The 50,760-nt window shown below is 50.0% G+C and overlaps 2 protein-coding genes, 1 long non-coding RNA gene and 2 other non-coding genes across 7 annotated transcripts; 1 reads left to right on the top strand and 4 right to left on the bottom strand.

Annotated features, from left to right (window-relative positions):
• The first annotated feature begins 1,271 nt into the window (after positions 1 to 1,271).
• Positions 1,272 to 7,359, top strand: LOC138068768 (uncharacterized). The gene is made up of 3 exons (XR_011143523.1): positions 1,272 to 1,481; positions 5,603 to 5,766; positions 6,840 to 7,359. It is a non-coding gene; the product is annotated as an uncharacterized lncRNA (long non-coding RNA).
• An 11,290-nt stretch (positions 7,360 to 18,649) lies between these two features.
• On the bottom strand, positions 18,650 to 33,976 carry LOC138068812 (uncharacterized). Its single transcript, XM_068957549.1, has 4 exons — positions 33,898 to 33,976; positions 32,541 to 32,670; positions 19,411 to 19,471; positions 18,650 to 19,326 (listed from the first exon to the last, which is right to left on the bottom strand). The coding sequence occupies exons 1-4, from the start codon at positions 33,969 to 33,971 to the stop codon at positions 18,650 to 18,652; spliced, it is 942 nt and encodes a 313-aa protein (XP_068813650.1). The 5' UTR covers positions 33,972 to 33,976.
• Positions 33,977 to 38,225: 4,249 nt separating this feature from the next.
• PABIR2 (PABIR family member 2) lies at positions 38,226 to 49,373 on the bottom strand. 3 transcript variants are annotated; one of them, XM_068957334.1, is made up of 10 exons: positions 49,154 to 49,373; positions 48,708 to 48,786; positions 47,297 to 47,353; positions 46,876 to 46,919; positions 46,740 to 46,794; positions 46,412 to 46,513; positions 45,094 to 45,182; positions 44,467 to 44,545; positions 42,018 to 42,114; positions 38,226 to 40,713 (listed from the first exon to the last, which is right to left on the bottom strand). In XM_068957334.1, exons 1-9 carry the CDS (start codon positions 49,267 to 49,269, stop codon positions 42,034 to 42,036), a joined length of 702 nt encoding a protein of 233 aa, XP_068813435.1. In that variant the 5' UTR covers positions 49,270 to 49,373; the 3' UTR covers positions 38,226 to 40,713; positions 42,018 to 42,033. The 3 variants fall into 3 exon arrangements, with proteins under 3 accessions (XP_068813435.1, XP_068813433.1, XP_068813434.1); XM_068957332.1 differs by having other exon boundaries at positions 44,467 to 44,531; XM_068957333.1 differs by having other exon boundaries at positions 44,467 to 44,528.
• On the bottom strand, positions 40,808 to 40,956 carry LOC138068831 (small nucleolar RNA U109). The gene has a single exon (XR_011143609.1). It is a non-coding gene; the product is annotated as a small nucleolar RNA U109 (small nucleolar RNA).
• LOC138068830 (small nucleolar RNA U109) lies at positions 41,060 to 41,203 on the bottom strand. Its single transcript, XR_011143608.1, has one exon. It is a non-coding gene; the product is annotated as a small nucleolar RNA U109 (small nucleolar RNA).
• Positions 49,374 to 50,760: the final 1,387 nt, after the last annotated feature.

Genomic DNA, 50,760 nt, shown 5'->3' with positions numbered 1-50,760 from the left:
GAGGGCTGTGGTGGGGCAGGAGGATCGTGAGGGGGCGGGAGGGCTGTGGTGGGGCAGGAGGATTGTGAGGGGGCGGGAGGGCTGTGGTGGGGCAGGAGGGCTGTGGTGGGGCAGGAGGATGGTGATGGGGCAGGAGGATCATGAGGGGGCAGGAGGATGGTGATGGCGGAGGAGGGCTGTGGTGGGGCAGGAGGATGGTGATGGGGCAGGAGGGCTGTGGTGGGGCAGGAGGATGGTGATGGGGCAGGAGGGCTGTGGTGGGGCAGGAGGATCGTGAGGGGGCGGGAGGGCTGTGGTGGGGCAGGAGGAGGGTGAGGGGGCGGGAGGGCTGTGGTGGGGCAGGAGGATGGTGATGGGGCAGGAGGGCTGTGGTGGGGCAGGAGGATTGTGATGGGGCAGGAGGGCTGTGGTGGGGCAGGAGGATCGTGAGGGGGCGGGAGGGCTGTGGTGGGGCAGGAGGAGGGTGAGGGGGCGGGAGGGCTGTGGTGGGGCAGGAGGATGGTGATGGGGCAGGAGGGCTGTGGTGGGGCAGGAGGATCGTGAGGGGGCAGGAGGGCTGTGGCGGGGCAGGAGGATTGTGAGGGGGCAGGAGGGCTGTGGTGGGGCAGGAGGATGGTGATGGGGCAGGAGGATCATGAGGGGGCAGGAGGATGGTGATGGGACAGGAGGGCTGTGGTGGGGCAGGAGGATGGTGATGGGGCAGTAGGGCTGTGGTGGGGCAGTAGGATCGTGAAGGGGCAGGAGGGCTGTGGCGGGGCAGGAGGATTGTGAGGGGGCAGGAGGGCTGTGGTGGGGCAGGAGGAGGGTGAGGGGGCGGGAGGGCTGTGGTGGGGCAGGAGGATTGTGAGGGGGCAGGAGGGCTGTGGTGGGGCAGGAGGATCGTGAGGGGGCAGGAGGGCTGTGGTGGGGCAGGAGGATGGTGATGGGGCAGGAGGATGGTGATGGGACAGGAGGGCTGTGGTGGGGCAGGAGGATGGTGATGGGGCAGTAGGGCTGTGGTGGGGCAGTAGGATCGTGAGGGGGCAGGAGGGCTGTGGTGGGGCAGGAGGATGGTGATGGGGCAGTAGGGCTGTGGTGGGGCAGTAGGATCGTGAGGGGGCAGGAGGGCTGTGGCGGGGCAGGAGGATTGTGAGGGGGCAGGAGGGCTGTGGTGGGGCAGGAGGATCGTGAGGGGGCGGGAGGGCTGTGGTGGGGCAGGAGGATCGTGAGGGGGCAGGAGGGCTGTGGTGGGGCAGGAGGAGGGTGATGGGGCAGGAGGGCTGTGGTGGGGCAGGAGGATCGTGAGGGGGCTGAGCAGAAGATCCACAGCAGGGCAGCCGCTCCCTGGCATGATGGTTGAGGGTGGTTTGGCTCTCCAGATGCCCCCAGGGGCTCCTCACCTGCTGGCTGCCCTTGTCAGCTCTGTTTGCCCTCTGAGGGGACAGGCCGTCCCCAGGTAGCTGCTGGCTAGCAGGGAGCCCCGTGCATCTGGACCCAAACGCGTATGTGGAATTTTTGACGTAATATATAGTTTTAATAACCTCCTTTGATGGTCTGGGTTTACATGAAACAAATACCAGATTATGCTTGCTTTGGGTCCGTGCATCAGGACCCAAATGCGCACTGTTCAGCTGCGTTTCAAAACCGCTGGATAACCGGGCCGTCTCGGAGGGCTGCGTTTGCACGGCGGCTTCGTCCGGAGTCAGCCGGTGCGGCCTGGGGCACGCGGATCGCACTGAGATCGGCTCGCGTCTGAGGGTCACCGTTTCTGCCTTCTCGGTGGTGGGCTGGATTTTTGTTCTTCTGACGTTTCTGTGGGGAGTGAAAATAGTAATTAAATATCGTCCTTAAATAGAACTGATGCGGAGTCTTTTAAATACAGAGGATGGCACGGGAAAACAGGGAAGAGCAAAGTAAGGCCAGGTCAGGGACATTGGCCACCAGTCCTGAAGAGCTCCTGTGCTGCAGGAGTAGAGAAAGAGAGCAGACCTGTGCGAGGGCTGGGGTCTGTGGGGAGAGCGCCAGCAGCTGGCAGCCCGGGGACCGCTGCCGGCGTTACGGGTGGCCTCGGCTACAATGTCAGCCGGAGCACGGAGCCTTCAGGCCAGCGGTCCCGTCCTGTGCTCCCAGCCTAGGATTTCTGTGTTGTGTGTCAAGAGGATTGGTGGGATTTCCTGGGATTTCAGTCCAGGAAGGGTAGGCAGATGCAGAGATTGAGGTGCCGGCTGCTCTGTGGAAGCAGGACTTTGAGGGAACCTGGGGAGGAGGCGTCACCTGCCTTGTTCCAGTGCAATGGAGATGCCTCCATTTTTGGCCTCTCAAGAAGCCAAAAGTTGCTTTCAGAAGAAAAGCTTCGTCAGAAAAAAAGTCACAAAAGCTGCATGCTATTGAGTGGGTAACCTTAGCTTCGCCCTGCCTGCAGATAGGTTCATTCCCCTGCCGCTTCCCTCGACGGTTTATGGCCTCGCTTGGGGCAGAGAGTGGTTGATGCTTTTTCAATACAGGTTGGGTGAAAGTTAATTTCTTGTTATTCGGTGTGGGGTTGTGTGCATCAGTTACCGCTCTGTCCAAATGCAGCACAGGATATCAGAGTGGGGTTTGCAATCTTTTTTCTTTTTTTTTATGTTACTGCGATACTTGAGTTCTCCACAGATGCTGATTCGTGACCTTCCTTTCCCCGGCCCGCCAGCTCAGGAAACGTTCTCCGTGTTTCTGTGCGCAGGCGGTACAGCTTCAGTGACTTGCCCAAAGTCGCGCAAGAATCAAACCCGGCTCCCTCTGCCTAGCGCCTTACCCGCAGCAGGATTATTTTGGGAACCACACTGCATGCGCACTGGGTGTGGGCTGGTACCGCAACACGTTGCTGTCAAAGAGGCCTTCTGAAGTGTGGGTGAAGCGGTGGGGACGGGGCTGAGAATCGGAGCAGGAGGGGCACGTGCACCCTCCGGGGGACGCCGCGGGCAGGAGGCCTGGGGGAGGACGGGGCGCGGGAAAACGGGCTATTTGGAGAAGTGACTGTTGAGGATTCAATGGGAAGAGCCAGAGCTTGGGAGGAAAGGCAGCGTGTACTGCCGGGAAGCCCAGCGAGCCCAGAGGCCGGGGAGAAGCGATACTGCTGAGGCAGTTCTCTTTTCCTGAAGGAAAAATGCAGATCTGGAGGTCGGAAATTTTCAGCTTTGTGGCAGGCGTCCTTTGGTGTGGGCACGGCACCGAAGTCTCCAATGACTTAGGCAGAGTCCAGGGGATTCGTGATCTTGCTGTTGCAGTTTTTACTTCTACCAACCCCTCCCGCCTCCAAAAAAAGAAAAAACCCCGGTGCTAAATAATTGCTCTGTTCTCACAGGTGAGCAGCGAAGCTCAATTAATTATGCTTTGTGAAGTGCTTCTGATCCTCTGATGGAAACATGTAAGGGCAAAACACTATTATTTTGCAACTTGCAAAGCCTGATAACAGCAGTGAAAACGGAAAAAGTCTTACCACCGAAGGGTATTACAGCACTGCGCTTTTTCCACTCAAGATCTTAGAAACTAGCTGATGACTGCTGCTTTTCATTTAGAAGGGTTTTCCCCCCCCCTCTTTTGAAAGAAACGCAATCACTACCAAGTAGTCTGGAGGGACTTCATCTTTAGGCAAATAATGTTTTTCTTGTTGGGTGTGCACTATTATTTTCTTAATTATTCCTGGATTTCTGCCTGTTCCACCAAGAGTTTTCTCAGATGGCAGAAACAATCGGTCCTTTTTTATTACGCTAATAGCAAAAAGTATCCCTAATAAAAAGACTCTGTACATCCCATAAACTAAAACAGGACACGTTTTGCCAACAATCACACCTCTTCATTGAGGCATCTTTTTTGTATATATATATTTTTTGCATTACTACTCTTGTTTACTATCACTACTCATCCCGGCTGGCTGACGGCACTTTGGTGTCAAAACGAAATGAATGGGTCGTTTTTTAGCACCAAAGCCCTCCCACTCGCCCTTAGCGTGTAGGAAGAGTTCTCGACAGAGGTGGCAGGGAATGAATGGGCAAAAAGATTCACCTCCCTCTCGCATCTATTTGTGGGTGGCCCGTAATTAATTTGGCTTCGAGGCTCAGCTGCAAGGTAGATAGGGTAGGAAGGCTGGCCGGGAGTCATCTGTTTGAATCATACCTCGCCTATGGAAAACTTTGTTGTGTAGCTTTGTCTGACCCGCACCCTTGCAAGAACTAATTAAAAAGAAGAAAGAAAAAAGAAGGCCCCACACTTATTGGAATGTCAAATATAAATGTCAGCGTTTCAAATGAAACGGTATCTTGGGAGGCTCCTGCACGTTTAATCGGCCGGTTGCGCCATCTATATCACGGACTAAAAAGCAGCAGCGAGACCCACGAAAGGCACAGGCTTAACATCAGCAAAAGTGTTTGCCAAGCTTGGATTATGTCACTGCTTTATGATCTTGCTTTGTAAAGGGAGAATACTCTTGGGGAGCAAGGGCTCGGCGTGCGAGAGCAAAGAACGAGCGCCGCTAGCAGAGACCGGGGGGAGGGAGCGGGATTCGCCGCGGCGTTTGTGCAGACGGATGCGTTGCGTCCGCCCGCGCCAAGCCGCCGTGCACCCTGCGGACCGCTCGGGCTCAAAGCAAAAAGCCCAAAATACCGGGCAAAGCTGTCAGCCGCTCTCCCCCGCCGCTGGCCTCCCCGGCGCGCACCTGCGCGGGCCCTGGGCCCGTCCCCGGGGAAGCGCCGAGGCGCCGCCAGGCACGCCGGCGTTCCCGCTGCGCCCGGCTTTGCGAGGCGCAGAGCTCGCCCCGATGCCTTTGCAGCCGTGGGACGGGGTGAAAAATAAGCGGCTCGGCGCTGCAGAAGTTAGACGTGGCGGGCGGAAACGCTTCCCCTCCTCATACCTGCCGGGAGTGGGGCCGCCGTCCCCGTGGCCAGGGGCCGGCCGGCGAGTCCCCGGGGCTGCGAGGAGCAGCTGCAAAAGGCAAAATGCAGGTGAAACGGTGAACGTAGGAGACTTCTCCTTTCAAGAGAACAATTCTGTTTCTGCAGTGATTTTTTAATTTTTCCTGCCAGCCCAAATAATGGGCTCGCCTTCGCTAACAGCAAATGGAAGGAGAATAAAGCCGAAAGCTCGGGAGCTGTGGGACAGGTGGGCCAGGTGGCACTGGAGGGGACAAACGTCCAGAGAGCATCATCTCTAAAAAGCTGCTGGCTGGGGTTTTTAAGAGTTATCCTGCGAGCATTGCCCTCGGCATCCCATTTCGGCGAGAGCCTCGTGCGGAGCCCGCGCCCTGGAGCACCCTGCCCAGGCCTGCGCTCTTTCCCCTGCTCCTGGGCTAATAAACCGCGTCTGCTTCCGGGCGCTGGGTGAGCGGCCGGCCGGCCCCGAACCGCATCCCCGCGCTGGGCAGGGAGGGTTTTGCCTGGGAAAGGGGGCGCCTGCTCGCCCCGGGCCCCGCGTCGGCTGTGCAGGTGGGTGACGCTGGGGCGCCCTGAGGGGCGGCGGGGTTGGCAGGGCCCCAGCGCCCCTCTGTTCGCGAGGTGCGGAAAGGGGAGAATTGTGCTTTATTTATTGCCTTGCTCCGTGCCGAGAAATAAACTGCCCGTCTTGAGCTCTCCTCTTCTTGCTCCTGCAGGAACCCTTCCTCCGGCGATTCGGCTCCTTGCAGCCAGCCCGACGGACTGCTTCCGCGCTGGGTTTCTGTGCGGGTCCAAAGTTACATTCCTCGGAGCGGGGGCCTTGTGCATCGACCTGCACAGCGTTTTGCAGCTCTCCAGCGTTGTGCATCGGGTGGCAGCTGTAAGCTCAGCTCTCCGCGCGTCGTCGGGGTCCGCCACGGCCTCGGCGGCTAGCCAGAACATGGAAAACGGGTGCGGTGGGTGCGCCGACGGGCTTTTGGCAGCATCGCTCCCCTCCTCTTGGCTCGAGGAGTGCCCGGGGCGCAGCGCTGTCTGGGCAGGGGTTTTGTTACCCGCCGCGCAGCCTGCCAGCGCAACCTTGTCGTTGCAATCTGTCACGCGTCTTTGCGATGTGTTTAGCATCTCGCTGCGGGCTCGTTTGCCAGGCGATTCATCTCATCGCTGCTCGTCCGGGGCGACGAGCGGCTCCGCGTTTGCCGGGCCGAAGCCGGGTTCCCGCTGCGCCGCGCCACCCCGGCGGGGTCCGGCGCGAGGCCGTGCCGCACGCTGCCCCTCCGGAGCGGAGGTGTGAACCAGCCGTGTGAGATGAGCTACCGTCAGCCTCCTTTTTCCGCTAGAGGGGGATTATTTTTGTCAAAAATGCCTGTTTTTGTTAAAATAGTAATTTTAAGGGCTTTTATTGTTGTTGTCCGGGGCCAACCGCAGGAAAGCTTGTGCCAAAGCCCCAGCTCCCCTCTCCTCCCCTCCTGGCCCCTTTCATTATTTGCCCTGTTTTGTATTTACTGCAAAACTTGCTGCATCGCCTGATGCCTTTCGGTTATCAAAATATTTTGATTACGCGCAGGGGAGGGAGCGGTCTGATAGCGCAGCGAACGCCTCGGTAGAAAACCGCTTCCGTGGCCGTAAAACATCCTCGCTCCATCCGGGGTCAGAGGAGAGTGAGGTATTGCAGCGGGCCGTGGCCGAGCCGCTTCGCTCCGGGCCCGGGAGCCCGCGGGATGCGCGGCCCCGGCTCAGCCCGTCGGCGTGCGAGGCGAGGACGGGGCAGGGGCGAAGACGGGACGCCCCGCTCCCGCCTGGGAGGGGAAGCAGGCAGGTGCACGGGAAGCGGCGCGCGGCGGCCAGGTGGGCGTCAGGGTGGCCCCGAAAAGGGCCGCTCTGTTTTTAGTCACTGCAGAAAGCCAAAGTGCAGCCGCTGCGTTTCTCTTACCACTCGTACCGTTTTCCTTTCAGCAGGCGAACAAAACGCAGCTTCTTACCAACGACAGTGAAACACTGAGAGCAAAAACACCCTGAAAACTTGTGATCTCCCTTCAGGAGTCTCCGGACCACGAAGAGCTGGCAAGTTCCCTTGGCAGAGGATGGGCAAGCGCCGTGAACCGGGAGCCTTTTGCATCCTGAAAGCAAGGCACCTCTCGTGCGGGTGAAATAGCACCGAGACGTTCTCCAAGGTAGCAGCTCTCAGCCTTCTGACTGCAAAGCCGTTAGCGGTTTCGAAGATCAGTATTTATCCCAGCTGCACACGATAACGTTGTCCGCTATTGCAATTTTCCCATGTCTAAACATTCTCGTGTTACTTCCCTAAAACCTGCAGGTTTGGAACTTTTTCTGACTTGTGTTACCAAACTTGCAATTTGTCATGAATACGGTATCCTGTCAGAAACACTGTACTCCGGGCATGTGTGTATAAATGTTGCACTCTCCTGGCAAAGCAAAATGTCACAATAACGTGATGTGTTATTTAATACAGAGCTGTTGATTAGACGGGGACATTTGCAATACAAATCAGTCCTGACCTCAGGCATTTGCAAGAGTCCTTGTTATGCTGAAACTGTAGGAAAACCGATATTTTCAGCAGAATAGTTTTTGTATCATGCACCTTTACCACCCCATGGACATCTGCTGTATGCCACGTAGCATTTAATTATACCGTCCAAGAGTTATTTTGCACAATTCGAGGCAGGAGCCCCAGGAGGCTCCCCTTAGACTCGCGCCGAGTCTGTGAACAGTAAGTTAAAGCTTGTCTTCAGACGCCTTGGCTGGCCTCCGAGGAACGACGGTCTGCCTAGTGGCTTTTTACCTAGGGGAGATATTAATTCCTAAAAGCCAGGTCACGTAGGACTGGTGAAAACAAAACGAAGCAGTGAAGCCGTGCGTTGCTCGCAGGCGACGTCCACCAAGCCACTGGCTACCTGTGAACCCGGCGGCCCTGCTCCCCGCGCGTCGCCGAAACGCTGCGCGCAGCCTCTGCTCTGGCTCTGCCGGGTACCCCCTGCCCTTTCCGGCCCGCTCTCCCCATCCTGTTTTTCCCTGGCAAAAGCGCTGTTTTGTAGCAGGCCATCTTCAAATGGTTGTGGCCGCTTGGTCCAGCTGTTTCGCGCTAGGGGGACGAGAGGAAATCACAACACGGAACGAGCAGGTTGGCCGTGAGCCGGGCGGCCTGTGAGCGGAGCTTGCACAGGACGGCGCGCCCTGCTCCTCGGCAGAAACGTTAAGCAGATTGCCAGGGTGCGATGCACCTTTGCGGGTTTTTTTTTCACAATGAAACGCTTTTTATCCAGAGCTTGCTGTCCCGCTGTGCCCCCCGCCTTGCGTGAAGGCTTCCGGGTTGAACGTGGAGTTTAAACCCACACAGTCAAATCTGACTTTCTATGCAAAACTGCTGGCTTGCACCAGGAATGAATGCAGCAAGGCATAGCGCAAAAGCAACGGTAAAGCAGGCTTCAAATAGCATGTCTCATGTTGCCCTCGGTGCAAAGAGGAGCTGTTGCATCAGGTATCCTGTCTGGGAGACCAAAACCTGTGTGCGGCGTGGGGCACCTTTCGCCCCGCGCCCGAGCAGGGAGCAGCGGGGCTGCGCCGTCCCCCCCGGCACCGGGGCCGGCCGCCGCGGAAATCCCCGACGGAGAGGGCTGTGGGTGCCAAGTGCACCGAGAGAGAGATGGGAGAAAAACGCGGGAAAGAGGGAAGCGGCAGCAAAACCAGCCTAGCCCAAAAGGCAGCGTGCCAAAGCGAGACCACCCAGAACGTGCTTAATTAGCGCTTTTCCTCAATCAGCGCCGCTCTCTGCTCGTCTGCACCCTCCCGAGACGGCGGCCCACAGGGTGCAAGAGCGCGTTGCTCCGGCGGGCGAGCGAGGCCCGCGGGGCCGTGACTCCTGGCCGCTCTCAGCCTCCGCGAGCCCCGCGGCCGGCGCAAAGTCTGGCCTGCCCGCGGGCAGCCTGCTCCGAGTCCGCTGAGCCCCGGGGGCGAGCCCAAGCCTGGGCTCCCGCGGCCGCCCTCCTGGGCCTTGCTCTCCTCCGCCCGTTTGTTCCCATTCGACCTCGGCAGCATCCTGCGGCAGCAAGTTCCCCCGTGTAATTACGCGAGCGTGTGTACGTGCGTGTAGTCGGGGGGGGGGAACAACTCTGCTTTTTTTTTTTCTTTTGCAAGCAAACTTCAGGAGATGCCCCGTTTTGCTGCCTCCGGGCAGCAAAGCTCCTGCCCTGCCTCCGCTGTCGCTCGGTCCGTCCCGTCCCCGCCGCGGCCGAGGCTGCCCCAGACCCTGCTCGGCCCGAAACGGCCGGCTCGGCTGTTTGCCGCCCTGGGGAACATTGCACCCTCTGCAGATCTCACGCTGTTTTTCCCGAGGCCCCTGGTCTCCCCGTGGCCGCCTGGGAACGCGCCGCCGGGGCGAGGAGCGCGGGAGCCAGCCCGCGGGCGATGCCCAGGGTGGGGACGACCGGTGACACCGGCTGACCCTGGTCTACTGGGACGGCCGCGTTTTATTTCTGTGCTTTTGCAAGAGCACGCTGGCTACATCTAATAAAATATGTTAATAAAAAAACAATGATTCCTGAACCTTGCTCCTGGGAACAGGATCTGAATTGCCCTTACCTCTTACAGGAAAGAAATCCAATTTTGTATTAAAGAAAGAGAAATTGTAGCCTCTTGGGGAAAATACCTAACTGTCAAGAGACAGAAGAAAAAGCCCAAATTAGTTGCGTGATGTCGGTAAATGATACCACGAATTGAGAAATCCAGCATGAGTTTCGCCGAAACTGCTCACGGTTTCCACCCCCCCACTCTCATCTGCTGAGAAAGCCTTTGCTCGGCTGCGGGGGGCGGAGGGAGCTGGGAGGGCGCAGAGGTGGCTCGGTGTTTCCACATCTGGTTTTAGGAAGATTTGGAAGAATAATTTCACTGAAGAATTAACAACAGTAAAGAATTTTATTTGTTTTTTTTTTTTTTCTCGATATATGGCAGTATATTGTGACTTACATATAGCTGCAATCTTGCTGCGCAGGACAAGCGTTGCTCCCGGAGCGCCTGTGTGCCGGGGACAGCCGGCGGCCCGGCCGACTCACCCGCTTCTGCCTTTGCTTCCTGCGGCCCGAAAAGATAATGGGGCTATTCTCAGCCATGGAAAAACTTTCCCTGTTTCATTTTATATGCCTTTAATTGGGAAAGTTTTACTATCTGAGCCCTGCTTCTTTCACACTTTCACTTATTTCAGCTCTGTGGTTTCTTGCACTGAAGGGAAAGCAGCTGTTGATGATACTGAAGAAAGTTAACATAGGAGACACACACCTACGTGTTTTTAACCATTTATTTGCATCTACAAAAAATGGTTCCAGAAAGGGGAGAGTTCAGCTTGAAAACACAAAGAATTTGTCTCAGGAAAGTATTTTGCTTAATCAGCAAAAGCACAATCTGCAAAAGGCCCAAGAGCTGGTTTCTTTTTTGCCAGGGATGCTCTTGGACGGCATGGCGAGCGCTGCTGCTGCTGCTGGGCGTCGAGCAGCGCCGCCAGGGCGAAACAGGGGGTTTGGGAGGGACGGGGGACTGGAGCGGTAGTGAAGAAGGAACAGCCCAGCGCTGCGCTGGAACAGCCTGGCGACAGGCGGGACAGCCTGGCAAGAGGCAATAGGGCAGGAACAGCCTAGAGATGCGTGGGAACAGGCCGGTGATGGGGGGGAACAGCCCAGTGATGCACAGGACAGCCCAGCAATGTGCAGGACAGCCCGGCGATGCACAGGAACAGCCTGGCAATGTGTGGAAACAGCCCAGCAATGTGCAGGACAACGCAGCGACGTGTGGGAACAGCCTGGCAATGTGCAGGACAGCCCAGCAATGCTCAGGAACAGCCTGGCAATGCGCGGGAACAGCCCAGCCATGCACGGGAACAGCCCAGTGATGCATGGGAACAGCCCAGCAATGCGCAGGAACAGCCCAGCCATGCGCGGGAACAGCCCGGCGATGCACAGGAACAGCCCAGCGATGCGCAGGAACAGCCCAGCCATGCGCGGGAACAGCCCAGCGATGTGCGAGAACAGCCCGGTGATGTGCAGGAACTGGCTGCTATTGCTCGGTGGGAAGAAATTCCCACATGGCACCTCTCACGATGCCGCTGCGACCCAGCCACCCCGCGTCCTCCAGTCCCGCCGGTGCTGCCGAGCGCCCCTTCCTGGCCTCATGGGTTTTTAATCTCTGCTCATCGAAACTTCTGGGCAGATTTTGTTTTTCTCAGCGCTCGCCGTTTGCAGGCTTGAGCCAGCGGCTCACCTCCTGCGCCGTCCCCCGGGAGGGCGGCGGGCAGGGAGCCACCGGCGCTCAGGAAGAGCCGCTTTATTGTGCAGCGGAGCCATTGAATTCAGGGAACCCCACGCTTGTTTTAAAGATTTATTGTTTGCTGCGGAAAGCGGCTCTGCAGTGCCGTGCCGGCGGAGCCTGGGACGCCCGCGCGCCGCCGCGGAGCGGCTTTCCTCGACGGTGCCCAGCGCGGTGGCTGCCGTGCCCGTCCCGCCGGTGGCTCGGGAACACGATCCGGGGACGGGGGGGGCACTGCGATTCGGCCCCGCGCGGGTCAGCCTCCGCCGTCGGGTCGCTGCTCCCAGGATGCTGCTTGGCTGGAATGAAGCAGCCTGAGCCATAAAAGTGCTTTTTATTGGTCATTTGAGAAGGGATCCTGGCAGCTGTCACTTACCCGGTTCGGCGTGCAACCCCCCCGCCTCCGTCCCTGGTTACAAAGCAGCCTTAAAACAACAGCTAGTTTTCTAGCAAAGCCGGCAAGCGTTGCAAACCCAGAAAACGCAGGAGGCTGGCGCGCAGCCGGGGCGCCCAGCCTGAGCTAGCTTCGTCCCGGCCCTAGCGTTGCAACGCCCCAGCCCAAAATCCGTGCCTCCTGGTCCCCTTTGGCAGGACGGCAGCCGGCGGCAGGGAGCCGAGCTGCAGCCTTCGCCGCGTGCCGGCGGCCTCCCCCTCCGCCGGCGGCCCGTTACCCCTGGGCAAGGCGAGAGCCGGGCACGTCCCCGGGGGCGGCAGCGGGGCAGGGGGACCCGTGCACGAGGCTGCGCAGCGCGGTTTGGAAAGGGGGCTGACAAACGCGCCGCGTCCTGCTGCGCCCGTGTGTTGCTTCATTCAATACCATTGCCCAGGCGGTACCGGTCCAGCTTGCTTAATCGTCATCCTAGTTATGGTCTTAGCCTCTTATGGTCGTAATATCGTTCTCCCCAGCATTTTTTAAAGCTGTTATTTGCGGGGGGGGAACACGTTTTCGGCGCCGCTCCCGAGGATGCTTGGGCGCCGGGCGGCTCCGGGCCCCATCCCGCAGCGCTCTGCCGGGGGCCAGAGCAGCAGCATCCCTGCGCCCGGCCCCGCCGCTGACGTCTCCCTCGCCCCAGGGCTCCTCCGAAAGGTGCTCTGGGGCATCCCTGGTCCCCGGGGAGCCCAAGCGGCCCCGAGGCCCCGGCCGTGCCAGGCCGAGGACCAGCAGAGGGAGCACAAGAGTGCAGAAATCCCCCCGGGGAGCGGGGCTGCGGGCGGCGCGGTCCCCAGCGCCCGGCCGAGCCGCCCCGCGCCGGGCCCCCTTTGCCCCTCCAGCCCGCGCTAAGATTAAAAAGCTGCTGGCTGGTTTAATTTTAGGCCCCGTTATCTTATTGCTGTCTTCAGGCCCGTTTGGTCCCCCAGCGCTGCTTTCCTTCGCTACGGGATCGCAGCTCTGGTGAGCAGAACGGGGCTGAGCTGTCCTGCCCGCCACCGTAACCAGAACGCCTTGCCTTCCGTGCAAAGCGCTGGCGAAAAGAGGTGCCAACAAAATCGTTTCATAAAATAACAAGGAAAAGCAGCAACGCGCCGTAGAAGTGTCGCGTAGACCCGAGGCCTGTTTTCCCAGAGAAACGGGGCTCCAAGGCCGCGGCGGGAACGTCTCTGGTTCAGCTGAAGATGTGACGTCCAAAGCGGAGCCGAGCGCTGCATGGGCACGGCGGCGTCTCACTCGAAACGGGAACAGGCCTAGTTTAAATTGTTTGGCAGTGGGTTTTAACTGAATTACCCGGAAAAAAAAAAACTACTTTAAACCAACATGATCACGCCTGCTCATGAAGCCGCCTCGGTGTATTTAAGCCAATGCAAAGCTGCGGGTAGGCAAATCCTGGCGGGCCGGCGGGGCGTCCTCCCCGGGGCCCCCGCGCGGCGTTGCTGCCCGTAAACCCGGCGGGCGCTACGAGCTGGGGCAGCAGCGCGGAAGAAGGAGGGGGAGAGGGTTAAGCTTTGTCTGCAGCGACTAGCGATGGGCGAAGCGCCCGGCGTCCGCTTGCCGGCGAGCGGCGCGGGGCTGCCGGCGAGCGCTGCCGCGGGGCAGAGTGCGGGCAGCTATAACCGGAGGCGGACCGGAGGGACGGCACGCTCGGCTCTGCTTGCCCCGGCGGCATGTAAAAGCGAGCATCCCGGACGAGCTGCTCATCAGCTCGCTCGCCCTGCTTTGCTTGGGTGCCTTTGCGCGTGCACAGAAACAGCCCCCCCCCCGAACCCCTCGCCAGCCTTGCGCCCCTCTGGTTTCGTTTGCTGCGTCTCCACCGGGGCGGATTTAACAGCCCTCTTCCAGCTCCGAGCAGGCTGGCGTTTGCTCGCAGATCAAAACAATGCTGGCTGCCTTACGTCTGCAGAAAACCCCCTCAATTCTGCTTTACGGTGGAGATAAAAATCCTCCTCTCGGTTTCAGAAAACAAACAAGCGGCAAAAAGCCCGCGTGGTTCAGGACAGTCCCGTGAAAACGGAGACTTGACTGTGCGCTTGGCAGCGAGCCAATTTGATGCATTAATCTAAAGAAATAAATCACAGCAATAAGAGATAAGCACATGTTTCCCCGAAGCAAGCAGGGGCCGCTTGGCTGTGAAAGGCATGTCCTTCTCAAATAATGAGTGGGAGACTTTAATTTCATGCTTGCAATTGGTGTTTCTTCAGGGGCTTGCAGGCTGCGCGTAGAGGAGTAGCCGCACATTATCAGCCATCTATCGAAAGCCTATATGTCTTGCGCGGTTCCCATAGCTAGCAGAAAAGTCGGAGCAGACTCTTTTCCCACCCACACACTTTCACAAGGAGCGAGCGGCGCCACTGCTGCACAGGTCTGGTAAAGGGTCAAGGATTTATTTTTCTTGAGCGAGCAACAAACTGTTCCCCCCCCCCCCCCGCCCCACCACGGGCAGTAATGTTTGGTGACAGCGCGGCACCGTCCTTAGCAAGCGGTGGTCCCTGACACCAAGGGTGCCGACGCCGCGGACTGGAGGCTCGCGCCTGACCTCAGCAGCGTGCAGAAACCCTCCCCTGCGACGAGGCAGGATTTCCAAGACAAGTGCCCGAGAGGTAGGAAACACCCGAACTGCTACTTGCGAAATCGTAATCCGCCTCCTCGATGTTTAATTATACGATTGATGTGTAATAAGAGCTCAGGCAATGACTGCTGGCTTTCCAGGCAGCTCCGGGGCCATCGTGCGGGGAGGAAGAGCCCCACAGCGGGTCCCCCCGGCAGCAGGCACCGGCAGCCCGGAGCGGGCTGGTAGGTACCTGCAGAGACCTAGGCTGCCGAAATAGAAAACGTAGGCAAAAAAAAATCTGTTATTTTGTATCCATCCCGAGCTATTTATCTTTCCTTTGGCCAGCTAAAATCCAGGGTTTCCGTACGGAGAAGTCGCGCGGGCAAGGTCTGGCGCAGACGGCGGTCGCCAGCCCGAGCGCCGCGGCTCCTCCCAGACGCTCGGCGTAAGCTGCAGCTCAGTGCTTGTGGCTTGGGAAGGAGTTTCACGAGCACCTGAACCAGCCAAGTCAGATCAGGGTAAACTACAGACGTTCCTGGACACGGGAGCACGGCCGGGAGTAACCCAACCGCCTATAGAGACCGAGAGGCCCATCCTTCACGTGGGCTGCCCTGCCACCACGACGGCAGCCCAAGTTCAGCCCCCAGCACCCCAGCGTACGCAGGTTCCCGGCGGCAATGAAAGGGCCGGCTGGGCGCTCGCTGGGGCTGTCGAGGAAAGCCTGTTGCGAGCTCCTGGGGGTGGGTTGTGTCCCACCGCCCGGGCTGGAGAGTCTCCTCTCCCGCGTGATGGTCAACGCTGGGGGGGGGGGGGAAGGGTCTTTACCGAGCCCCTCGGCGAGGACGCGTCTCGCGTCCTGTCTGCTTCGGCAGCGCTCCCCCGCCGGTCTGCAACCTCCGGGGGCTGACGGCGGGCTGCTCGGCACGGGGAGCGCCGCGCGGAGCGGCAGCCCCGGCGGGCTGCCTGCCGCCGGCTCCCTCCCGCCGGGGCGAGCGCCGGCAGCAGCCACCGCTGGCCCACGCTAAGCCGTTTATTTGCCGGCTGCTCCCCAGGGTCTCTCCGGAGGGAGAGGGTGGTAAGGAGAGCAGAGGGCCCGGGCTCGGCGCGGGCTTTCTCGGCGCTATTTTTAGAGCAGCGCTCAGGCCGAGCGGCGGTTCCCGCCGCGCAGAGCCCCAGCGTGCTCGTGGCAGTGGTGGCTGCTCCCCGCGCGGTCCCCGAGGACGGCGAGCCCGGGGTGGCGACAACCCCCAAACCTGCCCAGCGCGCTGCAGGGTGCCCTCCCTTCGGGCTTGGCTTCGTTTAATACAGGGCAGCTATTTTCCCCAATCCAGCCGGGCATGGGGCAAAAAAACCCCAAAAAAACCATAAGCAGCGCTGGGTTATGGCCGGAGCGGGGCAGCTCCCCGGCTGCTGCTCCTATTCTTCACCTCCCGACGCCGGTGTCCGGGAGCTGTTGCCCCACCGCCTGACTGCTCCTTTTGGGGTAACCTGCCCCGGCGCTCCCGAGCAGCCTTGGGGCCCCCCCCCCGCCCCGCGCACGTCGCCGGAGCCCCCTGAGCGCGGCCGGCCCGGCGGGAGCGGCGCTCTGGCTGCCGGCCGAGGGACATCGCTCCTTTGTGGGGATGCGAGTGACCCTTGGCTGCGTGTTTGTCTGGCCTGGGTTTGAGCGGCTGCTTTGTGCTGGTCGCTGTTTCTCTAGGTATCTGTTCTGCTCGATTTCAGCTTATCCAGCAAACGTTTTGTTCAGACGTCAGCTGCGCTAAATCTGTGCGAAGCAATTCTCATGCTGTCCAGATGCCACCGCTGCTAAAAATAGTCCAGTCTAGTCCGTTTTCCCAGCTTCTTGCCTTTTATCAGTGCTGCTTTTAATAGTCTTTGCAATATTTTAAGAAGAGTCATTCGTTCGTGTCAGGCCAGCAGTTACTGGGAACAAGAGTCCTTCCCAGTTCCCCTGTCCTCCCATCCATGCCCCTGCGCAGAAAGAAAGGTCATCATGAATCGGGGAGTCTCACGAGAGGGCTCAACCCGCCAGCCGCGGGCTGCCGGCTGCCCCACGCGGCCCCAGCGCCGAGGCCGGCGGCGGCCGTGCCTCGGTTTCCCCATCTCCCGGCGGGCAGCACCGTGCCCTTTGCAAGCCCCGGAGCGGTGCGGTTGGAGGGCACCAGCCCAGCGACGCTGCTGTGAGCGCCGGCGGCAGGTACGCTCCGCGACGCTCTCTAACGTTTTGTTTCACGAAAAGTTTACACCATTTCGGAGGGATTTCTGCAAACCCAAGCGGCTTTTGAGGACGTTGGCACCCTTCAGGCAGCCAGAAGACTTGTAGCTTTTCCCGTGTTCGCCTTTCCGCCTCTTGGACGTTTTTGCGGCTGTTTTCCCCCCGCCGTCGGCTCCGGTTTAAGCGTGCGTCCCCGGAGGGGCGGCGGGGGGACCCGGGCGTGGGGAGCAAAGCAGCCGCCGGGACCAGGCTGTGCAGGAGCTCCCGTCCCGGGAGGCTCGGGAAGCGCCCGCCGGGCGGTTTTGCGCTTTGGGTCTATACAAGCCGGTGCAGAAAATGCACGGAAAGAAGCTTGTTCCCGTAGTTCTCCCCCCCCCCCTCCTCACCCTCGGCTAAAAAAAGCCCCCCCCCCCCACCCCAACGCCTTGCCGGGGTGCGCAGAAACTATCCAGAAATCCGCTTACCGGGGGGCGGCGGGGGGGGGTGAGCAGGTGGGCGAGGGCAGGGCGCAGGGCCCGCGGCAAGGGGGCTCTTTGTCCGGGGCGGCCGGGCGCCGGCTCCCCGCCTGCCGGCACAAAGAGGGCCAAGGGCACACAAAGGCCGGCAATTTTGGGTTTGGTTAAACTGTGTGGCAGCATTCATATGCTAAATGCCGCTGCGCTGCGGGCTGCTGCTGCAGCGGGCGGGTGTCTCGGGAGACTCGCAGACGAATCCCGGGAGCCAGCGCACGGCGGACCGGGAGATGTCATCAGCGAGCTGAGCAAGACGGGGGGGAAATACCCGAATTTGCTGTGGTTTCAGCCCGGGGCCAGGCGAGCCCAGCCAGAACAAGTGAGCAACAGGGACCAACACAGATGCATGTGCTGTCGCCTGAGAGTGTCTCTTCCGGAGGCGAGGAGCCCGTCTGCCACCTTGGCAGCCTTCGGCACGCGCGGCGTCGCCGGCGCAGTCCGCTCCGGGCTCCTCCGAGGCCTCCCCGGAGCCGCGATTATTTTGCTTTTATGCTCGCTGCCTGTGCAGGCTTTTGCAAGAAGCCACGAGGAATCGAGGGAACTTCGAAGCAGGAGTGAGGAGCAGGAACCCGCCGGCTCCGCGGCACAGCGTCGCGGCCGGAGAGCGCGGGAGCGCCCGGAGAGGCAGGGACGACGGGCACCCCGCCGTCACCCCCAGCCTCAGGGCTGGCTGAAACAGCTCTGCCGTCCTCACCCCTGCCCGCGGCAGCCGGAGGTGCGGAGCGCGCCAGCCGCCCAAACCAGCCTTTTTCCCAGGAGCAGCTCCGGGATGCTGGTGGCCGGCTCCTCCGGCCCCGTCGCCCTGTGCCGCGTCCGGCCCCAGGGCCCGTCTCGCTGCCGTGTGTGCCTGCTCGGTGCCGGGAACGGGATAAAACGGGGATGCATGTCTCATACGGACCCTGGCGTTTCGGGGTTCCCAAAATCCACCTCCGCTTTAAACATCCGCTTTCCGGATCGCTGGCTCTAGTCGGCCTAGACGAGGATCCCGTCGGGTTTTCAGTCGTATCTCTCTAAAGGAGGAGGGAATTTTCAGGACGCCGTGTTGTTCGTGATCCGCTCCCGCAGGCGCGGAAAACTAATTTAACTCCGTTTGCCACTGTCCTTGTGCTCGAGGGGCACGTGCCAGGTTTGAGCTGCTTTCGGAGGGATCCGTCCAGGCTGGCTTGGAAACACACCTTCGGCTGGCCCGGCACGCCGGGCACGGGGCCAGGCCGGTGGCAGGGCAGAGGGGCCCCGCGGTGCCACCAGCCCGGCCGGGCTCCCGGGAGCCTTTCGGGCAGAAACCGGCTTTACCCGAGAGCCGCACAGCTGCACGTGGACCCTAGCGCTCGGCACAACCCTCTTCGCTTAAGGATGGGGGAAACATTTCCAAGCCCTGTCCGTGTGTCCAGGAAGATATTTCCGCCCCCTCGAAACTCTTAATTCCCGCTCGGCTGCCAGCTGCCTTTGCCCCCCCCCCCCAAAAAAAAAAGAACAAGTTAAAAAACATGCAAAGAGTTTTGTCTGGAGCCAGCGGGCCCTTGGGGAGCGGCGGGCGGCCGTGCCGCGGGGAGGGCGGGCTGCGGCGGCACGGGGAGCCACGCGGCCCCGCTGCCCCACGCGGCGCCGAGCTCGCCAGCCCTTGCGGCGATCCAGATTGCAACGAAAGGTTTTATTGCCCAGTCATCGAGCCCGTATCGGTCAACTATTTGGCTGAAGGAGACGCATCCATTCAAAGCCAGTTTACAGCGCAAGGCTTTATTTTTATTTTAAAAGCATCTGGAAATTAAAAAACCCCTTTGGCGCTCGTCCACTTTGCAGAGAAAGCCAGGCGCGTCGTCTGGCCGAGCAGCCCTGCTCGAGCTGAACTGGGTGGCTCTGGGGCTGGGGCGCTTCTCGAAGTGGAGCATCCCGGCATCCCGGCGAACTCCCCGCGCCGCGCGCCGGTTTGTTTCTCGCGCCGTGAGCGTGACGCTGCGTCACTCGGACACAGGGACGCCCGCCGGCCGGGGGTTTGGTCCGGTCGGTACGCGCAGCCTCAGCCCAGGTGAATGGCACCAACGCAAAACAGGGCTTATGTATTTCCACTTGGGGAAGGTCACAGGTCTGACCGTCGGGGCCACCCAGCCAGCCATCCCCACGGGAGGTCTGTGCCCGGCGGCTCGGGTGCGCTCGGCCTCCGCCGCGTCCGCGGCACAGCCTTGGAGAAGTTCCCCGTGAGCAGAAACGCGTGGGCCCTGGCAGCATCTGGTGTCCCTCCGGCTGCCCGGTCCCAGGTGTCCCACCACCGTCCCCCGGCAGCGGGCAGGCCGGCTGCGCCGTAACAAGGCAGAGGACGCTGCAGCAGGAAGCTAAGAGCAGCAGCTGCCCCGTGGCGTGGGCTTTCCGCTGCAGAGAATCAACCTGCTGGGTGCTGCAGCTGCAGTCGAGGAGGGCGTCTTCTGTCCAAAAAAGTGCGTGAGATGAACAAACTTTTGTTTAGCTGGAGGAAGAGTTTCGGGTCTCCAGATACAGCTTTTACCTACCACCCGCTGAGTGCAGGGTCCTTCTTGTCATCCTCCAGTAGTAGCTGTGCCTGGGGAAGAACTGATGGACAGCAGAAAGATTTGTGCCGTGACATATGAGCTTTTTTTTCACACAACTCCTTCCTCACTTCGCTCTGTAATCGGCGTCAGGAAAAGCACCAGGGATCTTGTGGGAGGGAGAGGGGTTGGGGCAGGAGATGAATTATTTTCTCGCCCTGCGAAAGTATTCTTCGTTTGAGAAAATCTTTGCCACTCAGGTTTAGGAACTGAAAAAAATCCGCCTTCAGGTGCCCGCGCTGTGCAGGACAGCTCTAGCACGGCTCGCTCTCCCCAGCCCGCCTCGCTCAGCGCGTGGGAAGGGCCGTGCTTGCAGGTTTGGTTTCCTCTCTCGGTCAAATTGGGACGCCAGCCCTCAGTCACTGCCAATATCCAAAACTTCTCCGCAAGCAGAATTACGAATTCCCTCAGGGGCATTTCCACGGTGCCCAGACTCCCCTCCTCTCCCTCCTCCCGCAAGGGGCTCGCAGGCCAGTTCCACCACTTGCGCAGGCCAGCGAGGGCCAGGCACCGGCAGACTCGAGCAGAGACTCTCCTCTAATCTCAGCTAAGCTCTTGCAAAGCTCTACTGCACATATACAAACTAGGCTGTCTCGAAGGCTCATAAAACTGAAACAACCGTGGTCAGATCCTTATGGCAATGGCAACGCGCCCGTCCTTAACACAAAGCCTATCTTCCCCCATTGGATTTCAAGTCCTCACTTCAAAGTATGGAAGCATTAGATCTTTCCAAAGAAAGGATTTCCTGAATTATTCTAGCACTGAAAAAACAATGTATTCTTCTCTATCCTGGCTCTTGCCGGCAGTTGAACCCCTCGGCTGAAATTTTCTCAAAAAAAAAAGAAAAAGTCAATGTCCTGACAAAAGAGCAGGGCCTTATACTCAGAAGGGTCAAGCAACCTTCGTAGCTGGCTGTGCTACCAACTCTGCCTGCAAGAATATCTGCCAACTTTGCGAGCGTTGCACGTTGTTCAAAGAACTTAATCAATTCATGTATTGCTTTTGAAGTCAGACAACTTTGATTTAACAATGGTTTCAGAGCTCTGAAAATCCCCATCTTGTCTAGTTTGTCTTCCATGATGGTTCCTTACCTGTCTCCCATCATTGAATAAATCATTAGAAACATAAACCAGATGCTGGATGCTAACAACAACTGCAGAAGGCCGTGCTTCCCCCATGCTATATGGGCAATGACTAACACACTTTTAGCCTCCAGACTTAATTTAAAGCATTCTGAAACGGTGCACTGGTGAGATGAAGTCTGCCTGAGGCAATAACTTTTACATTAAAAATAATATCTGTCTGTAGCAGCAACAAAGTGAAGATCGTCCTGACACAAGACTTCCTGCGGCCCTGGCGTCTCGGCCTGTCTTGTGTGCTCTGCAGGCCGTGGATTTCACCTACATGAATCATGCCTGAAGACGTTGGAAAGGAAAACCTTGCACCACCTTGAAGAAAGCAAGATGCCTGCGTTTAAATGCACGGGAGCAGTGGTTTATGCAGCTTGTGGTGAGCATGCAGCAGCCAAGCATAGCTCCTTGCAGCAAAGTCTGTCTTATTTTCAGCTAAAACGCGTGCCTAGCGTGACAACGAACAGCGCCGAGCCTCCGGATTATTGGCGCGATGGCTGTCTCTGGCCGGAGCGGTCAGCTGCTGAGCTGGCCTCAGCCTCTGTGTTGCAAACAGGCGTTGAGCTAAAGCACTCTGAAAACCGGAATTTACCTTGCCAGGAGACAGATTACCCATGCATGGAGCTGTTGAGGGAGATAGGATGGTGGAAGATACAGCATTTCTGACCCAGAGACCTCAGACTGCAGAAAGCCTGTAGCTAGCAGCTGCTCAGGAGCTGGCCTGTTGGGAATATATATGGCTTAACAGAGGAACACACTTAACTGCACTACTAGTACAGCCAAACTAGTGTCTGGAGTTTGAGCTCTGGCAAAGAAACAAAGTTTTGAAAGCTTATTTCAATATTCTTTCACTTTCCTGTGCCTGCACACCCTTAGCCCACAGCTCAGTTAATCTTGCCATTTTATTTGCATTTTTGTTTACAAGGTTTTCTGTCTTACTCAGCTGAAGCAATAACCAAAAAGAAGAGAAGAGAGAGAAGGGAGAATAGAGAAGGAGAGGAGGAAATCTTAGGGCCTGCTAAAGCTAGGGAAATTAGTATTAGTGGAAACGCTTTCATGCAGATGTGCTTTGCCTTTGCAACATGCCAGCGTGGCGCAGCGCAGTGGGGAGCTCGGTGCAAAATTTCCCAGGGTAGAACGGACCAAAAGGGGCGTCACTAAGCATACGCCAACAGGGAGGCTGATGGGGAGCTCAGGGAAGAGTATTTGTCCTGAGACTGTTCTACAAAAAGCTCGTGGTACCGTGATGATGGTACCTCTGCTTCGATTTAAGACCTTTGCATAAACCAATTATCAAGTTTCCTTGGAAAACCTTCCATATACGAGGCTTACACGGAGGTACAAAAAAACGTAACATTTTCCCCCCTCTAATACTAGAAGCTAAAGTATCGTGCCCAGTTGGGAGCAGCATAGTACTGCAATTCTGACATCGGAAAGCCAGTGCAAGCTGTGAGTAAACGGCCTTCAGCAGTGGTTTTGGTAAATTCATCATTTTAGCAGAGCATTTTGCTTCTTGTTGCAATGGATCAGGAGCACGCATCTGCAGTCAAATACAGGGCTGGGGCCAGCGTTCCCAGTGAAGAGGCCAGATGGCCAAATCGGGCCAGCTCAGCCACACGGGACGACCTGTGCTCAGCTGGAAGGTGGGAGCGCTCCTCTGCCCCTGTCGTATCTCCCTCCTGGTCCTTCAGTGCCGGGGCTGCCTCGCTTTATCTTCACACAGTGTGGATTCATCTCATCCAAGCGGTGATCCAGGAGGGTGAAGAGCCATCGCTACCAGAGGATGCTGGAGTGGTTCATTCCTGATTGCTCTCAAGAAAAAAAAAAAAAAAACCCAAACCCGCCTTCCATGAAACCTGGCCAAAGCAATAACATAATCCAGAAATTGTTCACCCTGCACGTTTTTGGGCTGCTTCAGTACCAGGTGCCATCGTGTGAGGCTCGCATGGCCTTACGTGGCGCCTTGGGTCCCTTCCTGCTTTCTAGCTTCTTGCTCAGATTTTGGCCTTTCTCCCTGGCTCTCCTTGTGGCCTCATTCAGGAGCTCCTCTGTGCCCGTGGCGGGTGCTGTCCTTGTCTTGCCTTCACTAAAGGCTGCTCCTCTACCGAGGATGTTTCAAGCTTTAGCTCTGGACTTTTTTCATTCTGATTTTCAAATGAAGACTCAGCAAATTCTCTGGTATGGGGAACGAGGCAAAGCGAAGGCTGGCTTGAGGAGTGTAAAGACGCTGTACTCAACCTCTCCCGGGAAACCTTTGCCACCTGCTTCACCTCCCTGCTCTTGTACGACAACGGCAGCCCTCCTTGCCAAAACAAACCCCGCAGGTACGCAGTCACGCTTACAACAGCGCCAAATCTGTCTCCTGGGGAACTTACTAGAGCGCTAGAATATGAAAGACCATAATTTCTGCATTTTTAAGCTGTGTTTTTGATTAAGTTATGTAGAACACTGAGCAAAACCTGAAAAGTACCTTTTATAGAAAACATTAATTCTCTATGATGTTTTTGCCTTATAAAGAATGATTTCCCTGTCTCTTGGGTTATGGTCTTTGTACAACACAGCACGTGTCTGCTCTGGTTCCTTACAGCTCTGATACAGATCCCAGGCAAACAGCTGTCCCACGGTGCTGTGGGTTGCTCATGACAAATGGGAAGCCTTTACAGGCCGCTTGCATTTTTTTCATGTGAAAGTCTCCATATATTAGTAGCTGCCAGAGCCTAACATACTTTCCTATCTATTATGCCATCACCTCTGCAAATGCTTTCAAATGAACAACCAGCCAGATTTCCTTTCCGTGACCGAGCAGGAAAATAAGGAAGACTGAACAGAAATTATTACGTTACAGACTACCTTCTCCTTGGTCCCACTTAGCAGGCACTTTGTAAAATGATCTGAAAGGTTGTTTATGTTGGGATACATCTAAGGGGGTGAAGAGGATCCAGTGCTGCAAAAAGGGATCACAGCTGTTTCCTTTCTTACCTTTGCCTTTCTCTGATGCTGGGACCGGGATCCAGCGCAACCACCCCTGCGCTGGCAAGTGAGCACGCTGTAGCAATAGCTTTGGTGAGAATTAAGCATTTAAGTACTCTCATCAATTCGTTAGCAATTTCATTTCCTCTTTAGCTCATTACTTTTTTTCCTCCTGTTTGTGTCTGGAGAGAGGTTACTTTTAGCCTCTGCGCATAGGTGAAGGCAGCCACGCAGAGGACGGACCTTTCTGTAGAAGCAGATGCACTGCTTCACTGGCAAAAACGCTCTTTTGGAAGAAAAGAATAGGAAAAAAGACAACATTGTGATAGGAGCGTTTTATAGCAGGATATTGCACAGTTATCCCATCATTGCCAACGCAGACTTCCAAACAAGCAGACACGAAGGGAGGTACCGCGAAAGACGGGAACCACGGCTCAACATCTCGTCTGAATAAGATGTCACGATGCCAGGCACCAACTCTGTGCCTCTGGGAAAAAGATAGTATGTCTAAAAATAATAGTGATATTCAAAAATCACTTTTATGTCTCTTCTCGTCTGAATTCTTCCTGTAGATTGCTCCATCTTTTGATGGTGCCTTTTCAGACCCCTGTTCTGATCAATGGCCTCTTCTGCTTGGCAATGGGAAGTGGAGACAGTGGCTTTGACGACGACTTGCCCAGCAAGGCTGGGTGCTCTCGGTCTAGCAAGAAGGTGCTCCAAGACTTTCGATGGCCACTGACGGGAGATCACACTAAGGCAGTCCCAGAGATCCCTCTATCCTCAGAAATTGCTATGGTGGAGTAGTCCTCTGGGATTTTAAGTTATTCTTATAAACATAGGCTTGACAAATACTATTTTTTTTTTAATATCAAAGGATTACATTTGCTTTTAAATCAATGTTTATTAATAAATAGCCACTCCTACACATTAGTTGCTTTGGAGAGAGGTTGTCTTCATTCAGGATAAATGATGATCCGTTCTGCTAACTGACACGCTTTGAAAATTGTATATATAACAGATGCTAATACACACAGTTCATTTATTTTATATGTGACTAGTAATAGAGCATGTTGCATCATGGGAAACACACATTTTAGTTCTACCTTCACTGAGAAGAGGACAGAGTTGCAGTCTTGTACTTTTTACAGCTCTTCTTAGGCCCAGTTACAGCCAGCAGCAAAACTTCCACCAAGTTCTTTGGGTCTGGCTCCAGGCGCCGGCGCCTGGCAGGTCACACCTCCCAGAAACAGGTCTAGGGTAACGCAGGGCGATCTCAGGCAGAAACAAACGCTTTGGCGGTTTGGTGTCTGGTGAACCCAGTCCTAATTTAGCCACTTTTTCACGGGTACAGAAGTTGCAGAGCCCTGTTCCTGGCTCACCCAGATTTGCTTTTGCTGCTCTGCTGGCCATCCGCTGGCACTGGCAGATGACAGACCCATGCAAGCAAAGTCTTGTAATTAAATAAAGGTATTTTCTTCGCTCAGAGATGCTTCTTCGTCAATATGAAGTTGGGCTGGCATTAAGAAAAGAAGAGGAAAGCCTGAAGGGATATCGCCAGCGTTTAAGCAAGACCCCTGCCTTTTCGTTTTCATTAGCCTTGACCCTGGGTCCATCTGCAGCTGCTGCCGGTCCTACCACTGATGGCTGGACTGAGCTTTAAGCCGGTAAACCAAGCGCACTCCCTTGCGCGACCACACACAACTAACCCTCCTTGTGCATGCTGCTAGCTGACGACCTGTAAGTGGGTGCGTGAGTCAACTTCTGATTTAAAAGCATGCCTGAAAATGCTCCTAGCTCTCAGGATCGCAAAGCAAAGCTGCTAAAGGGACCCCCCACAGTTCCTCACTCAGAAGGTAAATGGCATGAAGCCTCCGATTTAAGCAGAGCCGCTGGTGTTAGAGCTGCTGCTGGAGGTGTTTCAGCCCAGCCATTGCCCCACGCTTGCAGCAGGTCGCTCGTGCACCCCGGGCAGCAGCTTTCCTCTCGCTTGCTTCCATCTCGGCACTGCCGTGTTATCCAGAGGGGCAGCCCCAGCGCGCCGCCGGGGACGGCTACGGTGGGGGAGCTTGTATCAAGGGGACTCCAGGGGCTGTTTCCGTCTCCCTTATGTGGCAGCTTCAGCAAGAAGGGACTGCCGAGGAACAGGCTCAGCCCCAACTTACGCAGGTAAGTGGTGGTGCAACAGTCAGAAGCGTAGCATATTTTATTATCCCTGCACTTGTAGGGCAGACAGAGAGCGTCTTCAACCTCTTTTAACACCTCGAGACAAGTCTGGCAGGGCTGTTTCTTCTTGTTTCTATTTCACGTGTAGCTTTTAGCATTGCACAGGAGGAGATCACAGCAGAGAGAATGGAAGATGCAAACTCTCTCTCTTCGTAGCCTCTTGGCTAAAACCCAAATATTTTAAACATTTCTGCTAGGGGTTGATTTCCCCAGCGAATCTCATAGCTCTCATCTCTAACCACTATAAACCAAAGACTGTTTACATTAGATCAGCACATGCCCATAGTGCTTTACACTTTACGGCACGTGCACATCATATATCTCTATGAATAGGAAGAACATCCGAGCAAGCCCTCTAGCGGTCTCGGCTGGGCAGATGGGGGCTGCTAACACACCCACGTGCACCGCCAGGCTGTGGGTGATAGGGCTCCAGGGCAGTAAAGGATATCCGTGGGAGGACTCGCGAGAGCTTCCCTAAAGCCTGTGCTTTGAAGACTTTGAAAGAGATGAACTAACAGAGCAACCGCAAGAAGCAAAGGTGCACTTTCTATCAGCAAACTCCCTGGGCAGCCAGACTGGGGTGATGTTACAGATATGCAAAAAGAGACTATCTAAATAGAAAATATACACCACACATTTCTAGGACATTTGCAGAAGTATCTACTGGGTATGGGAAGCAGAAGAGCTAAGTTTTGTGTTGTATCCTGTCACAGTGCAGTCTTATTTACAATTCTGTGATTGATTTCTTTGTGGAGGGAGAGGAAAAAAAAAGCATGATGGAAGTCATACAAGTGGTTAAATGGAAAGATCTGTTGATCCTGCAAGACCACTGGTAAATAATTTAACAAAGATCTTTAACGAGCCTCTTTCTAAAGGAAAAAAATAGGTCCACTTTAAACCCTGCTTTTCCAATTTGGATGTTTAAGTCAGTACTGCAGTCCTTTAAAACAGCCAGACTCTGTAGGAATTGCCATAGATAATCAGACACAGAGTTAAGGCTGCCAAATGTAAAAGGGAAAAATGTGAGAAACTCCATAACAGGCAAAACTGGGGTAGTCGCCCTTCCCCTAGAAGAGCTCACCCCAGCCCCGGAGACTGGCTGAAACATTAAAGCAAGAGGTTTTGCCCTATACAAACTAGGGTTTGTGTGAATTCTCCAGCAATCGCTCTTCTCCGTAGGAAGATTCTGCAAAGCTTTGGATAATTTTATGGAAACACCTCATTGCATATTTTAAGTATTCCCTTTACCACCCCCCCCTCCCAGAAGCATATTAACCTCGCCAATAAAATACAATTAGAGACATAACATCTTCTGGTCACTGTGGGTACCTGAACATATGGAGAAGCCTTCCCTGGCAGAACTATCTCAAAGCCACTGGAGAGGCTCGTGCGAGGAGCGTGGGTTCCTCCCCCCCCCCCAGGAGACACCTGATTCCCAGGGAAGGCAGTGCAGGGCAATTAGTCATTGTAAAACAGTCTAATGTGGCTAAAGAATTAGGAATTGTCTAGGCCCCAATAAAACCCGGTGCTTTATACGACTTGAGATGCAGTTGGAGGAATCTGGCTAATCTTTTACTCTCCTAGTAAATCATTCATTGAGGCCATCTGTGAAATATGAGAAGAGCAGCTTCGACCCAAGATTCCCGCTTAGCAAAGCTCTTACTAGCTTGGCCGGAAAGAAGCTTTCCTGATAAAGCCGATAGCTAGTCCAAACCCTCATGATTTCCAGCAGCAATAATCCTTCTGGAGAGATTAGAGAAGCAGCCCTTGAAGGTCCTGAAGTATGGGTGTGCATTTCAAAAAAGGTCAAGGGAAAAAAATCCAACAGCACTTGCCAGGGGAGGGCCTGGCCCAGAGGTGCACCTCTCGGTGCTTGCTGATCCAGCAGCCTCTGCAGAGAGGTCCCACGTACAGCCCATGGACGGAGGGCTGATCGCATCCGCCTCGGGCACCACGGGAGCCTCCACGGAGCACAGAGAGCAGCAAGCAAGGAACTTGGTATCTCGATGGCCTGGACTGAACCTTGGTTTTGTTCAAGGAGGAGTATGGACACCTACGGGGAAACTGCTACTCAGCTCTCGCAGCTCAATCCGGAACCCAGACTTCCCCATTTGCAGAAAGTTTGCACTTGGGTTGAAAGAGCGTGGTGTGCGATCGTTCCTTGAGGAGGAATGACTCTTCCGAAATAGCCCCTCTGCTCTCAGCGGCAGGCTTCTTGGTGCACATCTGCCACCTCTGCCTGGATTTGAGTCTATTTTTTAAGAAGCAATTAGTCTTTCTCTGCAGGTGTTACTGCTAACCTGGGAATAAAAGAAAGTCCTTAGGCAAATACTTCATAGGGCAAAATAAACAAAATCTTAGCTTACAGGAGGAATGGGCTGAACACCTAACCACAGCATTCAAGAACGTGAGTTACAGGCTGCCTCCTCCATGAATTAAGATGATACCATTTTTGACTTTTTTTTTTTAAACCTTCCAGTTTCCAAACTTTTAGGAGCTGCAATTCCCAGATGGCTCAATAGCTAGAAGGAACAGAGAGTTTCAAGGTGAAAGACGAGATTTGGCTCCAACTCCTGGAGCCAAATATTTAAAGGGAAGTGAAGTGAAATCCCAAATAGAAGGCAAAATAAGATCACACAAAACACTCAAAGCCTGCAATCTTATCTGGTGCTGGGCTCCTAGAGAGGGCATGGCTTGCAACCTTTCCTTATGACTTTATCTTTCGCTTACGTACAGCATGTGAGTGCCAACCTCCCTAGCTGAGGCACAGCACTCTCATCTGCTCCTCACCGACAGCCCCGGCTCAGGACAGAGACGCCATCAGCCACACACACACCTGCCTGCTCTCCTGGGGTTCCCGTCACCGTGCCCTGTGGTCCCTAGTGCACTGACACATGGCACACAGAAGATGAGGAGGTCTCACCTTTGAAGACCGTCAGGCGTTATGCCTCTTGCAAAACCCTAGGTATTTATATTGTGGTTAGGCACCTTGCAGACATACAGACCAAGAAGTCCAAATACACCCCCTCCTTCACTGATACATATGCTTAAGCTTGGGCGTAATGTTCTCAGTTTAGTGTTAAAGGCTTTGGAACGCCTGAGCCCAAAGGATAGAGCTCCCAATGATTAAGTCAACTTTGGGAAGTGATTATGCCTTGGACCAGCACATGTCAGACAAACAGTAGGAGTGTAAGTTCCTAGGAAGCCAGTGATCCTCCTTGCTATTTGAACTTTAAGCAGACTTTGGTGTGATAATCCCTCCGTGCTGTGGTTTGTAAGGTTTAACTACTCCTACTGTTTTCCTTGGCTCTCTGGTGTTCGCTGTGCTGGGCCTTGAGGTCAGTAAATGTGTGCAACGCATCAAATGTTCTGCTCTCTACCTAAAACCTTCTCAGATCTAAGCAAAGCAGTGTTCCATCAACCATTACACTGATCATCTTATTAACGGTGCATTTTCTGTTGTGGAGAGAAATAAGGCAAGCAAGACTGAGACTTGCTCTATTTTTGTTTTAAAAGCACAGAGTTCTTCCTCCCACCTTACTAAGGATATAATTGTTGAGGAAAACATTTTTTCCCTGTGTATTGGCTAGGGATGTTACAGAAATGATTCCCCCATTTCCAATTATCTGCAAAAAATACTATGAAGGAGAAATGGTTGGGAAATGAGCCAGCATCCCGCCCCTGTGTCAGAAACAAAGGGGAGGGGAAGGGAGATGGTATCCAGAAGGTAACAGAGAAGTGCTCAACTTCAGCCAGATCGTGGCAGGACCAGGGATGTGGCTCTAAGGATTGCCCTGAGCAGAGCTGTAAAGAAGATGTGCCCAGGGTCCACCCCAGCATGGTAGAGGTGATGCAAGAAAGGGATCTCATGTCTACGTGTTATCTGGGCTCTGGGACAGAGGGTTTTTCCATTAGCCAGGCAGGACTCGTATCATTCAGCAGAAAGCTACTCTGACCTCCCTAGCACAGCACACTCGGTGCATCCTCTGCACTCCAGATCACACCCAGTGAAGACTGCAGGATCTCTTACAAAACCTCCTCCCTGTGCAAGAGCCGGAAGCACAACTTTCATAAGGCTATCTGAAACAGAGAAAATCATCCAAACCCTTCCCTTTGCAAGCAGCGTACCCCTCCTGGAGTTCTTTGTGATCTAAGTTGTTTGGGAAGTAAATGAAGCTGAGTGAGCCAGAGAGACATTAACGGTTATTTCTCCAAGAAAGCAGAGCTTAATTTTACCAGGGGGACCTTGTGTCTGCCATGACCCCTCCAACGGCGCACAGGAACGCAGGAGGAATTAGCCAGCAAATTCTTGCAGATCTATGAAGAGTTTTGTCTTTGATCTCAAAAAAATATCCCCCTTCCTGGAAAAAACAAACCTCAACAAGCAACACCTAGTCTTCAGTTAGCAACATGCAGCTTCTCCATAGCCTGTAGCCCTTTTCTAGTTCTCGCTAAGCAAAATAGTCCTTGGGCTTGTAACCTGTTTGGAGACCTTCTCAGGCTGCAGGTAAGACGGTCAATGTGTTAAAAGCAGGCCACGCTGGTGAGCGGTACCCCTCGAAGAGTGGCCTCCAGAAAAGGAGAGTGGAACGGGAGGCAGGGAGGAGGATTACCGACCTCAGAACCGCTTGTCTTTTGCTTATGGTTAATATGTGTTTAGCTAACTGGCAACTGAGATCAACAGCTAGTATTTTTCCATGCAATCCTAGTGAGCTAGCAGTTGGGTTTCATTCAAGTAATTGTTCTAATGGATAATAATGTATTATTATGACTGGAGGGCTTATTATTAGAAGGTTGCACTAAATTCAATAACCCGAACTCACCATATATTGTCCCTCTGGTGGGGGGGGTTCAGTTGTCTGAGAAGGAGCCTCGGAGAGTTGCGTGATCATCCCTAAAACCTTCTCCCCTAAATTCCGACTTTGGAGAACAAGTTGTTCATCATATACTGAATTCACCCTTGGAGTACCTCCAGTGAAAACAAAAGGAGTAACAACAGGAATGGATTAGGCCCAATTGCTTTCACATTTCTCCAACTTGAATTTCCAGTTCCAATACTAAAGGAGGAATAAAAGAAAATGTATGGCACAATGACAATATACACGCTTCAAAACGTAAGTCCGCCTATGCCGTGAGTTCATGCCTTTGGGAAGTGCACCAAGGTGAGCTTCTGTAGGCTTATCCATCAGCAAAATCCTGCTCTCCTCCAGCAGAAGTGATGTATATTACCCCTTCTGCCACTGTATTGTAACAGTTTTTGAACAAAACAGTCAAATTCATCCCATAGTTCTGCGCTGCTATGCTTGAGACTTACTGAGATAACACATCTGAAGAAAACTAGTATCTGCCAAGCTGAGATACAAAGTCACAAGGATTTCATTTAATGAAAACATACTGAGTAAAATTAAATAGTATATGTTCTATACCAAGCCATTTTCTAGGGGGCCTTATGCATAGATCACTCCTGATGAGCGGTGAGCATAATCTCACCCACAGATCCTTTTCAGATAGATCATCTCTTTGGCATCTGCAGTAAAATAGATGTGAACCAACAGAAAGCAAGCGGGTAAGGACTGAGATACCGAACACCACTCTCCTTTGCTGGCTGTCAAGGCAGCTTTCTCTTGATGTTTGCTGCGTCACTCACTCGTTAGCTTTTAAGCAAGTTACTTTTGGCTTTGACCTATTGTTTCCTGCCTGTGCTGATGAGCCAGGAGTGTGGAGTAGCTTCCTTTGGGCCAGATCTGCAGCGCGCGCTTTCAGTGGCCGCCACATGAAGTTAGCTTAAGGAAAAGATGTTGCTCTTTTCTTTTCACTGGAGTTGTTCCAGGGTGGGATTCGGTGTTTTACGAAGGGTGTAACAGAGTTGCCCAGTGATCAGAAACCCAAAGCGCGAGTCAGAAGTCCTGCGTTCAATTCCTAGCTCATACTAAATCAACACTAATCATTTACCCTCTCTGTGCTTTCACATACACACTCAAGAGGTTAAAAAATAACGATGATATTCATTTAAAATTATTCCTCAACAAATAAGAAATATTAGAAACATCACAGAAGCAAAAGGATTAAGTCTAAGACCAGGTTTGACCGAGGAGCTTTACAGAGTAAACGTACAGCTTCATCCAGCTGACACGCTGGAAACGGAGTAGCTCAGCTCGGTTGCTATCTAGTTCAGAAATCACTGCACATTGTTTGCAAACTTATCGGGAGTGACTTGAATTGTGAATTAGCTTCAGCAAGGCAGCTGGCAGGCTGCTGAAGCACACAATGCCTGCTGAATCTGCACTTCCTGCTGGAGACGTGCGAAGGAGAAGGCAAACTATGAAAGAGCAGAGAAACCGCTCCCAACTCGAGACAAAACTACGTGCAGCCCAGTCACAACAGGGCCCATCACCAATCCGGGCTCCACACCAGAACTCCGAGCAACAGCAGCACTGATAATACTCAACCCGCCTACAGCACATGCCACGGAAAGATCTCAAAGCACTTTATGGAGGAGATCAGGCTTATCCACCTTCCCCCACCTCTGCGCGGGCTGGTTGGGACTGCAGGGCTGCAAGGGCAGCGGTCCGATCCTTCCTGACCTGCGCCTGACCTGCGCTGTAACCCTGGCGGGGGCTCTCCGGCACACAGCTCACAGCTGGAGCTTGGTCCTCCTTGCATATCGGCTTCTGGTAAATAATCCCAGTCACAGCCACAGCAGCAGCAGACCCCAAGAGGCGTGCTAGCCAGCCTCACCCAAGCGCTCACCTGGACGTGGTGCCAGAGCACGGCTACGGGGCCAGACGCTCGCTCCGCACGGGCAGATGTTCCCCTGGTCCTGTGGGGTACAAAGCTGAATCTGCTGTAAAGTCTCCAAGATCCAGGTCTGCGTCTGTCCCTGCGGAGAAATAACGGAAAGACAATCTTCCCGCGCGCGGTTTGATGGGAACGCCGCAGCATCAGCCTTTCAGGAAAAGACTAAACCTAACTTAAACATGCCACAGCATGCTTCTAAAAGACTTCATGGCCCTGGGAAAACAGCCAATATGTGCCATATTCTTAAAAAAGCTCTCCTTCTGTGACTAGGGCCTTTTCATCCAGCTCAGGTTGTCAGTGGATTTGATCAAAGTCTCTCTAGCACAGGATTGAGTCATTCTTGCGTTCAAACAGCTTCCACCTGTTTTATTTTGATCAGTTGTAACATTATCAGTATAACGAAGAAAGACATCATTGACTCTGAGAGGAAGAGTGAAAAGAAAGAAAACATTATAAGCTGTTGCAGGGCAATCACAATTTAGATGTGCTTCAGCTAACACCACCACTGCTCATTAAATACCACTCTGTGCTTTGCAAGCCACGATACGCCATCCTGTGGTCATAAGATAACCATTAACTTCTCGCTCCTTCTGCTCCAAGGCACTAAGCGCAGTCAGATTGCACCTAGCGTGTGCTGACGCGGTAAGTACTATATGCACCAAATTCCTCGTTGCTACTACAAAGAAAGGCTACACAATTGTAGATGCTGTCTGGAAAATACCTGATAAAGCCCAATAAGTGCAAGTTGTATGATGTGGCTGCTGCACGGCTGGCTCGCTGTCTGCAGAGCTATGCCACAGCCCCTCTTCCTCAGCACCCGCCTTACTGGCAACAAGCTAACCATGATGGTTTTAACAGGAGAACCATCGTTTCCTCCATGCCAAGCAGTGTCCCAGCCTCCCACCCTGCTGTGCCATCTCCTTCCTACTTCCCCTTTCTCCTCCAGCTTAGTAAGCTCTCCACAGTCCCTTGTCCCAGCAGGTCCCTTGCTCACCCACCATGCGCTGCTCTTTGGACAGCTCTGTTCCACTCCTACATCCTCAACATGCTCGGTTCCTCTGTCATCTCCCCTCTCCCTCGCAAAGACCTTTGCCCACCGGTACCTAGGACACACACCAACTTTCAAAGGAAGCTGGCAATCACGCTCCTGGAAACAGCAAGTTGAGCATCCAGCTTTGCTTTAGCTGGCCAACAAAACAGGACTCTCATCTTCAAGGCAGAAGCGATCCCAGCCGGGGGAGGTGGGGGGAAGCTGTGAAAGCAAACACCCAAATCCAGCTTGCCCTCCATACCCCTCCTTGTCCCCCACCTCTCTTTCAAATGTGCACTTGATCCTGCTCCGCGAGCTGTAACCTGGCCCGCTCTCCCCATGCTGCCTTGCATTGCTCTTGCTGCTGGGTTTTAATACGGGGGAGGGAAAAAAAAAAAGTGACCAGCAGCAACAACAGTCCTCAAAAGGCAAATGTTTCCTATTACAGTACAAGCTCTTTCAAGCTCTTTGATGTTGCTTCTCCCACACAAACAAAGCTGTTTCTTTCACAGCCTGTTCTCGCACACGAACAAGATGTTACACGTACTGTACATAGCACATCCTCAACTCTTATTTAAAGCACGTTTGTCCCAACTCACTATACTTTGTTCTTTGTGTCATTTTTCAAACCAATGCTCATACATCATAGGCACGGAGGCATTTTTATTCTAGTTTTCCCTTTCCCATTTATTTTTCTTCCAAGTTCTTAGAGGTCCTGATCTTAAGTAGAAGTATCAACACCGAAGTAGAGTTGAGACTAAGCTGTGGAGTTCATGGCTGTAGCTGAATTTTCCCCAAGTGTGAGGAGCTCACAGAGCAAACGGTGTGATTTGTCAGTGCCTAGATACAACATTTAGATTTGGATTCCAGACTAGCTACTTTGGCCCGCGCTTTGTGATACCACCCCTTTCCTACCCGTGTATTTGCACCTATTTTTTTTTTAATACTAAAAAAAATTGTTGACCACCCAATGCATTGATAAACCATTATAGTTCTTGCAACAAATTTAAATTGCAAATTATTTGGGGGTAAGGAAAATCTTTTTGTTCTAGCCCCATAGGGTTTTCATAATCTCAGTTATAAACTGCCCCAATACAAACGATAGCCTGGCGCTTTGGCCAACTCATTTAACTCTGGGGAAAGTTAACAAGTAGCGGAGGCTGGGGCTGACTGCAGGACATCCGTTCAGGCAATGCAAGAGTTAACATAGCCAACTGCTGAAAAAACAAACGCCTGTCCTTGTCTCCAAGACTCATTTGACTCATGTTGTTAAATATGAGTTACTTTTAGACAGACTTCTGCATAAACTATATCCAAATGCCTTGCAGAATTAAAACACAATGGATAATTCTTCCGGAAGACAGACATGGCATTATCTGAAAAATAATCAAAAGCCCCAAACTTTGTTATATCCCAAAATAAGAGATGTGCAAGAGTCCATGGAGTCCGGTAGGAGTTTTACCACATCTATTACTTATAGTAAGACAGTCAACTTCTGTAATTACCAGGAAGTAATTATTTCTGTTTCTATAAAGGTAAGCTCTCAAGGCCCTCAGAAATAATCTAAGGGAGACTAAAGGTGTCCTTATTACAGTCTAAAGTGATGCTTTTTGGACTGCTACAGAAAGGAACTTGCCAGACAGCTCGGTGTCATTAATGGCTCTGTTGGATCACGGGGATCATTACTACAAACAGGCATTCAGAGACCTGAAACAGGTCATGCGCTCTGCGTTAGAAATGAACAAAACTCGTGGTCCTTCAGTAATCAGTTCTTACTTTACAGCAAGGAAAAATGTGGGGGTGGGGGTGGGGGGGGGGGATATATTGGATTTTGTTGCTATGTTACTATGGATCTATTCAAAAGACTATTCCCCACATTAAGAAAAGAAGTCTGCTATAGTATCAGCTAAATCTGTATGCTAAAAATAGGCGTTTCTTTGTTCTGTTTTCAGCATTTTTTTAAACTTTACAGTCTTTAAAGATCACTAAAACTGGCGTGCATTCTTTGCTGACTACAAGAACACACCTACTCTGCATTTCCAAACCTTCAGAGTTTAAGAGCAAAACAAATTTGCCCAGGTTTAAAAAGAAAATATTGGCCCAGGCATGCTAATCGGAGTCAAGACTCAAAACCAAGGCCCAATAGGCCCCATAACAAAAGGCTTCAAGATCTAAAAGCAAGTAATAAAAAGCAGCTTTAATGCAAAATGGTTTGGACTGAAACAAGAGACTTCCGTTAAGCGCCCAGTGCACTAATAAAAGGATAGCCTTGAGGTATACGCACAAGTTAAAAGTGGAAGTTGTGTGCAGTCGCGTTTATGGGAATGGTAGTGACGAGCCTGCAGCCCCAGTCATTATAACCCACTTACGTGAAGACTCTTTACTTGCAGCAGGAAGTAAATCCAGGCTGATATGCTTAAACCAGCGCTGCAGCCTATTCATTCCTTGAGAAAACAGACCTGTCCTAAAACAACATCCACTTTTGATTTTAGCCTGAAGACAAAGGTCCTTGCAGGGAATTAGGCAATTGGCGTCCTTAAGGAAATCCAGCCACCAACTCCCTGCCCTCTCCAAAGACAGCCACGAAACTCAGGCAGCTGTGACTCCAGGTTTTGACTGGCAAACATGGCTTTTTCTTTTGGGGATGGATTGAGCAAAACAGCCCTAGACTTGCCAGCGAGTCTTTCCCTAGAAGCCTGTTTAGGCCATACCCTCATGAGGATCTCTCAGGTGCCAAAAAACGCATTTTTGAGTAGAAGGTTAGTTGGAGAAGTGAAGTCTACATTCAAGGCTAACACTACAATCTGTATTCCAAGGAGCTAGTTACTATGTCTTTCAGCTGCTCAGAGTCATGTGGTACCTTCAATGACCCACCTTACATCAATCACCAACTTTGCTATGGATTATTTAATTAATTGGAAGAGAAACTAAAACATTGAATGGTAGGCAAGTCTCTCTCTGTACTTTCTATGGACTGTTGCCATTTATATAATAGCCTTGGAATACAAGAGGCAGTTTGTATAGCTGCAGAAATATTTCTTGGCCTTTACTCCAAAAAAGCAAATGAAACAGTCCTATGACTTCATGAAATATTTGAACCAATATTAATGCAAAGCTTTTTTATTATGAAGTTACCAGGAAGCCTATATGCAGATGAAATTGCTCCAGGAAAAACAAATTCACATCTTTGTCGTCACACAATATTTTAGCAGGGTCTACAGATAAGAATGTGGACAACTGAAAAAAAATTCCCCAAACTAGTCAATTCTGGCACACAAACATAGTAAGAGAGTCCCAAATCTGCCTAGAGATCAAGTTAACCTTTGCATACAGCCTCCAACATAGTTCTGTCCAGATAAATCTGCCAGATTGAAGCCTTACATTTAAAAAGTTCCGAGCATTTAGTGATGTTGAGCTCTCTACTTTTATCATGACTTCAAAAAAAATTCCACTTCACTGTTTCTATACACATTATCTTTTGCCTTGTGCATTTCAAGACTGAGCTTCCCAATGAAGTCTGCAGGGCTCGGATTTACATCCCCACCCACTGACAGTTTAATTACTTTCTTCGTAGAAGAACATACTTAATCGCATACAGTCAGAACAACCCCTTAAACACAGGCTTTTTTGAGGCCCACGATCCCCAATTTGAAATTCAACGACGTGGGACGAAACGTGCACGCTGCGATCCACTTCCTGATTCAGAACACTTGATATTATCAAAACATAAGGAGTTCTACAGCTGACGTACACTTTTGTTTTCTAAACCACTGATAAAATTTTTCCAGCATTTTAAGCTTGCTAAACGAGGGTTCAGTATACTTACCGTTTAATTTAAAGGCAGTGCTAGTCAATGAGCCATACAAAAACTGGCATCATAACTGTACTAATCAAAATACTAAAAATAGTCTATGTAAAACGCTGCTTGAATTACACTGGTTATTTGCAAGTATGTTTTTCTTCTCAATCATTACTGTACTAAAGGTAAGCCGTCTCTGGGGTTTCTCAGGAATACGTATGCGCTGAGTGGCCCCTTACGTCCAACTACTAAAAAAAAAAAAAAAAAAAGTGGTGGTGGTGGGAAATTCTCAGACACCCGTTATGGCCATTCAGTACAAATAAATCTGGTGAAGTAAAAAAAAAACAAACAAAAAACCCCCAGAGACTGCATGCAAAGGGTCTGTGGTTATCCGTTAAAGCTGACTACCAGCAGCAGCTGGTGTCCTTCCCCAAACTGATATCTACTTCACTACAGCCAAGACAGTTAATAAATCCAAAAGATGTAACTTTTAGTCAGAGTATGCTGTACTAACCTTTAGACCGCAATAAAGATTGATTCTGTAAGCAGCAGCAACTCACATGCAGTTAAGTGCAAGCACCAGCTGTTAGAAAACTTTGTATGTCTAGTTTTAAACAAGTGGTCTTTACAGCTGTGTGCAACATTTCAGTCCTAGATGGGACCTATTATAATTTCACAATGACATTAATTCTGAAACAGACACAGTGTGTATGCGTGTATATATATATATTTTTTTTTTTAATAAAAGAGCAATATCTTCTGAAATGTGGAGACTAGCCAAAACATTAAAAAAATGCTGTAACAAGAGTGATAGTTGTGCGTTTGCTTTATGAAGTTTACATTCTAATGTTTACAAAGGCCAGCACTTATATAAGACTCTCCACTGACAAACAAATCTGGAATACAGCAATTGTACAGGTAAGTCAGCCAAAAATAAGCAGTAACTATGCTCTTCTCAGTTTTAAGAAAGCATGCAATAGGCTTCCCCCTTCTGCCACCCTGGTTCAGATTTCTTAACTCACAGAACCAATAAACGCATAGTATAATGGAACTGGGGCACAAATAACAAGTCGAATTTTACCACAGACTGTTTATCAGTACTTTGTAAATGTAAAAGCAGCCTTCTTTTAGTATCAAGGAGGCAGAGAAAATACAAGCATGAATAAAAAAGCGATTTAAGACATCAAAAATTCAAGAAATAGCACTGTGCAGATACAAATAAAATTAACATTCAATACTGTAGAGCTCATTTAAAAATGGCACCAATGGACAATATTTTTACATTATGCACATTTATTTGAGGTGGGGAACTAACGCTCCACAGATTAAAATGGTAATACAAATGAAAGTGCCACTGTTGGCCCATTATGGTACTTCTTACAGTTTAATGGAAACACCTTATAAAAAATAACATGGTACGTACATGTCTTCTGGAAACTAGACAGTTTTTTCAGAACAGGAAAAAAAACACTATGGCTCGCCCCCTCCCCTTTTTAGCCAGACAGTATTGCCAGAGACTGTGCCCACTTTTAAAGCACATAATCTTTCTTTAAATTCAGTGCTATTTTCTTTCAAAAAAGATCAGAAGTTGTACTTTTAGATAACAAAAGCATTTCTGTTACTTACAAACATTCAAAAATGGAAGCTTATGATTCTGGCAGACAATGTTGCGTATTAAATACAAACCAGCCAGCAATTACTGAACATAAAAAACTTATTCAATCATAAAAAAATACTATAATTCATCACCACAGACTTTTTACATAGTTATAAATAATAAATAGCATAACACAGTAGATTACAAACGGATTTATTTTGCCCCGTTAAGTCTTTTTAAAAAGTAAAATATCTATTGTCTTACCTCAGACTGACCAAGGTACTGTATCAAGACTACTCATAGCTCAAATATAACTCCTTAGTCAAACAATTTGCAGAGCTAGTATGCAATCCAAACTTCAAAGTCTTTCCTTAGAAATCAAACGTTCATTTTAGCTGTTTGCCCTGCTCACGACAAACAAAGGCATAAATGCTGTACACAGCGGCTTCAAAAGGTATTATATAGGCTGCCGTCTCACAGCATGGTTGGGACTGCCCACAGCACCTTGCAACGGAGCACATACCTTGGAGGGGAACACTAAGGAAAGCAGCACTGACGAGAGATTCTGGTAAGCACTCTATAAACAAGCTGTACACAAAGGACTTTTCCCACCCACCCCTCACGTTTACATTCCATAATTTTGTAACAATGTCCCCTAAGGCACAAATACCTATGACCTCAATGCCACAGGAGACATTGATGGTGCCATACGTGTTCCCCTACACAGTAGTTTCAATAACTTAGTTATTTGCACTGTATGTCTTCGATCGAGGCATGGATTAATCTTCCTTGGTCAAATGCTTCCGAAAATTGACCAAATTCCATATCATCTGTAGGATGAAGGGTCTGGGGAGAGAACTATGCAGCTATTTTAATCACGTTCATAGAGCATTGTTATTTCCTCCACTGATGGCAAAAGTACCAGTCACTATTTTTTTCAAAATGCAAGACAGCGAGATTTCCAGACCCATAGTGGTCTTCTCTATCAAAAGAAATGACTGGTAGCACTAGGAAAAAAATATATATATATATCTCATTTTTTTTCCCCTTCTGCAAGAGAATTTGAGGGTAGTCATTGGGGAGGGAAGAAAAAAAAAAAAAAGCAAATAGAATAGCTTTACCTAATGGTAGAAGTGCCAGAGAATAAGTTAATATTTTCAAATCCTTCTGAATCACATCATTTCCCTAGACATAGTGACCACAATAGTGATAGAAGTATTTTTCTAAAAATTGCAACACTAATAGGTAGACACCTATCTTGGAATCAAAAAGTGTATGCAAGTTTTTGAAAGCAAAAAAGTTAGTATAATCTTAGCAGACATCTTGCTTATAAAATAAATCCGCAAAATCAGACATTAATATGGTCTAACATGTCCATTAAATGGATAAATCAAAATCACTGGAAAGTTGCCAAGGATTACAGTTACAATAATTTTTCCATTTAATATTAATCCTTGTGTTAATGGTTCAAGGATCAGAGTTCGTTTCTCTGTACAGGAGTACAGCAAGGGAACAGCACAGCCAAACACTGACTCAGAACTGATTAAGTCACTTAGGTGAGAGATCATCCATCAAAATGAATGAAGAGCATGAGTTTGAGCATGTTACTGGAGACTCTGTGGTTATGCTGCCTTTAGTCAGTGAATCAGACGAAGAGCCAACACTGCTGCTACTCCCATCAAGAATATCTGAAGACAGGCTGGGGAAAAAGAAAAATGGTTATTAAATAACATGGGCGCTATGATTTCGTGCACAAAGGTAACAAAGTTGATCCACTTTCTCCATTGTAGAAGAGCTGTAGGAGACATATACTACCACTCAGTCTTCACTGCAAGACTGGCAGCCCTGAGGACTCCTTGTTTTCTGTAGCATGTTATATATATATGTTCATGCTCCTCAAGGGAACGAGGAGCAGAATGATTTTTTTTTTTTTAACATGCAGACTAAATTAAGACTAACCAGTAACAGAAAAGAGGTGATAACTGGTAACAACAAACTTTGTATACAAAGTTAACGAAGTTGATCCACTTTCTCCATTGTAGAAGAGCTGTAGGAGACATATACTACCACTCAGTCTTCACTGCAAGACTGGCAGCCCTGAGGACTCCTTGTTTTCTGTAGCATGTTATATATATGTTCATGCTCCTCAAGGGAACGAGGAGCAGAATGATTTTTTTTTTAACATGCAGGCTAAATTAAGACTCTAACTTTAATCAGTTATAAAAAAAGAGGTGATAACGAATGAGAACAAAACTGTAGAAGATTATAGGAAAGGAATAACAATCTATTCAGCAATGCAGCAGAGGTGTCATTAATTAGCAAGTTTGTTCTTTAATATTACACTATTCAAAGCAAGACACTGAAATAAATTTTCCTTTCGTATACGAAGAATTCATCTGTTTGGATTGTGACATCTTGAGGTATATCATTGAGGACATGTAATTTAGCCAAAAGCAACATGGTGGAAGAAACTTTTCTAGGGGCTTCCAGTTCTGTAGATTAGCTGAAATTTTGGTATGCAGGGTTGATATTTTAGAATACTTTATCTGACTTCTTTTGTCACAAAGTAGTAGTCAGCTTTTTATGATTTGCAAAAAGGAGACAGCCTGTAACACTAAAAATCTTAAATAAGAACTATGTGAATGGTTGATGCAGTCACATAGGATAACACGTTTTCTCAATAGTCAGGTAGGTGCCACAGATACTATATGACCACTACCTACAACACACTGAAATAACGAGACATCTATCACGCAAAGCAACTTTGCTTATAAGCCAATTATATTCAGTATGCAAGTTCTGACACAAAATCTAGGCTAGAGTCGGCTCAGGAAGAATTGAACAAACAGACAGGAACATTGTTACACTACATTATCACAACAGTAATTCCTAGTAAAGCATACATGCAAGCTATGCACAAAAATTATTTCTGGAAAAACAAGAAAGCTTGTGACAGCTCAACATTCTCCGTTTTGGCATTTCAGAGCATATAAAATATTTTACCATGAACTGAGATCTGTCAGATGTGTAACATCTGGAGAAAGCATGTTGGTTGTTCCTTGAAAAAGTCTCTTTGGCTGACTTTCAGTTTCCATTTCACCTAAGGAGAACAGCGCAAATAAACAAATTCACTTGGGTCTCCGGAAGGTCCATTTGATATTTGCCTATTTTAAGAGAAGTTTGTCCATAACGGAGCAAGGCTGCATTTGTAATACTATCTTATAATGTCTCCAGTTCAGCCAACTGAGCACTTGGTAAGGCACATTAATTTGATGCTAGTGTTGTTTCATCATCCAGTCCATCCTTAATTTAACTATTGCTTCAGCAGCATGAGGGACTAAAATAGTCTCATTCATTAAAAAAAAAAAAAAAAAAAAAAAAAGCCATGCACTTGCTACTTAGAGTACAATCAGACAATATGATCTGAAGCAAACTAATTAGGGTGACTTAACAAACTAATTAGGGTGACTTAAGTTTAAGCAGCAGCTAAGACAAATGTCGTAAGACAAAACACGGAAATTAAAATTCTCAGTGATGATTATGAAAACAGAAACATCAGCTTTGTCCACAATCTCATCCTCCTGAGTTCAGCAGGTACTCATGTGCATGTACAATTTCGCATAAAAGCTGAATATAAAAATTTGGCATGTGTATGCATTTGTACTTATTCATCATGGATCAGACTTTCTTTATACCTGTAATCATTTACTGATGTTAAAAGATTCAAAGATGAGTAGGAGAATTCATCTAATCTGTTTTGTATAATTTGCCCCAAGAATGAGCTAGCTTATTAGTAGCTTTCGTACAATACACCATGAACTTGCCAAGACTAAAAAAGAAAACCCTCTCAGCTACAATACATTTTTAATTTCTAGTCTGACATCAAAAACATGAAATGGAAATAGTTTTTCTGGCTTTTTACCTGAACTTTGCAGCGGTTGTGGGGTCAGTTTGAAAAACTGACAGAAGTTAAGTGCTTTAGTGAAACAAAATACATTAACATTTTATGAAAGAGAATTACACTACCACTCATTTTATACAAGACTGATGACCTTCCCAAATTTATTTCCTGTAGCACGCAAGGATACATCCCCTTCTTTGAAGGGAAAGAATGACAGCTTCCACCAGGCACAATGAGGAAGGGGGGAAAAAAAGATACCAAGTATTTAGTCTTACACAAAAAAGAAGAGAGGCAACTCTTCAACCACTGGAAATTTCGCAAAGTTACACTGCTACAATGCCCTGCTCATTCTACTAGTATTAATTCTTTATAGCAGTGAAATGCTCTTAAATACATTATGTTCACTTCCTTCCACACGGATTAGTCAATTTGTTACCATGTCATATTCACAGAATATGAACCATGAAGCTGCTGCTAAAATTGAGGAAATAACAGGGCTATGTGTTTAGGAAATGAAATCAGGTTCGTTTAAGTGGATTAGATATTTTAAAACTAGGTAACGTTTTGAAAATTGCTTGATACATCAAGTGAAAAAGGTAAACTCATACTTCCACTTTATAAAAGATGTTTCACAACAGCACAAGCATAGGATAAGGAAAGCCTGCCTTTTACCTGTACTGTTTTAAATATATAATTGTTTTAAAGTAAAACAGTATGAACACGTGTTCCCTCTCGATCATTGAGTCTGATATACTTTTGTACAATTTCTAATGCCTAAAATTCACAGAAGAATATTAGTCAGGACAGAAGTGATATCTCCAAAAAGCCGTCCTATCAATCCAATGTACATTGGACAACGTTATTTAACAAGCGATCAGACTTAAGAAAAACAAAACAAGCCCAGTAACTTTTCTCAAAGGCTAAATCATAAACATACGCCTTGTAAAACAAAAGAACACGCTTTTGGTCCATTCTAGAATGCTCGAGCAGAAAGAAAGTATAATTAGAGGCATCTTGTAAATACCTTAATCTTACAGTTCTATTACAGCAACTTGCTCTAGGACGTACTTTGAATATTCTTAACGCTGAATACTTCCAGGAAGGCACGTGCTTTTCCCCCTACGAGAGGGCACTGATCTATTCCATTTCTCTAATTCTCCAACACTCACCTTCTGAACTTTCAGAGTAAAAACAAACAACTGGTACTAAATTTAGAAGATATTGCACTATAAGCAACATTCCAGGAATGATCTGAAGGGTGTGCACTGTACAGTGATACTCTTTGGAATTTCATGGCTTACAAATATTCATAAACGTTTAATTTTAAATGGATTAAAGTGTGCCTCTTAAGTCATAGCTGCTTTTAAAGATTTTCATTCTTAAACTAGCTACTTTATACTATATCTGGAAGCTAAGATCAGCAAATTCCAGTTCATCATGGATGCAAGTGCATTGCATTTATGGGACAATACAAAAACAAGGAAGAGAGAAAAAAATTTAGCTGCAAAACGGTGTCCATTTTAAAACATCTCATAACGTGAATATACATACCTTTTCTTTTAATAGGGCCAAGAACACTGGGCCTGATACAGTTGATTGGACTTTGACTCCTTCTGCTAAAGAGAGAGCACTGATAGCACTGATAGCAAGGTGTGTAAAGTTTCCAAATTTGAACATCATACCTAGTATCAAATCAACTCAATCGTATCACATGAAATACTTTTTAAAACTATTCCCTTACAACTGGAATGTTAGGGAATCTGAATATGTAGATAAACAAGGAAGTGCTGCCTATGAGAGCAGATTATCTGTTGTACAAATTTGCAGTAGACTTGCTAGAACTTTCAGCACAGCGCATCACATTCTCACTTAAGTCCATTCCTAAACTGGATATAATATTGATATAATACGCTGACAAATCTCATGAAGGTCAACTGAAGCATCTAGGAATTTCCCAAAAGTCTATTTTAAAGTTGACAGAGACTATCAAAAGAAAACCCACAGAAAGTCACCACTGGTAAAGTTTGAGCTTTTAAAGCATTTTCATGTGGTAATAATTTGATAAAGCTTTGACAAAGTGAAATCTCTTTTAACGCCTGAACATCAGCTATAATTAATCTTTGTGCTAGCCTTGGAATTTAAGCCAATGAATTCCTGTTCCTTTGAAAAGTTACTTACCTGGAGAACCGCCTTGTTGGACTGGGAATAGGACTTGGAGGTAATCCATTACTGCTCACAAACATTTGCAGCGATGGTGAAAAACATTGCTGCAGAAAGAGCCACGTTAAGAAGCTTCAGAATTTGTTTTTAAATGCTCTAGTGTTCCCTCCCACTCCTCCAAAACATCCCCAATTAAAGAAAACCTACTAACAAAACAGGGCAGAGACGATCAAACATAATCTTAGAGGCATTAAAATCGGACTTACAGAAACATACTGGCTAAAGCAATACTGCTCACATTAACCGTAAATTCAAAAACCCGCGAAAACAGAAGTCGAAATAGACATTGTTTTCTAAATAAAAAGTGCTGTTTCAGTTCTTCCCGCTACATTTAGGAGTAGCAGTACCGTACTTAGCACTTATTTTTTAAAAGATGCCTGTTAGACAAAGAAGTAGAGTTTACTCAGAATATGCCTGATCTGAAAGCTTAACACGATCTACCAGAGCAGAACAGAATATTTAACTCTGCTTTCTACTACTGCTTTACAGTTGCAATTCTAAGGGCACAGGGCCAGATCCCAGCATTACAGCATCATACCAGGATGGGATTCACTCAGCACTAGTACGTGGCTCCTCTATGCATCAACACAAATACTCATAAAGCCATGCAATGATACAGTAGCACTACAAAAGCAGAACCACAAAAGAGTATGAAAACAAGGTCGAGAAGACTGTCTTCAAACACAGTTGCCAGTTTCTCTGTGCTACGTTTCAGTTCTCCAGTTGTAACCGAAAATAGTAGAGAAGATCTTTAACTGAAGTCCATCTCTTTCCTTTTGCCAGCATCTGCCAGCCTCCAATGCAAATTGAACATGTCCAAATTTGAACAGTCTTCTACAGCAACTTTATGCCCTCCTTTCCACATCCGATGGACACAATTCCACTGTCATCATACACGTCTGCAGCTTCTCATCTTTACCTATTCTCTTCTCTCCACGTTTGGCACATGCAGATCTTGGTGCTTCTTCCACAGCATCACCCCAACTTATGTAGCTCATGTCCTTATCTGATTACTGTAGAGACCTTAGAATGAGAACCCTAACCCCTCCCAAACACCCAGTGTGGCAGAATAACTAGCACAGTGCTTAAACTCTGCAGACTCTAAGACGACAAGCAACTAAGTGTTGAAAGCCAAAAAACGTGAACCTGTAATTGTTAAGCTCTTTTTTTTTTTTTTTAAATGTCAAACAATTTGTCAAGTTTCACCTGTCTTCACAGTTCACCTTAACCTAAAATTCTAAAATGTGATCTCTTTTTGATATTTCATTTATCCTACCTTTCCTATTCCCCTAGTAGGTGACGGTGCAGGCGAAACTGGGATGAAGTCTATTCTCTTCGGGGAGGAAGATTTCTCAGACTTGTCCAAGTCATTGTCACTCTGTAAATACAAAAGTTTCAAACTTAAGTGACACAGGATGTTACCTTAGAATCCAAGCCACAACTTTCCGATGGAACATTATTAGGTCAAACGCACAAAAGAACTAAAGCAGATGACCTTAAGACTTTCTTAAAATTATTTCCACAGTTACTTCCTCTCTTTCCCTTAAATTCATCAGTTCAGTGTAGAAGCAGAATTAAAACTGAAACATCTGTAAAGAGATTACCAGGCTCAAGCTCTCCTCCCATGACTGGCTTATCTGCATTGCTGTTTGCACTTCCCTAGAACAGAAAAAAATTCCATCAGTAGCTACAAAGAGGATAACTCCGGCTATTTTATCATCTTGTTTCAATAATACGCACCTTTCATGTGCTGTTTCCCTGTTCATTAAATCCACTCCTTCCTCCTGCAGAAGATATATGTTCTAAGTTTCTCCACGACACACAGTTCATCAAAGGCGCTTAGAATAACACCCCTGGTTCAATAATTTGCCTTTAGAATTGAAATTTAAACACCAGGAGCACTCCAGAAAGAAGAGACTGATACCAGCCCATTCACCATTTCTCTTTAACAAAAAGCAACACTTCAAAAACGCAAAAAGGCTTAAACATGACAGGCATTGCAGGGACACTTCCGTGCTGAAATTCAGTTTTTCAACTGCTAAAGGAAATAGAGCTAAAAAAGAATTAATAGGATAGAAATTCCCATTACAGAAGCATTTATATAAACACTGAACTACTTGTCATTCTGTTACTAAAATAGACAGTTAAAAACTACACTTACCCTTCTGATCTGATGAAGTCGGCTACTAGGAATACGAATAGGAGATGACGACAGCAACTGAAAAAAGTGACAGCTGCCATGTTTAAATCACAAAAATCAATGGCTTGCACACATCCTATTTACTATCAGTCCCATTATTACACTCTTGGAGAATTAAAACTGAGCTGTAGTACTATGTGTGGATGACTCAATGTTGCAACAAGAGAACACTGATCTTCAAGAGGAAAAGACTAGTCTTACTACTTACAAATTAATTCCATCACTCAGCAAGTGGCACAAGTAAAAGCAGACGCTGCTTAGTACCTCCAATGCAAGAACAGCTACGTATGCCATTAAGAAAAGTGAGGTATTATAAATGAAACTAAGTAGGAACATTATATAATCTAACTCTCTAATGCCAAGAATAAAAAGATAGACTCCAGTACTAAATTTATTCAACCAGATGGCTTATAGAAAAGAAGAGAAATCTCAGTCTCTCAGCTTCATCTTGAACAACATCCCCTAAAATTTTTACTTTTGCAACAGCATAGTATTTTATGCATCTAATCCCTCTAGAACTTTGGCTACTGCCATACAGAAACAGGCCAATACTCCCCACTCAAAATGCATTGTCTCTACTGTGGCATCTCTACTGTTTTGAGGTCTAGAATTTTGGAAATGTATTTTTAAGAAATATTGTAACAGAAGACTTGGAACTATAATTCCATCCCACTTTTTCTGAAGAAAATAGAAGACAAAGAAGCAACATGTATTCCAGGACTTTATGTTCTACAGGTTTTGAGAAGCAAAGCTGAATCTTCACTACCCTCAGAGAGGAAAAAAAAAAAAAAAGTAGGAAAGAGCAGAGAGGTCCCCAAGTTGACATTAAGGAAAAGGAGAAAAGGAGAAATGCAACATCTCTGAAGTTCAGTAACCGCAGTACTATCCACTAACAGATTTATAGAACAGGGGCAAGAACATATAAATTACTCTTCTTCATATGATGCTCTGCTGCCTAGTGTTCAGCTTTTTACAAAGAGAGAGCATGTCTGTCAAAAACCTCGGTCAAAGGAAATTTGGGATTCCCTCTTTTACGTTTTTAGTAAGAATTAAAGCAATCGTTCAACACATTCAATCGTAACAGCAGCTTTCTCTTCAAGCCCATACTCAGGTCGCACATTAAATTTAAGACTGTACTTAATACAATGATTCTGAAGTAGCTGCAGCTATTTTTCCCTTCTTGGGGATATATAATTAATATACACGTTTATTTTATATGCAGATTACAGTTACGGGGGAAAAAATATACTACGTTCTGTAGCTTGGAAGCTTGCTGGAATGTTCAGTGCAAATAAAAATCAAGTTTAACTTCATTTCTTTAAGTCAATTACTTCTGGTTAGGCGTAAACAAAACAGGCTTAAGATTCCTTACCATGCTGTGACGGCTCATAACTGTTGTACTGTTCCGGCGAGTTCGCAACACATAAGGCTGAAAGACCTGCGAGTTGTCACTGGAAAAACAAAAACAAACGATTTGGGAATAATCAACTAAGGTATGCCTTATTTAAAAAAATTTTTAAAAACACCGTATCATGCTACACTGCAAGTCTCCAGGGCGCTGAAGGGAAGCATTTCGTTTCAGTGGCTGACTCTGGAGCCCAGCAAGCGCTCTCGCTCGCTGCCCGAGGGGCCCGCGCGGCGGCGCCTCCCCGTAGCGGCGCGGAGGGAACTCGCGGCCCCCCTCGAGCGCCCCGAGGCGCAAGCGAGACGTTCGGGCGGCCTGCGCCACGCAGCAGCCCGCGGCCTGCCCCGACCGCCGCCCGCAGCCGGACCCCCGCAGGCTCCGCGGGCGCCGCAGGCCGCGGGGGCCGCGCTCACCTGAGCCCGTGGATGAGGGGGGCGCTGTTCGACCGCCTCAGCCCGCCCCCGTCGCCCGGCGCCGCGGCGCTCCCCGGCGGCAGCTCCAGGTCCAGCTCCATTTTCTCCTGAGCCATCGCGGCGGCGGCGGCGGCGGCTCCCGCGGCTCCGGCTCCTCCCGCTCCGCCGCGACGCCCATTCACAGCCGGCGGCCGCCGCGGCTCCTCATGCCGCCGCCGCCGCCCCTACAGGCCCCGCGGGCGGCGCCGCAGGCAGCCTCCGGCGGCGCGGCGGGCCCGGCGAAGGCGGCGGCCCCAGCAGCGCCCCATGCCGGGGCCGGCCCGCCGGCGGCCCCTTCCCACAGCCGCTCCCGCCGCCGCCGCCCGACGACCTCCCGCGCGCGCTCGCTGCCGCTGCCGCCTCCTGAGGGGAGCGACGCCTCGGGCCGGACACCCACAGCACCCCGAGCGCCCCCGCCGCGCCGCCCACCGCGCATGCGCGGCGAGTAGGGCGGAGGCAAAACTAACCGCCTCCCACTACGCATGCGCTCTGCCACCGCATCCTGCTATTGCGCATGCCCACGAGAGCCGCATCGGGCCCGAACCTCAACTTCGGCTTCGGAAGGAGTCCCGAGAGCCTCCGGAGGCGGGGGGCGCGCTCATTGGCTGGCGGGGCAGGGCGTGTTTTTGAAACGGGACAATGGGCGGTGAGGCGCGGGTCGCGTCGCGGGTGGGGGGCGTGGCCTGCCGGGGGCCGCGGGTTCGAATTCCGCGCCAGCTAGGCTCGCCGCGCGTGGCGCAGGCTGTGCGTGTGCACCGCGCGCCCCGGGGGAGGGGCGGCAGGCAAAGACTTTGCAACCCTCGTCAGGTTTAGACGCTCTCTCTTCCTACTCGAATCGTACAGTCCCTTCTCGTGTTTTTTCCCAGTCTGTCCCAAGTTTCATTTTGCTACTACAGCATGCACCCTGTTTTTAACGAGTTATCCTAACATGGGGCTCTGCACCGTTTTCAGAAATCTGGCACAAAGTTCATTGGGACAGGCGATTCTAGTTCTTGGCTGTACCTAAGTTTTGGACTGACCTTTACAATTCATTTCATTTGATCATAGTATGTAAGTTTGTGCTTACTAATTTTTAACAGTTCAATGATTTTCTACCATAATAGTTATAATAATACACATCTGACTCTTTCATCCAGGGGTCTTTAGGGTCTTTGCCAGTGTCAAATTGCAAAAAGGTTTACATTTGCTTCTGGGAAAGAGCAATAGTTGCCCCAGCCTGCTAGCTATAGAAAGAGTTAGGATGGAAAAGTTAAGGTTTTCACCATTTCAGCTTTCTTAAGTGAGAACGTTGCTGAACAAATTATTCTCTTACTTTAAAATTGCTGGATATAAATGATCCTAGATGACTGAACAAATTACTGCCTATATACTTTTGCTGTTTAGTACCTCTTTGCATTGTTTTTGTTAATCAAGACTAACACGAATACATTCCACTGTTTTCGTATTCAGACTTTTCCACTTTTTCCACGTTCCACTTTCTATATTTCTCATCAACTGTCTTTGCTTATGCTTACATTTGTGGTACGATATTGACAGTATTAGTGAAGAACTTTGTGCTTCTTATGTAT

The sequence above is a fragment of the Struthio camelus genome, chromosome 11 (assembly GCF_040807025.1).
Source record: "Struthio camelus isolate bStrCam1 chromosome 11, bStrCam1.hap1, whole genome shotgun sequence".
Lineage (NCBI taxonomy): Eukaryota > Metazoa > Chordata > Aves > Struthioniformes > Struthionidae > Struthio > Struthio camelus.
This window is presented reverse-complemented; position numbering and strand designations above follow the sequence as displayed.

Coding starts and splice junctions, on each gene's coding strand:
- LOC138068812 (XM_068957549.1), bottom strand. CDS start 33,971: ATGCAAGGCAGCATGGGGAGAGCGGGCCAGGTTACAGCTCGCGGAGCA. Junction 32,671..33,897: donor AGTGCACATTTGAAAGAGAG/GTGGGGGACAAG, acceptor ATTTCTCCGCAG/GGACAGACGCAGACCTGGAT. Junction 19,472..32,540: donor TGCTCTGGCACCACGTCCAG/GTGAGCGCTTGG, acceptor GCTGTCCATCAG/TTCTTCCCCAGGCACAGCTA.
- PABIR2 (XM_068957332.1), bottom strand. CDS start 49,269: ATGGCTCAGGAGAAAATGGAGCTGGACCTGGAGCTGCCGCCGGGGAGC. Junction 46,920..47,296: donor GACTTCATCAGATCAGAAGG/GTAAGTGTAGTT, acceptor TATCTTCTGCAG/GAGGAAGGAGTGGATTTAAT. Junction 42,115..44,466: donor TGGCCCTATTAAAAGAAAAG/GTATGTATATTC, acceptor TGTTCTCCTTAG/GTGAAATGGAAACTGAAAGT.